The sequence below is a fragment of the Miniopterus natalensis genome, chromosome 1 (genome assembly GCF_054644295.1).
Source record: "Miniopterus natalensis isolate mMinNat1 chromosome 1, mMinNat1.hap1, whole genome shotgun sequence".
In the NCBI taxonomy this organism is placed as follows: Eukaryota; Metazoa; Chordata; class Mammalia; order Chiroptera; family Miniopteridae; genus Miniopterus; species Miniopterus natalensis.
The window spans coordinates 180,240,028-180,312,116 of record NC_142081.1 but is presented as its reverse complement, the minus strand read 5'-3'; the positions used below and the strand labels follow the sequence as shown (position 1 = coordinate 180,312,116).

At 40.0% G+C, this 72,089-nt stretch overlaps 3 protein-coding genes across 3 annotated transcripts; all 3 read right to left on the bottom strand.

Moving 5' to 3' along the window:
- Positions 1-28,184: 28,184 nt before the first annotated feature.
- Positions 28,185-31,892, bottom strand: TLR10 (toll like receptor 10). The gene is made up of 2 exons (XM_016207853.2): positions 31,838-31,892; positions 28,185-30,683 (listed from the first exon to the last, which is right to left on the bottom strand). The coding sequence occupies exon 2, from the start codon at positions 30,615-30,617 to the stop codon at positions 28,185-28,187; it is 2,433 nt and encodes an 810-aa protein (XP_016063339.2). The 5' UTR covers positions 30,618-30,683; positions 31,838-31,892.
- Positions 31,893-43,065: 11,173 nt separating this feature from the next.
- TLR1 (toll like receptor 1) lies at positions 43,066-53,345 on the bottom strand. Its single transcript, XM_016206411.2, has 2 exons — positions 53,231-53,345; positions 43,066-45,606 (listed from the first exon to the last, which is right to left on the bottom strand). The coding sequence occupies exon 2, from the start codon at positions 45,539-45,541 to the stop codon at positions 43,151-43,153; it is 2,391 nt and encodes a 796-aa protein (XP_016061897.2). The 5' UTR covers positions 45,542-45,606; positions 53,231-53,345; the 3' UTR covers positions 43,066-43,150.
- A 4,476-nt stretch (positions 53,346-57,821) lies between these two features.
- TLR6 (toll like receptor 6) lies at positions 57,822-69,358 on the bottom strand. Its single transcript, XM_016206429.2, has 2 exons — positions 69,344-69,358; positions 57,822-61,383 (listed from the first exon to the last, which is right to left on the bottom strand). Exon 2 carries the CDS (start codon positions 61,312-61,314, stop codon positions 58,924-58,926), a length of 2,391 nt encoding a protein of 796 aa, XP_016061915.2. The 5' UTR covers positions 61,315-61,383; positions 69,344-69,358; the 3' UTR covers positions 57,822-58,923.
- Between the last annotated feature and the right edge of the window lie 2,731 nt (positions 69,359-72,089).

The window sequence follows — 72,089 nt, the reverse complement described above, 5'->3', positions numbered from 1 at the left end:
TAGATCTTTAAAATGTGGAACCATCTCTTATATAGAGTCTGCTTGTGCAGGGATATATAATTATGTATATATTAATGAAATGTAGCCCTAGACAGTTTGGTTCAGTGGTTAGAGTGTTGGCCCACGGACTAAAGGGTCCCAGGTTCAATTCCAGCCAACAGCACATACTTCGGTTGCAGGCTCAATCCCCTGCCCGGGTTGGGGGCATGTGCAGGAGGCAGCCAATCGATGTGTCTCTCTCACATCAATGTTTCTCTCTCTCTCTCTCCCCACTCTTTCTGAAAAGCAATGGAAAAATAGCCTCAGGTGAGGATTAAAAAGAAAAAAGAAATATAAAATTTGTATAGCTGATGTTGTATTTAGGATTTTGTATCTATAACAATAAGTGAAATGAGCTTATAATTGCCTGAGCGAGATTTCACTAGCTCCCCACACTGTGCGGAAAAAAATAAAGACCAACTAAATGTGAACAGGCAAAGGCTATTTATTTATTCAGAGCCTCCTAGAGCAAGACAATCAGCCACCATCACTTGAGTTCTGGTAGAGACTCAACAGCAGGCAGAGAGGGAAAACTTTCTAGTGGAAAAAAAGGAAAAGCTTCAAGTATGCCCTGATTGAAGTCTGTTGGCATGGCGAAGCTATAAGTAGGCTAACTAGATGCAGGGCATCCTGTATGATTGGTTAGGGGTACATATTTGGCTTAGTCCTAAGTTGGACCTAGGTTGGACTTTAAAACTAGTTGGTCCTAAGCTGGAAGTGGGAACAAAATTATGGAAGTTGTCAGTTATTAATCAAGTCCTAGCTATCTGGGCCCAGTGTTTTAAATTAATTTTTATAAAGATACTGTATTTGTGCACATTACATAGTTAGAAAAGAAAGGAAAAAAATGCATGGAGTAAGTCATGTGAGTTCCACTTCTATGTACCATGGAAGAGTTTATAGCAGAAGATACAATAATTTTTTAAATTTTTAAAAAGGCTTCAGAGGGCTCAATGAAGCAATGGAGTTAGAAGGGACCTGAATCTGGAAAAGGGAGAAATGCAGAGAGTTCAGCTGCTCATTGGTGGACACTTTCCTCCTGGGGGAAGGTGGGGGTCCTTATCCTGCAAGCTGCAAAGGAACAGTCACTTCCCTGGAGGACCCTATCTAAAGTAGCTCTCCTCCTCCTTTATTCTCTGTCACACTGTCTCATGGCATGCACTCAACCTGTAATTAAATGTTGGTTTAATTGTGTTTTTTACCTGTCTCTACCTTTAGATTATAAACTTTTTGCAGGCAGGAAGAGTTTAACTTCTTCATTGCTGTATTCTTGACTTCCATCACTATGCCTGGTACAAAGTAGTGTTGAGTTGAATTTGTTGAGTTAAATTGAATTGAATTGAATTGAAACAATGACTGCTTTCTGGCTCTTTCAGACTTCCTGGATTCCAGAGGCACCTTCCACTCACCTCCCCTCCAGGCTGTTTCCATAAGACTTTCTCAATAGCATGAAAGCCAAGCTCCATTCTCTGAATCAGGCTCTACTACCTCTAGGACTTAGAAGTGGGTGGGGTTGGGAGCCTTATCTTCAACCCCCTAAACTCTCAGGCCACACCCAAGCCAACATCCCTAGGCTTCTCTTCCTAACCACAGAAAATCCTGAGGCTCTAACGAAAAAAAGTCTAGGAATTCCTACTCTGAGACTCTGTCAGGCACCCAGTTTCTGTTTAGCTCAACCCATTTCACAATCTCTCCAAAGCCCTGTAGGCTCCTCAAGTCCACCTGCCTACCTCAAAATTCTAAAACGAGACTTGTCCCATTGCCTGGTCTCTGGGCTCTACCTCCCCCAGTCTCACTGGGCCCTGGGCTTCCATCTCATCTAGGGGTTCCAAAAAGTCCCCACCCTGAGGAAGCCTATGACTCACAAGTGAAAGAAAGAAACTATGATACCTATATAAGTCCTCAATTTTAAGGTACTTTAGAAATATGTTTGAAAACCTATTTGAAAAAAATGACAGAAAACTTCTCTAACCTAGTGAAGGAAATAGACATACAAGTCCAGGAAGCCCAGAGAGTCCCAAATAAGAAGAACCCAAAGAGGCCTGCACCAAGATATATCATAATTAAATTGCCAAAAGTTGAAGACAAAAAGAGAATCTTAAAAGCTGGAAGAGAAAAGCAGTTAGTTACCTACAAAGGAGGTCCCATAAGATTGTCAGCTGATTTCTCAACAGAAACTCTGTAGGCCAGAAGGGAGTGGCAAGAAATATTCAAAGTGATGAGAAGCAAGGACCTACAACCAAGATTACTCTACCCAGCAAAGCTATCATTTAGAATCCAAGGACAGATAAAAAGCTTCCCAGACAAGAAAAAGCTAATGGAATTCATTATCACCAAACCAGTATTACATAAAATGTTAAAGGGTCTCCTTTAAGAAGAAGAAGAAGAAAAGAAGATAAAAAATATGAACAATTAAATGGCAATAAATACATATCTATCAACAATCAAATCTAAAAACAATATTAACTAATAAGCAGAACAGAAAGACTCATAGATACAGAGAACATTTTGATGGTTGCCAGATGGGAGGGGGGTTAAGGGTATGGGTGAAAAAGGTGAAAGGATTAAGAAGTACAAATTGGTTGTCACAGAATAGTCAAGGGGATGTAAAGCACAGCATAGGAAATATAGTCAATAACATTCAATAACCATGTATGGTGTCAGATGGGTACAAGATTTATTGGGATGATCACTTAGTAAGTTATATAATGTCTAATCACTATGTTGTACACCTGAAACTAATATAATATTGTATGTCAACTGTAATTGAAAAATAAAAAATGATTAAGTGGCCAAAAAAGTAGAAATACATTTGTACATGAGGCTTGATATTCTCAAAACTTTATTCTTGTGCATTTTAAGTCCCCCTTTCTTTTCCTTTCCAAGTATAAAGAACCATTACTGAAGTCAAAGTAACTGAGTTCTAGTCCCAGTCCTGCTGCTGTGTGATCTTGGACCCTCTGTTTTCTGATTGGACCCTGACTCACTGGACGGTTGGGTCCTTTGAGGTTCCTAGTAGGGAATTTTATTTCCCTCAAGCACCCTGAGGCTGTCAGGCTCACAGAAACCGAAACATGAGGCCCACACTTATATGAGACTAGGGTGTAAACGCGATGCTACATAGTTAAGTTGCAATGAGAGGATTGTCTGAATTGGGTCCTACCCACCCAGGATCAAGCAACCAAGGAACCCAAACCACTCATGAGAAGGCTATTTGGTGCCTGTAGAAGAACTAGTGCTGTGTGGTAAGGGCAGGGGCCAGGCTCCAGATCATCCTTCTCTGCCACCTAACTAGCTGTATGAGATACTGACCTTGAATAAATGACTTAACCTCTCAAGGCCTCAAATTTTGAAGTTGTGGGGACAGTACACTATGCCATGGGTTTATTGTGAGGATTAAATGGGCCGTCAGATGTCAAGTGCTTAGAACCTTGGGCATAGAGGAAGCTTCTCTATGAGTACTAAAGTGACAAAATTCCCAGGTACAGTGAGTTCAAAAAAACTTTCTCTGGCCCAGACAGCTCACACTTCTGATTGGAACTGGTTCCTCCAATGAGTGGGCTCCACTGCCCCCTTTCCAGGACTCCATGTTGGCCACACACTTCTATTGTCATATCAAGGCTTTGAACACCCAGATTAATTCAATTGATTAGGAAACACTTTTCTTTGTTATACCCTGAGGCACCTGGGGGGGCAGGGGCTGGGGTTTGTTTTATCTTAAATCCCCACTGTTTAGCATAGTGCCTATAGGGTATTCCATAAATATGTTTCATAAATGCATGGGTTTCATTTTGGTGTTCCAAGTTTCCCTGGACAACAATCTACAGCACATTTTGGGGGTGGGTTACATCTGCAGATACCCCATCTCATCAACTACTTTCTTCCTAGTTTCTCAGTGACTGATATTTTCCCGACCTCTTTCTAGAATCTGGAACCAATTTTTCCAAAGCCCACTACTTAGAGAAGGCCCTTGCCTAGAGGGGTGCGTACCCTAGGGGGAGGGTCTTTCCTATCCTCAAACCTTTATCAAATCCTTCTAGTTTTTCAAGGGTAAACTGATTACTGATAAAAGTCTCTTCCTTCTTTTCTTTTTATTTAATAGTCTACTTTAAGCCTCAATCTAGAAATGAAAATTTCAAGCAAAATGGGGTAAAGCCCTCAAAAAAGGTGATGAAGCTCAAGAAATTGTCCCAGTGGAGTCGTAAGCAGAATCATTAGACTTGTAAAGGTGCTCAATCCCAGCACAGGAGCTTTTCTTTGTTGGCACATTGGCCTGTGAGCCTTTGAGCTCCTTGTGGGCAAGACCAACATCATCCTACTCCATTGATCCAGGACCCAGCCCAGTGCCCAGTTGGAGGAGCTCTAAATTGCTTATGAATTGAGTTAAATCAGAACTTCCAATGAATTAAATAAAGTTTCACTCATAGAAGGGTGCTCAATCAATGTTTCTTCAAGTGAGTTGGGAAATGAAAGGCAGCAGGCACAAGGACCTGCGGCCCAGAATTTGGAATTCAGAATCAGATAATCCTGAGTCAAATCCCAGCTTTGCTTTCTTCTTTCAGCATGCCCGAAGCCTCTCCTCTGCAGAGGACCCACTTCACAGGATTATTATAAGAATGGCATGAAGTCCTGTATGTGAAGTCTGCATTAGAAACTGCTAATATACTCAGCATTATCTTGGACCAGAAAGTATTCTGGGGCTTTCTTACAACCTGAAGAGGAAGGTGTGTTTTCTTTTTTGGGTTTCTGTTTGTTTGTTTTGCAACTCACACATACCATATTTTATTTACTTGATTGAAAGCCCTGGTAGATAAAATGTTTTGCGTAGCTGATCTTGGCTTTGTTTACATTGACTTCAATGAGTCATATTTGGGTTTTCTGTGCTCAAGACTGCTCAATTACTGCTGTTGCCAATTGGCTTCTTTTCTTTCAGGATCAAGGTGGGTACTTTCACATAAAATCTTATTTTTAATTCCTTATCTAGTAATTCTTTCCCAGATTCTTAGCTTTGCATACTTATACCTATACAAAACCAGCATCCTAAAGTCACCAAGATAAATCTCTCTACTCCGACATCACATAATCTATTTCTACCTTTGCCTGCTGTTGGGTCAAGTGGGTACCTCCAGCCCTTCCTTCAATAAGGTGCTTTTAACCACCCACTTACAGATGATGTTGAAGAATAGAGAGGTAAGTCAAGTCTCAGAGTTCACACAGCTTGTGAGTGGTGGTGCAGGACACACACAGCCTGAGGTCTTGACGATTAAGGGAGAGCTGTGGAGAGCCACATGTGGCTAGTAAGTACCCAGTAAAGGTAGGCTATTATTATTGCTGTTATAATCGTGTTTGAGGAGCAGAGAACCTAAGTTCCCACAGCTGCTCCACAACAGAGCAAGAACCATAGGTGGCCTCAGCATGCAGACTGAGGCCACCGTGGCTTCTTTCTCAGCTGCCTTCTCCAAGGCCTGTCCTGGGCAGCCACACCCAGTGTTCCCATCACACCCTGGTGCTCCTGCCACCCAGAAGTTCTGGCCACACCCTGCCTGCTCCCGGAAGGTAAACAGGGCCACCGGAGAAGGGCCGCATTGTTGGGCCTGCGGTCTTGGCCCTGGAGGCCAAGTGCTTTGGCTTATAAATGCCACAAATCAATGAACAGCAAAAGTCAGAACTGAGGCACTCTTGAACTCCCACTGACCTCAACTCCAAGCCAGTTCATCACGAGGATAAATGCCCAGGGACCTGTTGCCAGGAGAGGAAACTTCTGCATGGCATCGAGTTAACTACTTGAAGGAGGGAGTTTTTGTTTGTATGGGTGAGTTGAGAGGGGCATCCTGTTCTCCAGGGGAAGACAGAAGTTGACCAGCGTCGTCCAGAGCGGAATAATCTGCCGTGGTACCAATAAAGATTGCAATAGTGAGAGAGTGAAGGATTCCCTCTCCACATGCTGGCCTGCATGAATAAGTTTAATCACAATGGCCAAGATTCACTGAGGGCTCCCTGAGTGCCAAGTGCTGTGCTGAAAGCTTTACTGAGTTAAGTCACTAGCTGCGCTGCTTAAATTTATGAGGTGGGTTTTACTACCTTCTGTTACACATGAGAACATGCTCTGGGTGCTGCGCAGCCCACATGAGGCAGGACTAGAATCTGAACCCAGACAATCTTCTTTAGTCCCTCCCTTTCTGTTTCCCTCTCATTTAATTTTGAATCACATTTCTTGTAGTAAGAAAGGGGATCACTGGGAGAGGCTAATGAGGTTGCCCTGAGCCTGCAGGGCAGCTGGGGAATGGACAGTATGTTGGAGAAACTTGCACTGCGAGGGCAGTCAACTCTGTTGCTGCTCCCAGTGTAAGAGGCCCCATAAAAAGGCCCTTCACCCAATCTTTATTGCAGAGTATTACAAGTGTGGAGGGAGGACCTGGAGACCCCTCATGGAGTTGTTCCCCTCCTCCCACCACTGCGAAAGGTACAAACTCTCCTTGGTTTCCTATATTTCTGTCTATGGTGAAGGTTGAAGTTTGGCCTTCTAGATTGCTCCTCTAAGTTAATTTTCTGCAAAGAATGTGACAAAGGTCTCTAGAGAGAAAACACCTCAGCACAAGTTCCAAAGGGGCAACGCAGTGAGTACAGGCAGCACAGGCCCCGTAACCTTGTAAGCCAGGTGGGAGGACTAATGTGTTCCAGGCGCCTCGAGAGCTGGGGCTAGTCTGAATAGCATATTTTCTGAGTGTGGTAAGAAAATTCCCTGCATCTGATGTCTTTGTGGTTTATCTGGAGTCAGGAAGCACTGCTAATAAGCATGGGGCCTGTGCAAGTTTATTGGGCTCATGGTTATCAATACCGATTGCAGATCCAAGAAATGTACTGGATCATTCCCTTGATTATTTCCATGTATTGGGTAAATCCTTTGATTAGTACACTATAAATACTTCAAGAATGATGGAGTGGGACAAAGAAGGGGAAATGGGGGACACCTGTAATACTATCAACAATAAAATATTTTTTTAAAAAAAGAATGATAGCTAAAGTTTTAAGATCAGGGCTTTTCCTAACGAAGGTAGGGCATTCTGGATCTAAGTATCAGAGACATCTGTGGTTAAGAGGGAGCCCAGAAAATATGGACTATGGGCACCCCCTGCTGAGAGAGGGACCCAGAAACTTGGGGCCTTGAGTTCAGACCCAGGGGTCTTTTGAGGGTCCTTAGAACATCTCCTGTTCCTCTTAGTTGGCTCTTCCAGGAATGAGTCGCATAATAGTAGTTCAAAGCAACATAGCTTAGTGGTAAAGAAGGTAAACTCTAGAGCCAGACTGCCTGGGTTCAAATTCTGTTGCTGCCACATCTGTGTGACTTTAGATAAGTCATTAAACCTCTCTGTGCATCACCTTTCTCATCTGTAATATCAGAATGATAGTATTAGAACCTATCTCATAAAGCAGTTATGAGACATAAATGAGGCAATATGTCAAGCACTGAGACATAAATGAATATGTCCAAATAAGTATTATAATTGTTAATTATATATTACATAATTATATGGGTGTTGATTACTGCTATTATTAATGCCAGCATCATTATTCTCATTTGTATTATTAATAATTTCTAAGAAACAGCTTCCTTCCTCCCTCTCAACTTTAAGGGTCACTCATGGCCATCAAAAATCCTAACAATTTAGAGTCATTAATGGGCAGATACCACCAGGAGGTGGTAGGGTGAAAATAATGATGTATAAAAAATATATCCTCCATCCCACCCTTCAGTAAATATTCAGTTACTGTCAGTCATTGGCATGTATCACAAGGACACATTATTCTAGGCACCAAAGGAAAGAAGGAAATCATTAACAGTATTTCAATAATAAAGCTTTCTCAAAGGAAAAAGGTGGAATAATTTTGTATGAGCCAGGCACCTCCAAAGTTTGCTGGGTCTGTTGGTTTTCTATGATAGCAAAGTAAGCAGCTATAGGCTGCCTTTTATTTCTGTTTGTGGGAAATTTTAATAAAGTTTGGTTTCTGAAGTAGCAAAAGGTAACCACCAACTGAATGATTAAATTTCTTGGAAATTTGGAAATTATACACATGTATATCTATATATGCCTTGTGTATGTAGGTATGCAAACATATATGCTTATATATTACATTTTAAGGTATTTGCATATACACACTGAACATTTTTAAAACCATACATAATACATGTGTCCAGAATGCCTTAAAGATGTTTATACCCTTTGAGTGCAACATTGGTGGTTGTAGGGGGAGGGAGCTAGGCATGAAAGAGGTTTTGATAGCTTTGGGGTTAACAGAAGTTTGGAAGTTGAACAGGGAGGGTCTCAGACAGGGAGGTGCTGGTGGTGGTGGTGCTAGTGATGATGTACCTAAATGATGCAGTCAACGAGTGGAAGACCCTAACAGCTTGATTTCAGTAGCTGTTGGTTGTGGTAAAAAGAGCTTTGTCATCTTTTTGCCTGGAAAAACTTGTGCTTGATATCACTACTTGGGGAATGCCTTTCCCAAGCCTCCACAGCACCCTGTACTGGCCCCTGCATTTGTCACTCCCTTCTCTGACCTCTCCTTAGAATGGGAGCTGCATGGAAGCAAGGGTATGCCTTTCCTTTTCACTTCTGTAACTCCAGCACAGAGTTGGCATGCAATACATATCTGTTGTATGGATGAGTGGATAAGCAGGTGGACACATGTATCAATAGATGAATGAATGAATGAGTGAGTGAGTGAGTGTGTGAATAAGAGAACGAGGGTTGTGAGCCTGGAACTGAGAATTATTCCTACCTGAAGAGTTCCAGAGAGACAGAGTGAGCACCTGGGGTCTAATATCTGCCGGCGTTTGCCCCCTGATAGAAAGACAGATCAATGGCAACAGCAGTTTGCCACAGCCAAAGGACATAATTTTGTGGTCTGGGTCAGGAAAGCTTTTTTCTGAGACTGAAGAATCTTCTAGCTGACAAGATATTTTCCAAAGCACCCAGAACCAGGTGGGAAGTCATTTTGGATGAAGCTACCTTGTGGAAGTTTGGAAAAAAACAATACTAACACCTAGAATCTGCAGTTAGAGCATTTTTAGATATTCTGTATAGTTGAAACTTCACATGAGCCTTGTAAAGTAGGCATGATTATTCTACAGATAAGAAAATTGCACCTCAAAGAGGTTGGGTGACCTGCCTGAAGTGGCATTGCTGGTAAGTAGCTGACCCAGGACTCAACCCCAGCACCGTTGGTTCCAGTATTCACCTGCAGCTATTTGGGAAAATAGGAATGATGGAGATGAAGAAAGTGAGGGAGTCTATTTGTTGGCTAGGGTAGCACTCGCTGCTGTAACAAATTCTGAAATTGATCATCACCCTAACAACAGAAGTTCATTTCTCCCTCATGTAAAGTTTAAAATGGATTTCCTGATGAACAGATGGCCGTCCTCCAAGCAGGGATTCAGGAGCCTATGTTCCTTCCATCTTGTGGTTCCACCACCTTCAGTGATTAACCTCCAGCTGCCATGCCCATCTGCATCAAGCTGGCAGTAAGGGAAAGAGCATGGAGGATGGGAGGTCTTGTGGATCAGACTTGGAAGTGGCACATATCCCTTCCAATCACATTCCTTTGGCTAGAGCTCAGTTGCTTCATCAATACTGCAAGGGAAACTGCAAAATGTAGTTTAGCTCTATGCTCAGGAAAAAAAGGAAATGAGTTTGGTAGAGCTGGATAGTCCCTCCCACAAACCATTTTCAACAACTAGGAACATGAGATTCCAGGATAGATAAAAAGCTCATGTCAGACCTCCACTGGGGACATTAGCCTCCAGGTGTGCTTGTAGGAAGCCAAACTTTCAGCTGCACCTCAAGCTGCAAACATGCCCAAAGCCCTCTGTGATAAGCCTTGGTTGTTCTGTCCCCTTCTTTGGGGAACTGCTCCTCTTCAATTTCAGCCTTGTCCGTCCCAATACCCCCAGACCCACTGGCTAGACATGGGCACAGGCCCCAGGTGGGTCAAATCATATTTCCTCCTCTCCTCAGACTCAGGGGTTGGGTATGGGAAGGTCATGTGATCCAGGAAGATCCTATTAGCATCCTTCTCTAACCAACTAAGAAGGTTCTTCTCCAGTTGCACGGCTGTAAGCATGAAAGCATGGTCTAACATCATGCCTGCAGCCTCATGGAAACAGCCAGAAGAATGAAGACAGCATGCAGAAAAAAGCAGAGGAAGAGAAAGAGATTTGACAGCTTTAGAAGTCCCTGGATTCTTAAGGCTATTCCTTCCCTGCCATTTCAGTAGCTTGTTTATATAAACCAAAACATTCTTTGCTTAATCTAGTTCAAGTGTACAATACAAAATGTTCACAAGCTCTCATTTTGTGCTCAAAATGAGAAATCATGCAAGTCTCCCAAAATTAAAAAAAATCAAGAATTGCTCAATTCCAAAACTGATCAGACAAGTAAACTGCAAACTGTATCACTTTGGTTCTAAAACAGAAATTCTGCCCTAGCTGGGTAGCTCAGTTGGTTGTAGCATCGTCCCACACACCAAAAGGTGGCAGGTTTGATTCCCAGTCAGGGCACATACCTAGGATGTGGGTTCAATCCCCAGTCAGGACGCATACAGGAGGCAACCGATTAATATTTCTCTATCATATCAATGTTTCTCTCTCTCCCCCTCCTCTCTCGCTGTAAAAAGCCAATTAAAATATATCTTCAGGTGAGGATAAAAAGAAAGAAAAACTAAAACAAATTCTTTTTTTTTGTGTCAGTATCTCATGAACTATGCTGCTATCCATGTGGCTCAGAACTTCATCAAGTGATTCTGGTGACAATTGCAGTTATTATCATTCAAAATTCTTTTTTAAGTGTCTGGTGACCATGTCGTCTGAGCACTGATAATGTGGTAGTACAGAAAAGCACCAAAAGCAATGCATTTATTCCAGACTTTAAGTGTCATCAAAAAGGTTCATTATGATATCATAATGGCCATTATGATATAATATGCTTGAAGTTTAGCAGATTCATTTCTGCAAAATATCAGAGACCATGCCGAGGAAATGAAAAGCTTCATTAAAAGGAAGTTACAAGACAACGGGTATAGATTTATGTGCTCTGGGAACATACTCCATCATACATGAAATTTATTAATGTGGGAAAATTTGCTTTGAATTTCTTGAGTCTTGAATAATGAAAAGTCTTCAGGAATGCATCCAGTGCAAAAAATTAACCCACACTAAAGAAATCATCTCTTGTTCCCAGGAAGTTAAATATCCAGTGTACTTGGTAGCTATAATTTTCACTATGATTTATCATTGAAGGTTTGATTAATACATCAGTCTTTACTGAGCTTGATTATCATAAGTCACCTCTAGATATACTGAGAAAAATCATTTTCCTTGTTTGTAAGCTGAGGGCCTACCATTTTACTGTGGCAATGGAGTCCCTGTTATGTGACAGCATCCAGTATACCCAGATAGATCTCAATTCCATCTCTCTATTTTTACCACAATGTGGACAGAGAGCCAGAGCTTTCTGAGAGGCAAATGAAAGATGTACAGTGGCATACAGTATTTAGCTTATAATAGTAGCTTTCATTTATTAGTTGCTTTTGGTATGTAAGCCACAATCTTAAGTACTTTATATACATTATTTCATTTTATTTACCCAACAATCCATGTGTTGAATAATTTTTTCAGGTCATTAATTAGAATGTGGCAGAGATGGTTGTTTCAATGTCTACAACTGACTTCTAAATACTTCCATATATACAGAGTAATATATGTATTACTTTGGTTAAGAAACAGCTTAGGCAGCCCATTCTAATGAAGAATCCACAGTCTGGTATGTGCATTCACATACACCACAGCTTCCAATTCATTTTTTAATGCTTCACTCTTAAATATAAGATGGTTGCTAAGGAAGACCAAACATCTAAAAATAAATTTTAATTAAACAAAAACAAAAAAACTGAGATCAAAACGATACTTTTTAAAAGAGTTTGATAAAAAAGATAAATAAGGAGAAGAAAACTTCAAAAAGCTATAATTAATATGCTTAGAGGAAAAAGGAGAAGGAATTTAGGAAATTATATAAAAGCTCATTGAAAGACCAAAAACTGAGCTCTTGGAAATTAAAGCTATGACAGCAGACATGCAAAATACAATAGAAAGGTTGGAAAGCAGAAGAAATATCAAAGATGAAAAATAGAAAAAAGGTAAGAAATTTTGGAGACCAGACCAACAATTATAATGTTCAAATAAAATAAGAGTTCCAGAAAAAGGGAACAGAGAATATGAATTCCTCAGAACTGAAGGAGATGAGTTTTCGTACTGCGAGGTTTCACTGAGTCCCCTGCATAATGGGTTTAAAATATCTCACGCCAAGACACATCATCATAAAATTTTGGCATTCCAAGGACAAAGAGAAGATTCTAAACACATCCAGAAAAAAAAATAAGCCTTCAAAAGATAAAATAGCAGACTTCTCAATAACTACTCTGAAAGCTAGAAGAGCAATACCTTCAAATTTCTTTTTTTTTTTTTAATATATCTTTATTGATTTCAGAGAGAGGAAAGGAGAGGGAGAGAGAGAGATAGAAACATCAATGATGAGAGAGTCCTTGATCGAGCCCGCAACCCGGGCACGTGCCCTGACCAGGAATCGAACCCCGATCGCCTGGATCCCAGGTCAACACTCAACCGCTGAGCCACGTCCAGCCGGGCAATACCTTCAAATTTCTAAGAGAAAAATATATTTAACTTAGAATTCCATACCTAGCCCAACTACCAATCATGTATAAAAGTGAAATAATTTTTTAGACATTCATGATCTGGAAGCTACTGAAGGATTAACTCACTCAAAATGAAAATGGAAAGCAAGAAAAGAGGATTTTGTGGGAGAAAAAAATGATTCAATGTAGAAGAGAACATTAAGGAATTCTGAGACTGATAGTAAAAGGAAATTATAGATTGACAGCTGTGCAGCAGAACCACCAGTCCAGATTGCAGCAGGAAGAGAGAGAGCTCCAGCAAGGATATCTTCTCCCAAAAAGTTTACACTTAAAACATATTAAGAGGAAATTTACATTTGTGGTGGAGAATTTGGGAATGATTTAAGTAGCGGGGTACATAGAAAGCTACGTACGATATTGTGATTTATAATAAGACATATACTATATGTGGTCTTTATCCCCATTCCTTGGAATTTCCTAAGTGATGAGAGTGACAAAGATGTCTTTTGTTATGTTAATGAGGTTACTTTTGGGAAGCCTCTAAGCCACTTAAGGATTGAGGCTGGTTGCCAGGAACCAACCTCGTCATTAAGGGGTTGGAACTTCCAGTACCACCCCAACCTCTGAGGAAGGGAGAGGGGCTAGAGGTTGAATTAACTGCCAATTGTCAGTGATTTAATGAATTATGACTATGTAATGAAGCCTCCACACAAAACAAAAAGACAGGGTCCAGAGAGCTTCCAGATTGGTTGACACATGGAGATCTAGGGAGAATGGCCACTCAATAGAGCACGGAAACTATACCTTCCCTATACCCTGTCCTAAAACATTCTCTTCCATCTGGCTGTTCCTGAGTTATATCATTTTATAATAAACTGGCAATCTAGTAAGTAAAATGCTTCTGAGTTCTATGAGCTGCGCTAGCAAGTTAATTTAACCCAAGGAAGGGGTCATGGGAACCTCTGATTTATAGCCCGTCATTCAGAAGAACAGGTGACAACCTGGGCTTGTAACTGGTGTCAGAAGTGGGGTGGGTAGGAAACAGTATTGTGGGACCAAACCCTGTGTAATCTGATGCTACCTCCAGGTAGACAGTATCAGAATAGAGTTGAATTGTAAGATAGTCAGCTGGTGCCAGAGAATTGCTTGGTGGTGTCAGAAAAAACACACACATTAGAAATGGTCAGAATCATACTAAGCAAACAAAAAAGGGGAAAAAAGGAGATAATGGTGAACTCCAGTGAGGAAGAAATGTAATCATAATATTTCATATGGCTCAGCTATAGGTTTTCAAGGTTAAAATAATGTAAACACTAAATTTTGACCTTAAAACTTTATGACAGAAAAATATTGGTCAGACAGGAGGAGAAACTGTGAGTACCAGTGTGTGTAAAGGAGGTATTGTAACATAATGTTTTTACAGTAGGAAGACTATAGATTATAACTAAGGACTATAGAGAATAACTAAAAGATAATAACTAAAACTGAAAAGTTAATGTTAGACAGATATGAACAGAGCAAGGACAATGGTCCAGGTACAGAAACTCACCAGGGCAGAAAGCGCCGGATGCCTAGCAAGGAGCAAAACTGTGAAAACAAGAACCTTATCCCCAGGGTAACCTATCCTCCCCTAGCATATCACTGGTCACGCGGATTAGAACCCCTGAGTGTTTCCTCTCTAAAGATAACATCTAGGCCTCAGTTGTATTCCAGCTCCAGGCCCAGAAAAGCAGCAAAACCATACAAGTGGCTCTGTGGCTACCTCAGGTACATTGACTAAGGACCCCTTGCCCTAGCACTAACCAATCAGTGGAGACCATGATCCTGAAAGAGCACATATGGAAAACTGATGAATATTCTACTGACACCCTCCCCTGAGACCTCCCCTGAGATTTCCATGTGCAAGAAAGAGGTAAAGATGCTCAGGACAAAGGACCCAGCACATGCTCCCCACCAGGCAAGAAGCCAGTGCCTTCTCCTTCCCCCTTCTTCCCTCCAAGGGGGCTCCATGAGACTTGCTACCAGGGGAGCAATGGGCAGCAGCAGCTCGTCCCGGGCTTACCCCCTAAACCTGTCTCCAAGGCCCCCTTTTCTCTGACTTCCCAGTGAGCCAAAGCAGCCCAGCCTAGGCTCTCCTGTTGCTTCTTCTATGCACCTTCCTTGTTTCACCGTCCTAAGTATATTTTTGCTGCCATCCTGGACCCAATACCCTTTGATTGGGTGCTATTGTAGCCCTCCCATTTGGATATCCCCATCCCCCACCCCCTTTTCCTTAAATAAGTTCAATTTTTCTTTTTCTTTTTTTTTCTTTAATTCTCACCTGAGGATATTTTTTCCATTGCTTTTCAAAGAGAGTGGAAAAGATTGAGAGAGAGAGAGGAAGAGAGACATCGATGTGAGAGAGACACATCAATTGGTTGCCTCCCACACTTGCCCCTACTGGGGCTGTGCCTGCAACCAAGGTACGTGCCCTTGGCTGGAATCAAACCTGGGACCCTTCAGTCCGTGGGCCAACAAGATTCTCTAAACCACTGAGCAAAACCGGCTAGGGATCAGTTTTTCTTTATTCCCCATCTGAGATTGCTATTTAGCCTGACCTCACAGATTGCTATTTAGCCTGACCTCACACCACAGACCTTAACCTTTCACTTAATATAACAACAACTATGCTAGGCACTGTTAAAAGTGCTTTTTCTGAATTAATTTCCTTTAATGTTCATACCAAACTTTGAGGTTTTTAAATTCACTTTACAGATAAGGATATGAAAAATAGCAATATAAGTATATAATTTAGAAACATGGAGACAAACTCCGTAAGAAACAGCTTTAAGAAAGAGAAGTAACTGCCCCTATGAGGAGGAAATCAGGAATGAAAAAGGTGAGTAGGAGACTGCTGGATTTCCATAGAAACCTTATAAAACCGTTTGACTTGTTAACCTTTGTACATGCTGAACGCTGATGAAACTAAAAATAAACAATTAACAAATACATATTCATCATAAATTATTTTAATTCATAAAGAGAACCTACCCGTTACAATCATTTCAATGTGGAAAAACTCACACTTTCCTCTTGCCAGCCTAGGCTTCTGGCAATACATCTCCCTGCCCTGCATATTCCCAGCCCAACAAAACTGCCATCAAATCCCCCTTTCATGGAAGCTGGAGGGTTCTGTGGCATAGACTGACAGCCACTCTTCTTCCAAGATGCTTAGCAAGTGTGCACAAACACCCACAGGCATATAAATCAGATTAAAGACAACTTAAACCAAAAACATCAATAATCATCATTACAATTGTTTTTAAAATGATGAAAGCCTTGTGCAATCACTTTCCATCCAAATAATCACCCCAGGAACTATGTGGTCTCCTGCTATATTTTCTAAGGAGAAATCTATTAAACAAATAGACATAACAATAAACCCAGTTACAACATCTAGTTTTAATTAAGACACAAAATTAAACATCACATTTATCTTGGTCAGTTCTAAGGATGATGATCCTACTGATATTTTTATGGGAAACAGGTGCTAATTAATAAATGCTAGAGAGAGAAACAAAGAATAATGAATGCTTAATTCATTATTCAAACTGCCCTGGAGTCCTTGTTTTAATCTCATCCTAAACCATTCTTTCAGTTCTCTGCCTTTTAAGGCTGAGGGGTTTTTTTTCACTGTCACTCAAGGCAAAACAGAAGATTCCTTAAATTATGTTATAAACAGATCAGCTCCCAGATAACATGCTTCCACCAAAGGAAGGAAGGAAGGAAAGAATGCTCCTGGGGTAAATTAACCCCTGATGCACATGGTGGAACTTTACCCTCAAGCCCCAATGCAGAGACGCAGACACTAAACATCGCACCCAGGGTTGATTCTTGAGGAGGTCCGGGAGAGGGAAGGAGTCGTCCCTGGGCTCCTAAACAAATACGACCATATTTAGATGAACCCTTGTTTTATAGCCTTTAGTTTTTAGAGCAGTTTTGGGTTCACAGCAAATTTGAGTGGAAAGGAAAAATAATTGAATAGAAAGTACACAGATTTCCCACATAGCTCCTGTGCCCACACAAGCACAGGTTCCCCCCCATCATTACCAGAGTGGTAGGAACGTGACAACCACCCACTAAGCCTGCAGTTTACATTCTCTTTCCGTCTCAGTGCCGTACATTCTACGGATTTGGACGAATGTATGATACCATGTACCCACCATTACAGCATCATATCGAATAGCCTGTGTCCTCAAAATCCCCTGGGCTCTGCCTACTCATCCCCTCCCCCACCCCCTGGCAACATATGGTGTATTTTACTGTCTCTAGAGCTTCCCCTTTTCCAGAACGTCATTCTTAGCCGTAATCACACAATCCGTCAGCTTTTCAGATGGGCTGCTTTCATTTAGTAATACGCATACAAGTTTCTCCCATGTCTTTTCATGGCCTGATAGAAACCTGATTTTGTAAGAGTCTTAGCGTATCCACTATAGCAGGGTAGATCTTTATACTTTAAAACTCTAGAGAAATGCAATGCACTTCCACTCATTTCCTAGAGCAGCTAGCCCTTCTCTTTTCCATATTCCAGAGGGACCAGGGACCTGAGAGAAGCGAGCCAGGGCCGACCGTTCACTAACGTATTTGGTGTCTATCCCTGACCACCGTCCCAACTGCGACGTCTGCGTAGAGACATAAAGAACCCCAATACTTGGCGGTGCGGCACAAACATTTATTTAACCTGCTTAGATTCCGTGGGCCCAGAGTCTGGGGTACCTTGTCTCCACCTACGAGGGCCGAGGCCTCGGGGGCTAGCCGCGAAGGCCGGAGGAGGGAATTGCCTGGAGGCGCCGTCACTCACCCGGCGGCTGGGGCGGCCGTCAGCCGCAGCCGCGTTTGCTCTCCGCGCTTTAGTTTAGGCTTCCTCCCAACCTGGTGGCTGACGTCGACGGTGAACGTCCAGCGGAAATCAACAAACGGAAGCCTCATTTAAAATGGACTCGGGACGGAGCCGGCTGAACTGCCGCAGAGGTCCCCCAGCCCGCTACGGACCCAACAGGAAGGAGTGTCCCTCGCCTCTCCACAGGAAGAGACACTACTTGACCGCACAGGGAGGAAGGAAGGATTCGCCCCCTGGCCCAGTAACAGCTCAACCAGTGGGAGGTTGCCACAGCTCAGCCAATGAAAAGTCACTATACTACTTGCCGCTTCCAGTGTCCTCCAATGGGCTCTTTCTTTACCGTAGCCCCGCCCACGTCCATAAAAGAGCAGGCCCTCGTTCCTGTGAAAGTCTAACAGCGACTTTAGACTTTCTGTCCCGAATTGAAATTATTCGTTGTTTCTGAATAAACCTATTTTGCTGGAATAATAGCTGGCTCTCCGTTTGTTTAAGGTCAACGGTCCCTCATCAGGCAGAAGCCTCGTTGCTTTTTACAGTCTAGCCTCGGAAGTCCAGCGCTGTATTGATCGGAGCGGTCACGACGCCTGCCCAGCCCCCACCCTGGATCGCGGGGAAACGGGTGGGGCCTCGTGATGGAGCCTGGACAGTTTGTGGAAGAACCCTGGAAAGTGGAAGTACTGCTGTCGCCGCTCTTGGAAAATACAGTCACCTTTGTGTGGCAGGGCCTTTGCCGGGTCCTGGGGGAATCTGGGGGGGAAGCCTGGTTTCTGACCTCGCAAGGAGAGAAGGTGCGCGAAGGCCGGGCGAGCCGGCGGCGGCGCTCCCAATGGTTCCTTCCACGGTGGTGAATCGCCACGGCGCTTCGGAAGAGGTAGACATGGCATCACAACCGAACTTGGGAGCTCAAGAAATACTCACAGGGAAACTGTTGCAGAATTTTATGCAAAACCTCACCTGCATTTGTGAAAATAGAGGTGTGGGCCTGAGGGATCCCCCTGCAACACGGGCTGCAGGGCTACCTCCTGAGTCTTGAGCACAGAACCGGGGGGTCCTCCGAGGGTGATCACAAGTCTTCCTCGGGCTCCTTGAGAAAGACATGAGGCTAGCAAGAACCTTTCACCTTTCACACCTGCTGCAAGGTGACGGTATGGACCAAACCAGTGCAGAGGCAGTGGCTCTGACCTCTGGAGTCAACTGGGATTGTTGACAGAGTTAGCGTGTCCCAGAAACAGGCTCCTTAAAATTAACTGCTCAACCAGGTTGTGTTGAAAATGGTCTGAGGTCAAAGATGACAGAAGCAGAGAGGAGCCAAATTTCTCCATAAATATTTCCATTTCTTTGTCTTCTAACTGTTCCAGGCTTCAGAGAGGACTCGGGAGAGAAGTATTAGGGGGGGAAAAAAACGATCTAGGCTGCACCTTCATTTTACACAGAAAACAAAAAGCCAGAGAGATTTAAGGGACTTACTCAAGATGACCCAAACCCAAGGTTGGTTTGTTGTTGCTGTTGTTTTTTTGGTTTGGTTTGGTTTTTATACTACGTAAAATACTAGGAAACATTCCTTTGAAATGTGTCAACAAATGTCCAATTTGTAGTGAGGTTTTGGAATATTATCCCTAAATCAATTCCCTAATTCATTCATTAGCATTTGGGATGCCACAGAGAGAAACACAGGTAGGTACCCTTCCTTCTTAATCATTACCACCCCAGGACCGGGAGACACAGCCCCCCCTTCCCTGCTGCCCTGAAGTGTACTCAGTTCTGTCAGGGCTGAGAGAGGCGACTGAGGCTGAATGAACTATATAGCCTTTTAATTTGCTTTTAATTATTTAGGCCTGGTAACCCTTCTAAAGACCCTTCACGGAGAATAGTTTTATTTTTCCACTTAGTAACCTCATTCACTAGATTGGAAAAAGAATTCCCATCCCTCAAGACCTCTCACTTTCATTCTTCTAATCCCCCCCCCCCCCCCCAGGAAAGTAATGTGTGTAAAACCAGAGCCAAGTATATTGTGGTTTCAAACACAAGCCTGTTTTGGAGCAGAAGCCTGTGGGATTGTGGCGTTTCAGCCTCAGGGGATGGTCCCAGTGGCCTTAGTCTGTGAAAGGGAGGGGCCTCAATGGCCCTTTGATTCAGCTCAACTCTGGGGGTGGAGGGTGGGGAAGGGGCAGGCCTGTCATTTGACACTCTCTGTTGGGCTTCAGCCTGGGCCTCTTTCCCTATTCAGGCCTCCCTGGAGCCTGTGGGCCTCTCTGAGGATGCCCTGACTTGGCTAGTGCAGCAATGCCTGAAATTCCTTGCTCCTAGGGAAGTATACCAGCAATCCCAAGGGTTTGTGAACTCCATCTGCTTTAAGAAAGTTGCTCTTCATAAAGTTTCCAACACACACACACACACACACACACACGCTTTGCCCTGCTATAATAGGAGCTTAACCATGTGTTTGCTAGTTGATTTTTAAAGTATTTATTATTTTCATTGTTTTCATGGGAAACCTAAGAGCAGAAACAGGCAAACCGTTAGAATTCATGCAAGAGGTTAACAAAGGTTAAGAGGCAATATAGTGTTGTGGTGATAGCCCTGGATATTAGACAATGAGTTTGGATCCTGGCTCCACCACTTATGCTCTTAGACAATTTACTTAACCTCTCAGAACTCTGGACTTCAGTTCCTTCATCTATAAATAGTTATAACAAAGGTACCTCCTTCATAGAGTCATTGTGAGATTGAATGCATTCCATTCCTATAAAATGCTTAGAACAATGCCTGGCACATGGTGAGGATTATATAAATGTTAACTATTTGTAATACATACAGGTTTCTGGTTTTGAGATCAATATACAACAATTGATTATATTTTATACACTGCCAAAAATAGTTAAAAGATGGAATTTTTTTTAAAGATCACATTTATAACAGCATAAAATAAAGTATCTAGGAATAAATCTAATAAATGATATAACCTTTAAGAAGAAAATCATAATTTTTAAAAAAAAATATATCTTAATTTCAGAGAGAGGAAAGGAGAGGGAGAGAGAGAGATAGAAACATCAATGATGAGAGAGTCATTGATCGGCTGCAGCCTGCAACCGGGGCATGTGCCCTGACCGGGAATCGAACCCTGATCACCTGGATCCTAGGTCGACTCTCAACCACTGAGCCATGCCCGGCTGGGCAGAAAATCATAAATTTTTTATTGACTAATAAAAGATGACCTAAATAGATGGAGAGATATTTCATGTTCATGGAGAGGAAGATTCATTATCTTGACTTTTTCCCCCCATATTAATTTTTCCCCCCATATTAATTTTTAATCCAAAGAAATGCCAAACAAAATATTGATTGATATTTTTAGTGTGTGTATGTGGAACTTGACAAGTTGAAGATAATCTAAAGGAAGACTAAAGAGCAAATAATTGCAAAGTGCAGTACCAGCACAAAAGTTGATGAGTGGAATAATCTGTATTCATGAGACTAGAGAGTCCAGAAGGACACTTCTGCATTTATGGAAACTTGATATATGACAAAGGTGGCATTACAGATCAGCAGAAATAGGATGAATTATGCAAAAACAGCACGAAAAACAAACAAACAAACAAAAATGCTGGGGTAATTGGTCAGCCATTAGCAAAACCTCAAAATTGGATTCCTGATTCTCACAGCAATGCCCTCCTATGGTGACTTTGAATGCCTGCTTGTAGAGTAGATAGAATACGTATCTCCATACAACTGAATTTGAGCTTGACTGGGGGACTTGCTTTGGCCAACAGAATAACATACATGATACTCAACCAGAGATTTTAAATGTGCTTTTGTGATTTACATTGCCCTCTACCATCTATCATGAGAAGAGCATGCACTGAATAGCTGCTGCTGTCTTCCAATGAGCGGTACCTAGAGCAGACCTACCCACACCTGTAGTCTAAAACAGAACCACCCAGCTGAGCAACAGGCCCGTGAGTTAGGAAAATAAAATTTTATTGGTATTAACCACTGAGATTTTGAGGGTTGTTTTTTTATACAGCATATTCTAGCAAAAAGGTTGTTTTTTTGAAGGATATGGGGGCTCACAAAATCAATAAGAGGTGAACATGGCTTGGGAACAGGCAGGAACTAGACTATTTCTGGAGGATAGGATTCAAAGACCACCAAGAAGTCTAAAAGTAGGCTGTCAAAGACTAGGGCACCGCTTCTGGGACAAAATAGAATTGTTTTCTATTTCTTTGATCCTCTGGTCAAGATTCAAATACCAGGACGAGAGCATGCAACTGCCTGCTGTTCTAGGAGCCTGAGCTACCTCTCTACTAACTAGCAGGTGCTGGAGTCTTGTCTCCCAGACTACATCCAGAGGGAAGAAAGAGTGTCTCAAAAGGAAATGATACACTTTTAGGAAGAGGAGATCGATGGTGGGCACACAGAAACAAAAAAATGGCTGAGACTCATGCTGACCAAGCAAACTTCTGATCATGTTCTTCCAACGAGGACCTATAGAAGTTACTACCCACCAGCATGTGCATTTATTTGGCCAACTCATTAATTATATTTTTCACAGTAAGCTTGTGTTTGGTCTTGAGAGAAGGCCATCTGTTGCTTGCCAGAACTGTTTTCCTGTGTCTCTGTAGGACCAACTCTGTATTCCAAGTGACTTAACCAATGGAATCCTTCCCAGGGAGGGTCACCTTAGCCACTGAGACCATCATTCTCCACTGGCAACACAGAGGACAAGAGGAATAGTCTACACAGCACAGGTAACATGAATGGAGTAGCAACGAACAGCTTGATCAGTGTCAGATTTTGCTTTGAAAAACCTAGGTAATCAGAATAGGCTTTATCTCACATAGGCAGCTGGACATAGTTGGAGGTGATTTGGGGTTGGGGGATAACCCAAACAGAACTGTTTTAGGAAAATTACTCTTCCTAGTGTGTATAGGTTGGTTGGCCATGAAGTCTGTTTGTTTTTATAGTATAGCTTTTCAAGCTAGAAGTATAACCATGGGTAACTTCTTCTTATTCTCCCAAAGTTTCCTCCCCATCCGAGGCCAAGACAGGCCTGATCCTGCTAAACACCAGAGACCAGATGAAATCAGGGGTGTTCAGAATTGTACAGTATGGCATCAGTAAAGCATTTGGGGTGTGCTTCTACATGGGGAGTTGCCAGACTGTGGACTATGAATCCTTTGGAGAGCCTAGGAGCTGTTGCAAGCAGCCCCAAGTCTATATCTGCCCCAACCACAGTCTGAGGCTGGGGTAGATAATGTATCTTATATACCTGCACTACTCTTCCCTAAATACCTACAGAAGTGATTGGGTTTAATTAATTTCTTTTCAAGGGTTACTTGATTCATGAAAATAATAGTTTCTTGTTAGTATAAATTTTTCTCAACCAACAAATACTACAGATGAAATACTCTCAGGTGGGGGTCTACAAAATAGAGATAATATTACACCTGTATCACTGAATAGTTGTGAGGTTTTAGTGACTAAATGCATACAGGTGCTTAAAACAGTGCTTAAAGCAAAGTAAATGTTCAATAAATATCAACCATTATTATAAGACGACCCCCATCCTTGAAAGGTGGGGACCACTCATCTAGATGATCTCTAAAATCATCCTTGTGCCTCTAAGTTTTAATGGTCTTATGATTTTTAGAAAAATCTTGTGAAGGGGAAAGAAATTCTTTGAGATCTGATGATCCTGTTGTTTCTAATGCAGACAATGACTCAGCCTAGTAACTGTCCTAAGCTTGGGTGGAAGGCATCCTTGGAAGAGGGCCCATATCTCCTCAATTGACAGCGTGGTGGGGAAAAGCTGAACTCAGAGACCTCTGGGCACTAATACAGGGGTCATCTGTTTCCTTCAGTGATGAATGAACTAACTGCAGTCTGACTCAGCTTGCCGGAGGGAAAGCTCAACAGCAACTGCTAAAGTTACCACAGGGTGTCGCTGCGACCCAAAATTTCACACCAGGGCCTTCTCCCTGGGGGCAAGACCTCTCAGTTCATTTTTTTTTTAGGCCTCAGTTCATTTTTATTTATTTTATTTTATTATTGAATTTATTTGGGTTACATTGGTTAATAAAATTATATAGGTTTCAAGTGTATAATTCTATAATACATCATCTGTGTACTGTTTTGTGTTTACACCACCCAAAGTCAAATCTCCTTCTGTCACCATTTATCCCCCCTTTACCCTCTTCACCACCCCCCTCTTTTCCCTCTGATAATTACCTCACTGTTGTCTGTGTCTATGAGGGGGTTTTGTTTGTTTGTTTGTTTGTTTTTGGCTTAATCCCTTCACCTTTTTCACCCAGATCTTTATCCCTCCTTCCCCCGACTGCTGTCAGTCTGTTCTCTGTGTCTATGAGTCTATTCTATTTTGTTTATTAATTTTGTTCATTAGATTCCACATATAAGTGAAATCATATGGCATTTGTCTTTCTCTGACTGGCTTATTTCACTTAGCATGATGCTCTCTGAGTCCATCCATCCATGTTGTCCTAAAATGTAAGAGTTCCTTCTTTTTCGTGGCCAAATAGTATTCCACTGTGTAAAAGTACCACAGCTTTTTCATCCTCAGTTTATTTATTTATTTTTGAAGAGAGAGAGAAACATCAGTGTGAGAGAGACACATAGATTGGTTGCCTCCCCCCACAGGGATCAAGCCTGCAACTGAGGCACATGCCCTTGGCTGGAATCAAACCCGGGACCCTTCAGTCCATGGGCTGCCACTCCAACCACTGAGCAAAACTCCCTAAGGCTAGCCTCAGTTTATTTTTAACGTGTTCTTTCCCAGTGCTTCTCAAACTTTACTGTGCATACAAATCAGCTGGGGGTCTTATTAAAATGCAGATTCTAATTGGGTAGATCTGGGATGGAGCCGAAATTCTGCATTTCTAACAAACTCTCAGGCGGTACCTATGCTGCAGCAAGGTTCTAGCTTCCAGCAATTTTCCCATCATTTCCAACTGTATTTTCCAAATGTTCCTGATTTGGGGCAGAAGTAAGAATTAAGTAGACCCAAAAAGTGGTCTCGTCCTATACCTTCTGGAGCTAGTGAGGAGCAAAGAGAAGGAAAATGAGAAACAACAAAGTACAAAGCAGGGCAGCTTTCTCTGAGCACTCCAGTCCCAGGAGTCTCTGGCAGTTCCGCCCTCGGAATGACTGGGATGTAGCGGGTGTCCCTGGTCAAGGTGAGCCCTGGAGGAGGAAGGTCAGATGGTTCCTCCCTGTACCTCCTTTCTCTGACATAAGGATTCGTTAAGGAATTTATTGCAGAATTTACAAGATACTAAGTGACCAAATGCTTCAGCAAACGCTCCATAGCTTCCCCCAGAAGCCAAGTCAGTGTTTCCGAGAGAGTCCGTACAAATGGGTCGCAGAGAGCCACCCTGAGAATTGAAGAAGTGGGCTAACAGGAAGAGGCACTTTGCTGGTGGCATTACTCGTGCATGCACAATGGCATCTATTTTAATACCATGCACTTCTGCTTTCCACAGCCAGAAGGGCGGGGGGGGGGGGGGAACGCCAATGAAATGAAACTGCTTCTAACCCCTTTGCTGGGCATTTGACTGGTGCAGGGCCCTGGCTTTCAGGTGGGACGCATTATGCAAAATGAGAACTTTCGGTGCAGGTGGCTCCCACTGTGCTGCTTTTCTCTCGGTCCTTTATTTTCTTTCTCTTTTTTTTCCTGTTCAGTTTGGTGTTTTCCTTTTTAATGATCTCCATGTATCACTTTTGTTCTTTTTATTCTTGGGCCTGAAGCTACGTTTAGGTCAGAAAGATTTTTAAATTAACAACAAAATTATATCTACTCAGTTTTTATCTATTATATCAGTTCAATGTAAAGGTTACCCAGCTCCCTGCTTGGTAAGGGTAAGAAGGTATTGACTCTAAGGTCTTGCAGTGGAGTTAATTTCCCACCTCCGTCTTCTCCTGGGCCCCCTTAGGGGGCAAACCTCCCCATCGAATTTGCATAAAATGTGGAGCAGGGCATCCTAGCTGAACCCAAGCTTGGAATAAAAGCTTCACTGTTTGGGTGAAGTTCTCTCCCCTCCATTTAGATGCATAAATTGATTTTCTTAGGGAGGAGAGGAGGGAAGGACTTTCAGGGCTACAAAAAGAGGTGGGAAGGAATGAGAACAATGGGAGGGACGGGGAGCTGTTTCCTATCCTTGCCCCCAGGACTGGTTTAGAGCTCCCTTGAAGTGCAGTTTGGGTCCCAATGTTGCTTGCAGTTTTAGAATGCTGAGATGTTGACACCCCGTTTTGAGGAGAAGGGTTAGTTGTTTTGTTTGTTTGTTTTAAATCTTACATAACACATATGGTTCAACTATTTGTTTTGATTATATAAACCGTATACTTGGCTTCGGGGAGCTGATTTTCTGAACTTTTTAAAGACTACAATGTTTTGAAATTTTAATTGAAATTTACTGTATAAATTGTAAAGGCTAAGAAATATGACATAACTTTATGGTCTTTGCATAATTATGAATCCTGGAACAACACTGTGAAAAACTGGAAAAGGAAACAGCAAACGACCAAAATTTAGTTTTGCCCAATTGGCTAATTGTTCACAATTTCATCCTCAGAAATTTATTGTTAAGCATCACAAGATTTAGTGATTTTCTTCACTTTTACTTTTCAGACAAGATATTATAGAAAAGAGCCTAAATCAATCTTGGACAATGTTTTTAAAATGAACAAAATTTTTAATTTTCATGTTATAAGTTATAGAAAACTTTCACCAGCTTGTTAGGTAGATTATGCACACTTGTGGTACTATTTTTATTAAAATGAATATGCAGTGTTTTCATGCTTTACTTGGTGCCTCTAATGATGAAGGTTTCTAAGATCGTGTATATACTCACAGTCACTTTTTATTTAAAAAGTTAATTGGTCAATATTTTATAGATTTGGCAATTTATAATATATATTTATGTGCATCCAATGAAATAATAATTTCCAGTTTTGTTTTTGAAGGTTTATTTCTCTATTTTCTAATATGACATTAGATTTCAAATTATTAGTCATTTTAAAATAATCTCCAAGCACTGGTAGGATTGTCTTACTTCCCCCAATTTTTTTTTTTTTTTAATATATTTTTATTGATTTCAGAGAGAGGAAAGGAGAGGGAGAAAGAGAGATAGAAACATCAATGATGAGAGAGTCATTGATCGAGCCCGCAACCCGGGCATGTGCCCTGACCGGGAATCGAACCCTGATCGCCTGGATCCTAGGTCGATGCTCAACTGCTGAGCCACACCCGGCTAGGCCCAATTTTTTTTTATTGAGGCATAATTGACGTAACATTATATTAGTTTCAGATGTACAACATAATGACTCAACATTTGTATATCTAGCAAAATGATCACAGTAAGTCTACTTAACATCCACAATAAGTCTACTTAACAACCATACACAGTTACAAAAAATTTTTCTTGTGATGAGAACTTTGAAGTTCTACTCTTAACAACTTTCAAATATACCATACAGTATTATTAATTATAGTCACCCTGCTGTACATTACACTCCCAGGACTGACTTAGTTTATAACTGGAAGTTTGTATCTTTTGACCCCCTTTACCCACTTGACACACACACACACTCAGTCCCCACGTTTGGCAACCACCAGTCTGTTCTCGGTACCTATGAGCTTGGTTTTGAGGGTTGTTTTTGTTTTTGTTTTAGATTCTACATATAAGTAAGATCATATGGGTTTGTCTTTGACTTGTTTCACTTAGCAAAATGCTCTCAAGGTTCATCCTTGAAAGGGCTCAATGACAGGATGCAAGGAGGTAAGAGGAGATTGGCGTTAGATCTTCAAGGAGCACGGCATTTTCTTCCTTTATCATGTGGGTGAGCCATAGAAATTTTTCTAACCAGGGAAGTAACATGTTTTGAAATATAATTCGGAAACTTTAAGAAAGCTTGTTTTCCTTCGATGATCTGTGAGACTAGAAGGGAAGAATTAAGCAAAACAAGTAGGATGTGTAGGCCTTAAAAATGATCTTTATTGTTTTTTGCTACTGATAAAAGAAATACAAAGTCATTCTAAGCAACTCCAACATTATAGAAATATACAATATAAAAACCAAATGCTCCCTGTGATCCAACCTCCCAGACCCAATCCACTGTTATATATTAAAGTACTGGTACAGATTCCTTTGGACTTTTATTTCAATGTATAAGCCAACATATTAATATAGTTTTCACCATACCAGGAAATATAGAGCTACTTCATTTGTTTTAATGGCTGTGTAATATTCTATTGCATTAATGTACTATAATTTATGGAATCAATCCTGATATTGTGGACATTTGAGCTGTTTTCTATTTTTCATGATTATAAATAGGGCTGGGGCAAACACCTTTTTACATAAACCTTGGCAAACCTGTGTTTCTGTATGATACATTCTTAGAAAACCCTTAAGGAATTGACATGAAGAAATGATTATTTTTCATTTTATTAGATATTGCCAAATTGCCATCATAAAGGTTGTATCGACTTATATCCCAACAGCATATGCGGGCCCTAATTTCCCTAAGGGCGGGTGGCATTTTATAGGCAGTCTGTTCTTATCAGGGAGATTTCAGAACCTTGAGACTCTTTATTCAACTCTGTGAATGTCTGCAGTTCACACATGTCTCTGGTTTCTAATAAATTAACATTAATAGCAGCTTGAAGATTTGCCCAGAAGAGTCCACATTTTCGCCTGTCCTTGGGCCATTCCAAGTATGCTTTCTTTTCCAGGAGAGCTTTCAGCTTTGGATACTTAGTAGGAACGCAGTAGAGTGGAATGGGTTCCAGTAAGATAAGAATTACGTGATGAGAAGTCTCATGGAAGAGACGGTGATGGGCAAAGCAGGGTTCATAATGGCACCACTCACTCTGGACAAAGTTGGGGGACAAAACAAAGATGGACTTGTGGCTTTTCTCAAGGCAGTTTTGGATATTTTCAGTAACTGTCTTACCAGGGTCAAAGTTGTTCTCATGAAGGCAAATGAAGTCGGAACCATCTGCTTTCTCTAGGTTGGGGATCAATTCATGCTTCACCCAGGCAGAGTCATGTTCACTGTATGAAATAAACAAACGGAACTGGACATTTCTCTTGCGTGGCTGGGTTGTCTTCCTAACCCTGCGCCACGTCTGCGTCCACTGACCCAGCACCCTGAGGTACCAGGGCAGATCAAAGTGGCGGCAGCAGAAGGCCACGGCCATCCCCAGAACTAGCATGATAACCACAAGAGTGACAATCAAAAGAGCGGTGTTGCAGGATAATTCAGAAAGGTAAACATCCTTTAACGGAGTCCCCTTTAGATTCAAAGGGTATTCACAGAGGTATGAGTCTGACCATCCAACCATCATGCCCTTTGAATGTTTTGCAAGCTGAATGAAATCTCTTAATTCACAAGTACACCGGAATGGATTTCTTCCTGCATTTAGAGTCTTAACTTCCTGGCAGCTCTGAAAAAAATCCAGAGATGGGCTGAGAATTAAGTTCATTTCAGTGTTCAGAAGTGAGAGTTTTGGGAAATGACTGCACCCAGGAAGATCAGTTAGGAAATTAAATGCAAGGTTTAGCTTTTGCAAAGACTTCAGATGAGCAATTTCTTTAGGGACAGTTTGAATTCTGTTATTATTCAGGTCAAGTATTTGAATACTTGTGGGCAAGCACCTGAAAACAGAATCAGCAAACTTATTGGATGACAGGTTCATGGTGATCAAAGTTTCTGGCCAAAGGCAATTTTCATCATTTTCGTGTTCCAACAGATTTTGACTTAGATCTAAAAGCTGTAAGGATGTGGTGTTAGCAAAGCAGCTCACTAAGGAAAGTGTCTCCAATTTATTGCCCTTTAAAATGAGAGTTTTCAAATGAGGCAACTGGATAGGTGTTTTAAATAGTTCGTCTGTTAAGATATTATTAGCAAAATTTAAATATTGGAATCTTGTAGGATAAATAGGGAATAGCATGTGTGGCATTTGTGCATCTGATATTGTCAGGTTTTCTATATCCATTTTGGTAAAAAGCAAGTAGATGCTCTCCTGTGGAATATAATTAATTCTAAAATGTACATGCTCCAACTTTATAGTTCTCATTACAGTATTTGAGTAGTCAAATGAATTGTGGTTAAGAGAAACTGTACCTCCAAAAGTCACATGTTGAATTTGGAAATACTCTACAGATGTATGCCAAACAAATTGGAAGATGAGGAGAAGGTCATCCCAGAGTAAATCAACTTTATTAAGTAACAGAATAGATGTCTTGGAGTTCTCTAAAGTAAGATTTTTTTTAGTTTCATAATTTGCAAATTGGCTTTTGACGCCTATGTTTGTCATTTCTAATATTTTTGAAGTCTTGATTCCATCACACAAAAGAACCCAGAAATTTGTGTCCATTGGTAAAACTATGTGAAGTTTTGTTGTATTTAAGATGGGCAGGCTGCCTTCTTCGTAATAAGAAAGAGTCCTCAGTCCTAAAAAAACAGTATTTAGGTGCAAATAAGCGATTTTCTGGAAATCTGATTTTTGTATTTTTGCCCCACTCAAACCTAGGCTTTCCAGGTGAGACATTTTGCCAGTCTCCTCACAGATAGGCATGGTGTCGAAGTCATTGAAAGAAAGATCTAAATGTCTGAGAGCTGCCAGAGAATACCACGTTACAGTCTTCAGTCTGTTGTAAGACAAATCTAAATATTTTAACTCCTTGTTAAATTCAAAGGTCTTGATATCCAGCTCTTGGATTCTGTTATGGCACAGAATCAAAACGTTCAGTTTAGAGACAGAATGAAAATCTGAACTCTGGAGTTGAAAAAGGAGGTTGTGGGACAAGTCCAGTGTGGTTGTGGTTGGGGCCAAGTCTTTAGGAACCTTTCTTAGAAACATGTTGGAGCAGTTGGTAGTGAATTCCCTTTCTTCTGGAAGCTCTGGAGCCCAGCCATGCACTGACATGACAATACTACAAAGTACATAAATATGTCTTATATGTTTCATTGTAATTTCAAGGATTTTATCACTGGTTCCCTCACATGAGTGATGAATGAAGATAAGTTCAAAATCCTAGAAAGACAGCAAATAATGTTAAGTGGTTATGTGGTTTGTTAAATACTGCAGGATTTTTTTTAAATTCCAGCACATGACTATATTAGCTAAGAGTGTGGACTATGGTCCCAACATGTATACTGAGTATTTGAACTTGATCTCAGAGCTTGGCTCAGAGATTTCCAAGCCAGTTATTGTGCCATATCTCCTTCACTGAGGCAAATCAGGATTCCTAAAAGGAAGAAATATAATAGCTGGCAGAAGTGCCTCTCTCTTAGTTCAGCTCATGAACTTTACTGCCAGGACATTCTCAACACCCTCTCTCACATTCCCTTTTGATAACCTGAAGGCTTTACAAAAATTGAAAGTAATTTTTTAAAGGCTTTCTTTTTTTAGAGCAGCTTAAGATTCACAGCAAAATTGAGGGGAAGGTACAGAGATTTTTTTCCCCATATCCCCCTACCCAGCACATGCATAGCCTCCCCCATGGTCTACATCCTCCATCAGAGTGATACATTTATTACAATAGATAGACCTACAATGACACATCACAATCAGTCAAAGTCCAGAGATGACATTATGATTCATTCTTGGTTTTGTACATTCTATGTGTTTAGACAAATGTATAATGACATGTATCCATCGTCATAGTATGATACAGGGTATTTTTACCACCCGAAAAGTTCTCTGTGCTATGTCATTTTATCTACACATACACACACCCCTGACAACCACTGATGTTTTTATTGTCTCCACAGTTTTGCTGTTTTCAGAATATCATATAGTTGGAATCATATAGCATGTATCTTTTACAGATTGGCTTCTTTCACTTAGTTACATGCATTTAAGTCTCCTCCATGTCTTTGCATGGCTTGATAGCTCATTTCTTTTTAGTGCTAACTAGTATTCCATTGTCAGGATGTAACAGTTTATTTATTCATTCACCTACTAAAGAACATCTTGATTGCTTCAAAGTTATGGCACTTATGAATAAAGCTGCTATAAACATCCGTGTGCAGGTTTTTGTGTGGACATAAATTCTCTATGGAAGTAATATTTTATCACCCAATACTGTGGGCCTCTGAATTAATGTTATGAGGTGTTCCTCAATTTTTGTATGTGTGGACATAGATAGTCCCTGGAGCTAATATCTGACTTTCAACAACACTTACCAATATACATGGAAAGTCCAAAGCATAGAAATAAACAGAATGGTTCCTGTCCTTATGCCTCTGTATGTCTTCAGGTTGGTGCAAAAGCAATCTGGATCACTGCCAAACAGTAATAATAATGAAAAAAAAATTTCCATTTCTTAGAGACTTTCTATGTGCTAGGATACACTGAACCCTTCATATATATTATCTCACCACAAAACTCTATGAGGGAAGTACTATTTCTTGCATTTTACAGAAGAAGAAACTCATGGATGCAGAGTTCTGAGGACTTTGAGAAGAGTCAGGCTTCAAGGTTTTTTATTAGACACAGAGCAGAGGTGGTTGGAGAACTAAGATTTTCATAGTATTCATTATTCAAGATATTTATTAGGTACCTACTCTGCCAGAAACTTTTCCAGACACTGGGGATATAGCAGTGAATAGAACAGATAGAATTTATGTTCCTACACGACTTAAATTCTAGAAAGGGGTAAGAAAAGAGAAACTATAAACAAAGAAATAAATTGATATCTGAGGTGGTGATAAGAAAAATAACTTTAAGATAAGAGGGATTGAGAGCCGCTGGGGAGTGATATTTTGTATCGGGCAGGCGAAAAAAGTCCCTCTGATGTGGTGCCCGCCTGCGGAGAGCTAAAGGGAGTGAGGTGCAGGCCACTCGTAGTCTGGGGAAAGGATATTTTGCAGAGAGAAAACAGCAAGTACAAGTTCAAAGACCTGGCGTGGGAGAATGCTTGGAAAATGTGAGGAACGGCTAGCCTGAGTTGGACAGCAGTTATCAGGCCCAAGACTAGGGTGATTTTGGGCATAAATTTTAAGGGACAAACTCATTAATCAAGATAAATCATGTTTTCATGAAATCTTTTTTAAAATTAAAATTAATGCAGAAATTCATGATGAACAAAATATCAAAATTTTTCATAGAGAATCCATATTACTGATTTTCCTTTGGACTCAGGCATGGCAAGACACTGGTAGCTATAGTCATTAAGCTGACCAAGGTGTTTTTAACCTTATCATCTCACAGAATACTTCAATCTGCAGTACCTTACTTTAAGCCCCTAGGTCGAGGAGCTATGGCCTTAAAAAGTGCAGCAGAACCTAACCCAGTTGCTTTCTCTGGAATCCCCTGAGTTGAGATGTCATAGTTCCCGTCTTTTACCCACCTCTTCTCCCTTCCCAATACCACAACTGCATCTAGAACTTATTCCAAAGGAGGGAGAGGAATTGTTTTTCAACTTCTCTTAATAACATAAAAAGGTCCTATTGCAGGCAATGTATGTGCATTATGGCATTTCATTAAAATATTTGAAAAAGTAGGACGTAAACTTTTCATGAAATATACATCCAATAAGTATTATTTATTATTATCATATGCCTGCCACTATTACCACTGTGCTGAAAGCAGGTGAGAAACAGAATGACTTTTCTTAATAGTTTATGATTTAAAAATCCAAGTCAAAAGACACCATGAAATGACTACTGGTGGTTTGCCAAAGAAAACTTCATCATCTAATTTCTCTATTCCCAATGGTGCACCAAAAATTGGAGACCAGATTAAAAACTCATTGAATGTTGAATGATCTTTGCAACATAAGAGTAAGAATGACTGACATTTGTAGAGTGTTTCTTATCTGTCTGGCATGGCGCTAACTGTTTCCATGCAGTATCTTGTTCAGTCCTCTCAACAACCCAACAGAATGGTGGCTATTTTTATCCCTATTTTACAAATGAAGTAGCTAAAGCCCAGAGGTCAAGTAACTTGCCCACCGTGGCCCAGTGAATAAGTGATAGAGCTCGAATTCGAACCCACACCTGTCTAGTCCCCTGCAGAACCCAAGCTGAAGGCATTTTGAAGCCTGAAACGAAGTCATTTGGGATGTGATTGCCAAGGTTGCTGGCATCGGCAAGGCCTGCTCCCGGGGGGCTCCTCCCCCCTTCCCAGCCCACATGCCTCTCTCAAAAGTGGGAGGCAGCTGCTATGGGATACTCTGCTGAGTGTTACCACATTAAAAGACTTTGGCTACATGCATTAAGCATTATAAATTCACAAGAACTAAAAATCAGAAAGTGCACAGAACCCTCACGCGTGGCTTAGTGTAGGTGGGATGCGAGAGAGCTCTCCTAGAAATCAAATGCCCAGATGTCATAATTGTCCTCTGCAGCAGCCACAGGGCCATCTCCAGGCACGGTGGACTTCTGAAGGAACCTGGGCGAGATCTACGTTGTTCAAAGCCCATCAGTTGTGCCCCCACTTTTATACGTATAACACAAATGCAGAACTGTAAAGGAGCAACAAATATGCTTTAAATAGCCAACGAGCAGATGTCATTAACAAGCATTACAGGAAAATTAAAGCTGGAGAAAACTCACCACAACGCCTGGGACCATCCACTCTAGGTAGAAGGGCTGAACAGGTTTAATCAGCAACCACTGAAAGGAAACTCAAACCCCCAAGCATCTTCAAGAAAATTCCTTAGATCAATGGCCCCAAGGTCATTCACTAATCATTAATATTCAGATTAATGTAGACAAAATAAGAAATACTAAAAATCTGAACAAGGCTGCTTTTCTCTCATGTACATGAGTTCAAATGAAATCTTCTTTAGGAAAGACCCATGCAACCCTCATTTCCTTTTCATGAGTGTTCCAACAAACAAAGCCAGCAGCTCTTACCCCCAGGCTTGCAGGGGCTCCCTCGGAGCTGCAGGTGTGGATCCATCACGGGCAGGGCCTGAGCTGGCTGGAGGAGTGACTGAATCAAGCTCTTCTGGGAAGCTGAAGCTCCTTTGCCCTCTACCGCGTGCTCATGGTATTACATGTTGTATAAATTCCTTATAATCTTCGAGCACTTTTTTTTTTTAATCCTCACAGAGGATATTTTTTCCATTGCTTTTTCAGAGAGAGTGAAAGGGGAAGGGGGGGGAGAGGGAGGGAGGGAGGAACATCGATGTGAGAGAGACACATTGATTGGTTGCCTCCCACATGTGCCCGACAGGGACTGGGGACCCGGGATGAAGCCTGCTACCGAGGTACGTGCCCTTGGCTGGAATCGAACCCCAGACCCTTCAGTCAGCGGGCTGACACTCTAACCACTGAGCCAAACCGGCTACAGCTCTTCAAGCACTTTTTTAAAAATTGCAGTAAATTACAGATTCATAAAACTTAGCATTTTAACCATGTTTAAGTGTAGCGCCATCAAGTACGTTACATTGTGGTGTGACCACCACCACCATCCTTCTCCAGATCGTTTTCACCACCCCAAACTGGGACTCCATGCCCATTAAACAAGAACTCCCCATTTACCCCTCCTCTCAGCCCCCGGTGAGCAATATTCTACTTTCTGTCTCTATAAATTTGACATCTCTAGCTATCTCATATAAGCAGAATCATACAATATGTGTCCTTTCGTAACTGGCTTGTGTTATTTAGCATAATGTTTTTAAGGTTCTTCCACGTCATAGCATGAAGGAAATCAGGATTTTCTTCCTTTTTAAGGCAGAGTAATATTCTGTTGTGTGTATAGACCTCCTGTTGTTTATCCACTCACCCATCCATCAATGGACATCTGGATTGTTTTTACCTTTTGGCTGTTGTGAATAATGCTGCTGTGAACATGGGCATATGAATATCTGTTCAAGTTTCTGCTTTCAATTCTTTGGGGTATATACTTACAAGTGGAATTGCTGGGTCACATAGCAATTCTATGTTTAATTTTTTTCAGACCTGCCATATGTTTCCCAGAGTATCTTAGAGTACTTTGATGGTGTCTTACTTTAAGGTTCAGATCAGCTATCCTGCCCATCAAATTGGGTGGGATGACCAAGTGGTGCTGAGAAAAAATGGGAATGGTGGCTCCTTAATTTTAGAAATGTGGCTGGAAGAGAGTGGGGAGGGGTTATTAGATAGAGGCCTTGTCTTAAAGTGGTAAAACAAGCATGGCATTATTTATGTAGATTGCAGAGTACAGATCAATTTTTTCAAAGCAACACTTCTTGAGGTTTTATTTATACTTGACTTGAGATTTGGGTGACACTACTGGAAGTTACTAATAAAAATGAAAATTTCCAAATGTGTCTGTAGGAGGAATGGTCAATTTTTAAATGAATGATAAAATTGGTTTATGTAAATGCAAAACTGGGGAGGAGTTGCATTCTTAAAACATGAATTTTTTTACAATAATATTTTTTTATATAATTTTTTTTTATATCTTTATTGATTTTAGAGAGAGGAAAGGAGAGGGAGAGAGAGACAGAAACATCAATGATGAGAGAGTCATTGATCGAGCCCACAACCTGGGCATGTGCCCTGACCGGGAATCGAACCCTGATCGCCTGGATCCTAGTTCGATGCTCAACCACTGAGCCATGCCTGGCCAGGCTACAATAATATTTTTAAGTAAAAATGTGATGTGTGTATTTCTACATATATTTTAGGGGAAAACCATGTCATAAATAACTATTTAAAGAAAAACAATAGCTAAAACAGTCTACTGCCCACCTAATCACATATAAACATGTCTACATAAACATGAAAACAGGAGCCGGATGCACACCCATCAGGAAGGCTGGAAAGGGTAATCCTAGCTTGTTGGATGAACGAAGCTCTAAAATCTCTTTCATCTCAGAAATTCTCAAACAAATACGATCAGCACACTCACATTCAATATTGCCCTCTCAAGAAAAAAATCACTTGGGGGTTTTTGGTGTCCAGAAACTAATCTTCCTTTTCCCAGAGCCCAGCATGTTTAACCACTTTACACTGACAGTGAGTGGAAACATTTTCTTTACCTCTTTTTAAATTTATTTGCCAAAAACCCCTTGACCAAGTTAGAAAGTAGTATTCTATTATTAACATCATCGCACCATAGCTTGCTTTTTTTTTTTTTTTTTTTTTTGCATTCACTTCCTTCTTAAGTACAGGGAGCCTGACAAACAAGGCATTGGCTAATCCTCACCACAGACTACACAGAAGTCATACCTAACTCCGGTTTGACAGATAGTGAAACTAGTTCAGAGGGAACAAGAAACTTGCCCAAGGTCATCAGTAAGAGGTGGAGTTAGGTTCAAACCTAGCCTGTCTGGCTCCAAAGCCCACAGTGTTTTCGCTATCCTGGGTGCCCAAGAGCTTACATACTATTATTCCCTCCGTCTTCACGTGCAATTTCTAAAATTTTAAATCCTTATTTGCAATTAACAATAAGAACAGCAAGCTCAGAACCATCTGTGTGGATATTTTTGAGATGTAATCTTTTTTATTCCCTTCAAAAATCTTTGCTCCTTCCCCTTTTTCTGTTCCTTTCTCTCTTCTTGCTCTGAGCTTTAGAGATATCTACCATGTGGCCGCCCCCCTTCTCTCACGCACACACACCCCGTCCCCCCGTAGGCCTTGCCCCGATTTCTGAACTCTGCCTGCCACATTTCTTCCTTCAGATGTACGTTGCAATGAACAGAGAGCCTTGGGTTCCCTCGATGAAGACTCATTTTAAAGATACTACGGGAAGTCAGGGGGCAGCACAGCAGCTCACTGCCAGGCCTCACAGCGCCTGGGACGGTGATGATCCCAAAGGCCATCTTACTGTGTCCCCAAAGTGAGCAAAGGCTATTCTCTATTCTGGGTATGACTTGACTTCTCTTCGACTCTTCCCCTCCCGCCATCTGCTGCTCTTTCTACTCTCAGGGTCTCATGGCTCATGGGCCGGGCAGAGCCTCCTCCAGAGGGCATCTCCCCCGAGATAAGAAAGCGGATTGGGTCCCTGCCTCACCATCCAGAATGCAGCGTCTCTGTTGGGCACAGGCCCCATTGCTACCTGACAGTCTGCTGGCCTGTTTTAGGTCTCGCCTTTGGTTCAAAGGTAACAAAATTCTCACGTGGTTAGGAAATTCAAGCAGTTTATCATTCATTTACTACACTTGATGAGTATAAGGAGAGAAAACTTTAGTTTGAGCAAATAAACGAAATCATCCTAAATAGGTAGTGAGAGCCTAATGAAAGACTGCGGAGATTTGGTAGGTGCATCACTGTCAAGGACTAGAGCAGCTTTTCTCTGTGTGTAAGCTTTTAGGATCCTTGTCCTTGGTGCTCTGAAATGTCAAGAGAAGGTGCCTTGCACCATTCATTTTCCTAGGCACAGTTAAGAGATTCATGTCCTTCAGTGGAATTTCTTTGTTTTATTTATGATAATGTCTTTCCCTCCTTTTTTTTTTTTTTTCTAGAACACCTATTAGATGGATGCGGACCTCCCAGACTTATGTTCTTATTTTTCTCTTGCATTGGCAGTATTTTGTTTTAATTTCTTAGAAATTCCCTTAGCATATTTTCTAATGCTTCAATTTTGGGGGAAGGGGAATATCAGATTTAAGTCCTAAGAAGTACCTTCAAGTTTGCTTGGAAGAGAGGTAACTGTTTTCGCAGGCCTGCCTGTGACTGCATCATCACCACCAGGCAGCACTCCTGTCCCCTGACTCTCAAAGGCATGGATTTTTATTAAGGATTGTCATCCTCTTATGCGGGTGTTAACTTGGGAAATTCCAGAGGTGACTGTGTCCTGGTGTGAGGCTGAAGTCCATCAGAGAGCTCTGGAACAGCCAACAAAGTCAGTGATGAGCTGTCCAAAGTGTTGGAGAGCCATGGAATAAGTGGTCCAGAAAGAACATGAGAGGTTGTCAGGAAATTCAACACACCTCTGAAATCCTCAAGAGGAACAGCATTCCCATAACCATGCAGTCTGGAGACTCAAAGGGTTTTACTTGAAAATAAAATAAAATGATACCCCCAAACTAGAAACTTTGGTGACACTCAGGTTGCAGTAGTGAGGTTGGGGTTTTTCATGTGTTTGTTTTCTAACTGGACCTTGTTTTGAGCTGTCTTTTCTCATTACCAAAATATCAATTAGGATCTTAGTGCTTTTCTATTCTAGTCTAGTAGTTCCTTATATTAAAAAAAAAAAAAAAAGAATTTTATCTGTAGTATTTGCTACCAGTTTACTTCCTAATATGTTATTTCCCCATTTGCTATTTTGCTACGACAAATCTTTGTTTGCCTGCTCATTGGCTTATTTGCTTTAACATAGAGCTGTTTCCAGTTTTTATGTAGTAAAACTTTGTCTCTTTTCTGATTTTATTTAACCTGAGAAAGTCCAGGATAATCTAAGCTGAACATGATTAGCAGTTCAATCTAGTTCTACATTTGGTGGCATAAGATAATGAAGATAATAATAAAAATAATAATAATGACATCATCATAGCTAACACTTGTTTTCACTTTGTGCCAGACACTGTTCTATGCAACATTACATATATTAACTTATTTAATTTTCCCAACAACAGTATGAGACTGGGTGTGTGTGGGAGGGGGTGCTCTCACCTCAATCTTAGGAAGAGGGGCTTAAACAGAACCACTTGGAAAGCTTGCCATGTGTACTCTGCAGTTTGGGGACATACTGTGACTAGTCTTCAATTTACACCTGGAAATCTAAAGGTCTTTGCTAGCTACTCTAAGAGTACATCTTGCAAATAATGAAACTTAGGCCTAGAAAGTTTAAGTAAATTGTCCAAGGTAACTCACAAATAAGTGATGAAGCTAGACTTGAAACCCAGACAGGATCAGAGATTTCATGTTTACCCATGCTGCAATATTTCCTCTACTTTACCTGTGAAAACTTTATTTTCATTATTATATATTTGTCCACACTTTGACCTGAATTCTTCATCTCCCAACTTGGAACTCTTTGGCAGGGAATTCCACCAATACAATTTCAACTTCCTTCCAGCCTTCTTAAAACCACTTCTGAGATCAGATATTTATATTTAGGACTAATTGAACTTCTTAAAGTCTTGAGTTCCATAGGTAAACTTTAAGTGGCTTTGTTCCTCCATTTAAGGGTATTTTTTAGACTCGCAAGATGTAATTTCTGTCCCCCAAAATCCATTTGTTGAAGTCCTAAACCCAGTACTTCAGAATGTGACTTTATTTGTAAATAGAATCACTGTGGATTAGGTCATTAGGGTGGACCCTAATTCAATGATTGGTGTCCTTATAAAGAAGGGAAATTTGGAGACAGGCAGATGTAGAGGGAAGATGATATAAAGAGATACACGGGAAGCCTTGGCTGGGTGGCTCAATTGGTTAGAGCATTGTCCTGTACACCAAAAGACTGCAGGTTTGATTCCCGGTCAGGGCACATACCTAGGTTGTGGGTTTGATCGCCAGTCACAGTGTGTATGAGAGACAACCAATTGATGTTTCCCTCTCATATTGCTGTTTCTCTCTTTCTCTCTTTCTCTTCCCCTCTCTCTAAAATCATTAAAAACATATCCTCAGGTGAATATTAAAATAAAGAGAGACACCAGGAAAAACAACCCTCTATAAGCTAAGGAGAAGAATCCTGAAACAGGTCTTCCCTCCCACTCAAAAGGAACCAACCCTGCCAACACCTTGGTATTGGACTTCTAGCCTCCAGAACTGTGAGCCAATAAATTTCTGTTGTTTTGGCTACTTAGGTCTCAGTACTTTGGTATATCAGCCCTAGCAAAGTAGCACACAAGTGGTGCCAAGCAACTGAAACTTGGTTATGAAATCTTAAAGTTCAGGAAGTGCAATCATCCTGGAGAAAACAGGAAAGCCCAGTTCTGTTTGCAATTTCCATTACACGACAAAAGCTTCCATATACTTTTAGCATATATTTCATGGTTTTAATTTGTCTTCCACTATATGCCTTATAAAAGTTTAAATGATGACTTTCCTCTATCCCCAAGTTCTAACTCCATAACTTGAATTTCAAGACCCTTGACAATATGATCTTAATCTAACTTTCCATGCTTATATCTCACTGTCATTTTTCATAAATTTCATGGTTCAGTCAAATTGAGACTGTAGTCTCAGAATAGGCCTAGGTATTCCTGTGTTTTTCCCCTCTTCATCTCTCTACTTAAAATGGCCTTTGTATTCTTCATCACACATTGTTAATCCAAAGTTAAAGTCTTCCTTCAAGGCCCAGTGGAAAAACCATTATTTCTAAGATTTTCTTCACTCAATCTAAATGGTCCCTGAACCTCAGTCATATACTGTTGTTTCACTGATTTTTATTTTAGTTATCTGGATACTTGTAATGTCCTCTGATGGACTCTAAGTTCCTTAGGGCAAGTAGCAACTGGTATATGTATGTGTTATTTGGGTTTCTCTTCCCAGAAGTGGAGACTGAGACAAGAGCTTTGTGTGAAGATCATTTGTTTGAAGATGTAACCTCAGGGGTTTAGAGTAAAGGAACTAAGAAGAATGAAACAAGGAAGAAGAGAAAGCCAATCCAAGAGTCAGTTACTGATCTGGTTAGTCCTATGAGCAAATAAAGCTCAATTCTGTTGGGGACTCTTTGAGGAATGGTGTAGACTATGCCTCATTTTTTTCCTTTTTTTGTTGTGGACTTTTAAAAAATTGAGATATAATTGGCATATAACATTATATTTGTTTTAGGTATACAAATAATGATTTGATATATGTATATATAGTGAAATGATCACCACAATAAGTCTAGCTAAAATTCATCACTGGACTATGTCTCTCTCTTTCTCTCTCTCTTTTTTTTTTTACCCCCAAAATAAAAGAGAGGACTATATAAATGGCTCAGAATCTCCTCAGGTGATATCTATGGCACTTCCAGGTTTGTTGAACAAGCTCTACAAACAACCTGTGCAGTGGTATTTGTGAAGCCACAGGACACAAAGTGACAGTTATGACAAGGGGGCAGTCATGCTACACCTGCCCAGAGCTGGCTTCTAGAGCAAAACGGTAGACAGAATATTTGATGAGTATGAAAAAATCTGATAAGATAAAGCCGAAAAGACAATTGGATATAGCCTATTTCTTGCATTGCTCCAATCTGCCCAATACCTATTTTAATAGTTCCCCAAAGATAGGGATACTATGTATAGAAGCAGCACACATCAATTGCATTCCTCCTCTGATAAAAACAGCAAAGGCTTTCATACATGCCAGTTCAGATGACTAGAATTTCAGCAAGATCTCCAGCCACAGAAAACCAGACTCAGAATTCCCATTTGGCCTGAGATGTAACATGTTCTTGGTTTGGGTTCCTCCAGATGCAGACCCTGAGACAAGTACTCAACTACAAGTCATTTATTTCAGAGCTGACCCCAGGAAACACCCTTGGAGGAATGAAGGTATGAGATAAGAATAAAAAGAAACCCAATAAAGAATGCTTTATCAAGTTGTTTTCTACTATGGAAGATCAGAATTCTATCTTACTAGGAAACTCAAGAAGAGTGTAAAATACACCTCCACATTTATCCCCCAAAATGGGCAAGAAAGATGGAGTATTTATCTGCCAATTCTTTTTCTTTTTCTTTTTTCTTTTTTAAAAATATATTTTAGCCCGGCAGGGCGTGGCTCAGCGGTTGAGCATCGACCTAGGATCCAGGCAATCGGGGTTCGATTCCCGGTCAGGGCACATGCCCGGGTTGTGGGCTCAATCAATGACTCTCTCATCATTGATGTTTCTGTCTCTCTCTCTCCCTCTCTTTCTTGTCTCTGAAATCAATAAGATATATTTAAAAAAATAAAATAAAATATATTTTATTTCAGAGAGAGGAAGGGAGAGGGAAAGAGAGATAGAAACATCAATGATGAGAGTCATTGATCGGCTGCCTCCTGCACACCCCCTGCTGGGGCATGAGGAAAACGAACGCTGATCTCCTGGATCATAGGCTGATGCTCAACTGCTGAGCTACTCTAGCTGAGCCCAATTCTCTTTCTGACATTGGCTGAGGGCTGCTTCTAAAGACAATCTCCAGCGCTTCTGAATTGCCCATTTTGTGGGCCAAGCAGGTTTTCACGGCCAGAAAGAAAGCCCTTCAGGCAGAGTCTCCAACATTAGCAATAAGTGGCCTTCAACACATAGAAGCAAATGCTGAGTGAAAATAAAAAATTTGCCAACAGCTATAGAAATCTGCTATACAAATCCAGCTACAGATATAAAAGGCCAGGAGTTTTCTAACATTAATGAATATATATCACTGAAATTCTTTAAAGAGGTGCTTCTCTTCATTACATGATAAATTCAATGAATTCAGTTCTAGTAAAGAAACAAGTGAATCCCTCATATGTTAGAAATTAACTGTTTATATCAAAATTATATTATTTCATTCACTTTTACTACCATGAATAAGTAGTGAACTGGAGCCTGAAAGTACATATTTTATCTATTTTACAAATTCAAAATTATGTTTAGATTCATGCTGATGCAAAATAAAGGCATTGTTGGAACTTCCAAAAGCAGCTACAGTGAAAAGAATATATTTAGATGTATGTGTGATCTGTTTCTTTTGCTTGGTCCATCAACTTAATACGAATGGATGCTCTTAGATTAGCCCAAAAAAGTCCATGTTTGCTCTTCTCCTTGGGCCATTCCAAGTAAGTCCTCTGTGCCATGAGAGTTTTGAGTCTGTGATAGCTGCTAGGAATGGAATACTTTGGAATGGGTTCCAGCAAGATCAGAATTAAGTTATTAGATCCTTTGTGAAAGAGATTGTGGTGGGCAAAGTAGAGTTCATAATGGCACCACTCACTCTGAACAAAGTTGGGGGACAAAACAAAGATGGACTTGTAACTCTTCTCAATACAGTTTATGATATTTTCCACAATACTCTTGCCAGGAACAAAGTTTCTTTCATGGAGACAAATCCATATACCTTCTTTTTCTAGGTTTGGTAGTAATTCATCCTTCACCCAAGAAGAATCATGTCTACTATATGAAACAAAGGCATGAAGCTGGAGAGTTCCTTGGAGTTTTTCTAAATGTATATTCCTAGACCTGTGTCGGGTCTGGATCCACTGACACATCATCCTGAGATACCAGGGCAGATCAAAACAGATACAGAGGACAGTCACAGTAATAGCCAATACCAGTCCAGTGACCACAATGGTGACAATCAGCAGAGCTGTGTTGCAGGATAATGGAGACACATGGAAGTCCTTTAGTAGGGTTCCCTTATAGCTTCCTGGATAGTCACACTTATAAGAGTCAGGCCAACCCTCTACCACTTCACTTGATACTTGGCCTATACTCTGGATAAATTCTCTTAGATCACATGTACATTGGAATGGATTGTTCCCTGCATTTATGGACCTAATCTTCTGGCAGCTCTGGAAGAAATGAGCTGATGGGTTGGAAATTGAATTATAGTCAATGGTCAGTACAGAGAGGCTGCTAAAGGTACCACATCCAGGAAGGTGAGCTAAAGAATTGAAAGCAACATTGAGTTCTTGTAAAGCTTCCAGACTGATGACATTTTCAGGGATACTCGCTATTCTATTATTGTGAAGATCAAGAACCTTGACCCTGGGAGGTAAACATGTGAAAACAGAGTCAGTGAGTATATTTGAAGACATATTTAGACTTAATAAACTTATAGTCCAAGAGCAATATCCTTCATATTCATCATAGCTTAGAGAATTCTGACTAATATCCAATTGTTGTAGAGACTTCATCTCCTTGGTCATATGAACTACATTTGCAAGTTTTTTTAATTGATTCATTTGTAAACTAAGTGTTTCCAACCTAGCCAAGGTTCCACAATTGTTAAAAACCATGTCTGTTAAGAGATTATTGGAAAAATCCAAATGCAGAAATTGGCTCATTTGAGATGGGCAAACCATGTGGACCATGTGTGTACCAGACACTGTGAAATTCTGGATGTTCATATTTGAAAAGATTTTATAGATATAACTTTGTGGCAAAGTAAATACCTTACTGACAACTTGGTGTATAGACAAGGCCTTCAATGAAGTGTCAGAATAATCAAAATCTCTGACCTGAAGGTGACCTTGTAGTTTCACATTTGAAATTGAGAAATACTCTATACTTGTATGCCAAACCAACTGAAACATCGTAATGAAAGAATGCCAAGTTGTTTCGATGTTGTTTAAAGTAAGACTTGATAACCTTGAATTCTTTTGAAGTTTTGACAGTACATTTAGGAAATAAGAACATCCATTTTCATCTAGCACACATTTGATATTAGACAGTTCCAGACTTACTGCAGTGCTGACTGACACATCCAAAAGAAAGTGGAATTCCTTTTCTGTGGAGAAAACAATGTGCAGACTCTCTGTGTTTAGGTCTTGAAGGCTCTTAGGTTCTTCTTTTTCCCCATAAAGGTCTCCTAAGACCAGCAAAACCTTATTGATATGCAAATGAGCAATTGGCAGCACACTAGACTTTTGTAACTGTGTGGCACTCAAGCCCAGAAATTCTAGTTGAGACATGTTGCCAAACTCTTTGCAAATGGGCAGGACATCAAATGCATTAAATGAGAGGTCTAAGTGCTTGAGGTTCACAGTAAGGTGGCAAGAAATCTCCTCCAACTTGTTGTGTGACAAGTCCAAGTATTCCAATTCCTGGTTAAATTTGAAAACACTCATATCAAGATACTGGATCCCATTATGAGAAATTCTGAAAACCCTCAGCTTTGATAGTGATTGGATGTCAGAAGTCCGAAGTTCAGATATATCATTTTGTGATATATCTAAGATTGTTGTTTTCAGGGATAGATCTTTGGGAACATGGATGAGACCTCTCTTTGATCTGTCAACTAAAAATTCACTTTCATCAGATAATTGGGCTTTGATCTCAAGTATTAACATGAAGATGATGGCAAAATAAAAGATGGTAGAATTAGTTTTAGTCATCTTGTAACACTAGACATTCCTAAGGATAGTTGCTATTCTTCAGAGCACCTTGATACACACAGACCCTAGAAAAAAAATCCACATTAAATGATTACATTAAATTAGGCATGGCTGACATTAAACATTTTTTTACTAGAGATTCATAACATGAAGGCTAGGTTCTTTAGAGTCACATAACCTAAAACCAGTGAAACACACATATTGATACATAATTATACTACCTCTATGGTGTGTGTAATGGCTTGAACGGTGCCCCCCAATACATATGTCTACCTCCTAACCATGTCATAATCTCCAGAAACTGTGAATATTACCTTATTTGGAAAAAATGGTCTTTGCAGACATAATTAAGGGTTTTGAGATGAGGAGATCATCCTGGGTTATCCAGGGGGTCCTTAAATCCAATGACAAGTGTCCTTATAAGAGAAAGGCAGAGGGATATTTGGCAGGGACAGAAGAACAGATAACAGAGACACAGAGGAGAAGGCCATATGAAAACACAGGCAAAAGTTGGAGTGATACAGCCACAAGGCAAGGAATGACGACAGCCACCAGAAGCTGGAAGAGGTCCCAGAGAAAGTACAGCCCTGCTGACACCTTGATTTTGGACTTCTGGTCTCCAGAAACATGAGAAAATAAATTTTTGGTTTTTTAGCTACCAAGTTTATAGTAATTTGTTACAGCAGCCACAGGAAACTAATACAGATGGTTTTACATATTCACAAAGTCCCAACCCTCTCAAGATCATTTAGAACTTGAGCTAAGTGTACAAAGCTGGTGTACTTTCTACCTTTAACATATATTTTCTGATGGCTTTCTTAAGTGTTTTCTTCCCATGTGGTTGAATTCAAACCCTTATTACATTATCTTTTATTATCTATACATGGTTTGGTGACTAACTCTGGTCTTACTCAAAAGGTAATTAGATCATGATAAATAGTCTCTCAGAAAATCCACTTATTTGTTCAATCAGTATTTATTGACAACCTATTGGCCATCTTTTAGGAAGTGGAGATAAAGCAGTGAACAAGGGAAAACTCTCTGATTACCAAGGAGCTTATTATTTAGTGGGGAGACATAAAATAAATGACTAAATAGAATTTCATGTAGTGTAAGTACTATATAGAAAAATGAAACAAGGTAAATTAATCAAGAATAATGACAGGTATGTAACAGTGGTGTACATAAAGTGGTCTTTTTAGATGGATTAGGTAGAAAGGGCCTTTCTGAGAAGATGGCACTGGGGCACAGACCCGAATGAAGTCAGTGAGTAATTATGGGAAGATCTGGGAGAAAGCATTTCTGGAGAAGGAAAAGGCAAGGGGAAGGGTCCTGAGATGGAAGTGAGGCTGATCTGTCTGAGGAGGTCAATGTTAGCATGGAGTGAGGCAGGAAGAGAGGAGTCAGGGCCAAGGTCATACAGGGTGTAGGTCATTGCCGGGAATTCAGATTCTATTCTGAGAGTGATGAGGAGACAGTGAGCAGTGAAAGGTTTTGAGGATGGGAGAAGTTTTCTCCTATCTTTCATTCAGAAAACCTTTTAGCCCGGCGGGGTGTGGCTCAGCGGTTGAGGGTCAACCTAGGATCTGGGCAATTGGGTTTGATTCCCGGTCAGGGCACATGCCCGGGTTGTGGGCTTGATCAATGACTCTCTCATCATTGATGTTTCTGTCTCTGTCTCCCTCTCCTTTCCTCTCTCTGAAATCAATAAAAATATATTTTTTAAAAAAGGAAACTTTTTAAATTAATTCATCCAATGTGTATTTATTCGCTATGATGTGCTCTGTTCTAGGTTATGCTTATTGCACTAGTTGTCAACCCACTGTAGCTCAGATACTATTTTGTTACCACCATTCCAATGGCACATGAAACCAGGGGGAGAGGAGTTGTGTTGGGATGAACCCTAGTAAGTGATACACCCCACACCCGCAGAGACACTTCGAGCTGGTGCCACATGGCTGCATAGATCTTGCAAGGATCCTATTCAAACCCCCCTAAATTGCATTAGGCAAGCAAGCCTTCAGCATCAGCAAAGCATCAAATTCCTCTTTGCATATCCCCTCATATCTCTCAGGGGGCACAGAACGACCTAAATATGGTCAGCCCTCTGTATCCCTGGGTTCTGCATCCATGGATTCAACTAACCACAGATCAAAAATATTCTTAAAAAAATAATGTTATGTTATTGCTGACATGTATTATGTTTTTAGCTCTAAGATGGCTGCATCTCTACTGAACATGTACAGACTTCTTTTCTTGTCATTATTCTGTCAACAATATAACAACTATTTACACAGCATTTACACTATTATTAGGTATTAAAAGTAATGTAGAGATGATTTAAAGTATATGGGATGATGTGCTTAGGTTATATGCAAATACTAAGCCATTTTACATAAGAGACTTGAGCATCCAAGGATCTGGGTATAAGAAGGGGGTTCTGGAACTATCCTCCAGGAATACTGAAGAATGACTGCAGTTTAAGTCCCAGAAACAACCCTGCGTTGCAAAAGTTCCCCAAGTTAGACGTGCAGATGCATCTGGTGTTTGAAACACTGCTTGGATTTACCCTTTTGTAGGCGTGCCCTTTGATCCCTTGTCATCCTGATTTCTCCTAATATAGGAGAGGCCCAGTACCACGCCCTCCATCACCACTCGTGAACACTCTGCGCAAGGCAGGGGACGCAGACATTAAAATGCATGTTAAAAGTAAATGTGGCATCTTTATGGCATTGGTTGTATTTGGCTGAAAGTCTCAGAAATTTCCCAGTTCTTCCTCCCAGCTTCCTAAAAGATCTACTCACGTGAAAAGAAGTACTTAAGTGAGAATCAAAATAATACTCAATTATTGCCTGGGCCAGTACCTAAAATCTCAAAACTGAACTAATCTGGTAAAAGTAAGTCGAAGTAAAAGTGGTTTGGGCATAAGGCTCTAATGGGGTTCCTTCCTTATTCCTAATCCTGAATTCAAACAGGGATTCTTCCTACCTTCTGGCCAACACCGGGGTTCAAGGAGGCAGCGATCAGTATAGTCAGGCATGGCATACAGAGAGTGAGCAGAAAGACAAGGGTCAGAGACAGGACCCACGCGTGGACATGAGCGCTAAGTGCGTGGTGAACCCACCACAAGCAAGGCCGGAGGTGTCCTCATTTCCTTAACAACAGCAATCACCACAAAGATTTGAATTTATTAAACCATTGGTCCCCACGCATATAATGAAAACATGGCTTCAGCTTTCTATGTAGCAAAGTTCATTGGCTGAACTATCTTCTATTTGCCCAACTTCCATTCTGCCCTTTCAATTATAAGCAGTAATTTGAAGTACTTAGTTGGTGAAACCATCTTTATTTCTGTAATTAAAGAGTCAAAGTATTGTACATATGAGCAACTGAGTTTTAGGTACTTAGAGGATCTTTATATTATATATACCAAACTTGCTAAATCAGTGAAAATCAATATTTTAAAATCAAAGTCCCAATAACCAGCACTGAATCTCATATGTATTAGAACCTCAGAACTATTTTACTATCAAAGAGAATGATTATTTGCTAAGTTGATTAGTAAAAGGATGCTTTAATTTGAAAGTATAAAATAACCAAGATGTGTCTATGTCATTTTCCAAAATTATGGTAAGTTTAACCTTCCAATATGTAATATGAAGCATCAATACATTTGAGTTGCTTCTGTTTGGAGACTTTGAGGGCATCAAATCAGGACTTTGACTTCTCTTAAGAATTGATACCCACACAGTCTATCTAGCCTATTGAGTTGAGTTCACAAATACTGAGTCAGTCTTCTCTGCACCAGGCCAACTAGCTATTAACCACAGGTTGAAAGGATCGGAACCAGTTCAAGAGCTTTTCTGCTTTGTTTCCTATGTGGTTTTGTGAACTTTTGCTGTTTTCACTTTCAACTCTTTTGATCAAATTGGGTGAAGCCTGGGAAACATTTTCGAAACCTACAATTCCACCTGACCAGGAACACCACAGAACAGTTTCAGTGGTCTGAGTAAACAGAAAAGAATAGCTTGTGGGAACAGCCCAGAGAAGAAACTAAAATAAACCTGCCCATAGAAACAGAGGTGTTGTAGGGCAGCTCTGCCTCCGGGGGGAATTCACCTATGTCCCATTTTCCTCCGCATTCTCATTGCAAGAGATGGATGGAGAGGGACAGGATGAAGGAGGGTAATGCCATCTCAAGTCAACAGCTGGCAGCTTCGTAAGAGAATCACGAGAAAATGTGTGTGACCCAAACTCTCATCTCCCAACTCAAATATATCTCTTGCAAGCAAATCATGCTTGAGATGAGGCATCATTCAAGAAACAGATAAACACATACACACACAAAACCCTTTCTCTGACTTAGTACAAGGAACTGAGAAACAAATGCTAGTTCGAACCACAGTAAGTACATATCAGAAATAACCAACTTAGAAAAACATCCAGGACTTAATCATAGAGACTGCGATTTTTGTGTCCAATAACTGGTTATACCTTTATTTTATTATTTTATTTTACTTTATTTTACAGAAAAAAAATATATCACTTACCAAAATGATTTTCCTGTCTGTCTTGATGGCTGTCTGAAGGACATTGAAATACTTCCTCAAATATTTATTTCACTGGAAACCAGATTTAATATTGGGGGCAGAGCTCTTTTGTGCCATCTACTGAATCCCACTGAAATTACATTACATAGTAAGTGTAAACCTATCTTTTCCTATTCATATGTGGTATATGGACTGTGGGTTAATTGATCAACCAGTATTAAAATAGAATCAGATCTTTGTGGCTCTGTATTTCACTATAGTTAGCTCGCTCTTGAAATGAAAGAGGTGGTGTTAATAACCCACAGGTCATTATTGGCTGAATCCAAAGTGCTTATCATTGTAGCCATGCAAGTAGAGGTGGGAGTGCCCATCTGGGTGTATTTCAGGTGCTTTGCTTTTCTTCTTGCCTTTTGATCAGTCCACTATTAAAAGTGACAGAGTGGGGGGGGGGGGGTCAAGGTCAAAGTTTTGCTTAAACTCATTCATAAAGAGGAAAGACCATTCACGTGCTAATATAAAATGCGTGCTAATTGTGTCTTTTTTGACAATTTTTTTTTTTTTTTCAGAAAAATCTGGTGCACAAAAATTTTATGTTCAAACTTTCTTCAAAAAATGATTTTTTAAAATTTCCATGTGAAAAACATGCTATCTAACAATCTCTTTTCTCAGACAAAGTCTAAAACACTTGCTTTGGGTTGCTGTCAGCACACTCAAGGAATCCAATCTGCTATTCTACTCTTGGCTTTTATGAGGTCTTAGGATCAGAGTTGAATATACTAAGATGAAACACACACAAAAATGTAATTGAATCCATTAAACATATACTTTTCCATTTAAAAAAATATAAAAAAATAAAATAATAGAACAAAAATGGGCAAATAAAGCTAAGAAATGTTAGCTGAATTCCTCTGCACTTGCCTTCATCCATGAGCTTGCATGATGTCCAGTCACAAACTGGGCACAATTCATTGCTGTAATCAGCTTTTCTACCACAGTGAGCAAGGCCAACTTCCCTAAACTAAGAACCTTGGGATTGGTCAATTTCATAGATGAAGGGTGATGTCTCCTTCTTGTTTCATTTTCATTTCCTTTTATTATAAATGTCTTGGATGGTTTTTCAGGTTTATTGGCAATGTGTATCCTTTAGTGAATTACCTATTCACATCATTTGCCTATTCTCTATCAGGGTTATGTTTTTACTGTTTAATTGTTATGTTCTCTTTTATGTTACTGGCTCTAACCCTCTGTCAAACTTCTTGCAAACATCTTCTCCAATCACTTACCTTTTCATTTCATGATATTTTGAACCAATAGATACATACATTTTTATATAAACAAGTAGGTTGACTTTTTCTTTGCTGTTACTACAATTTAGTTGTGTGCTGGTAAACCAAGTTACAAAAAGAAAGCCAGATTTGTAACACTTGCTGACATCTGCAGTGTATATATTTCCACTGTAGCTGATTTCTAGCTACCAACTGACCTGTTTGCAAAATTCTTGAATATTTAAAACTGGCCCTCACAAATCTGTCCTAACCAGCTCCAGCAGACCACTGTTACATTGCTTTTAGGTTTAGAAAGTTCTCCATAACAAAGTCAAAAAACATATGTGCATGTGTTCTTCCCAAACATATTTGTTTAGTTATTTTAATTTTTTATTATCTAAGTAATAAATGTTTACCCAAAAAATCAGAAAATATAAAGAAAAGAAAAATGTCAAATCAATGATAATCTCACCATATAGAGATAATTCAATATCATTTTTGTAGCAACCATGCAGACTTTTCCATGTAGGCTAGGCTCTTGATGCCTCCTGCCAAATTGCTTTTCAGGGAGTTTGTACCAATTTACACACACACACACACACACACACACACAGCATTTTGTAATCTGCTTTTTTTAATCCATAACACACAAATATCTTTTCATGTCAATAAATATCTATCTCCATCTTTTATTACTGACTGAATAATATCCCATTTTAGTTATAATGTATTTTTAAAGTATTTTAATAAGAATATATTTAACCAGCCTTCTATTGTTGGGTATTTAGTTTGTCCTCAATTTTTGCTATTATCAACACTGCAAAAAGCAGCATGCCCCTGTATTTCCTTACGATGGGTATGAACAATTATTTCCTTAGGACAGGCTTCAGGAAGTGGAGTTTGTGAACCAATAGACATTAATTTGTACCATTATTCTCTGCCTTTTCTTCTGTTACTATATATCATATATATATTTAATTTTTATTTATTGATTTGGGAGAGAGGAAAGGAGAGAGAGAGAGAAAAGCAATTTGTTGTTCCCTTCGTTTATGCATTCATTTGTTGATTCTTGTTTGTGCCCTGGCCAGGGATCGAACCCGCAACCTTGGTGTATCAGGACAAGGTTTTAACTTACTGAGCTACCCAACCAGGGCTTGTCATATATTTTTATGATTATTTAATTCAATTTAGGATAGATTTTTTTAAGTTGCTCATTGGCCATGTAATTCATAGCTTACCAACAATTTCCGTTTCCCTTTCCATCTGTTTGTTCTGATTACATAATAGGGTATGGGCTAGAATTTTTCCTACGACTTAGGTCTAAAACCAAGGACCAGGAAGTGTTATATACTCCATATTCTAAAACAGCTGCCAGCAATAGGGGCCAAGCTCATCCCTCAGGGCATTCTAAAAAGCAGTTGAACCAGACATTGCCACCCCCTTCCCCCAACACCTCTCCCTCACACTTCCCAGCCACCTGAGAATGCTGGGGAGGGCAGTGAGAACATCAGCAGCATTGGGATACCAGTGTTTGTGACGTAAGACTGTGCCCTCTTCTCCCCATGGGAGAGATGACATGCCCTCCTTCCCAAGCCAAGTGAAAAGCGAATGCCAGTTGAATCACTGACAGAGACTGGACCAGGAGACTGGACATCTCTTTCCTCAAATGGATGCTTGCTTTGATGCAGAAATGTGCAGGACCCCCCACTCCTGCCAAAAGTGGTCCCTCTCTGAGCAGTCTTAGAGAACATTACGTGTGCCCCTGGGAGTTCAGAAGTGTAAGTGAACAAAGGGACTGATATCTACTCTCCTGGAGATTTCTGTTGGAGTAACCCTTGCTCACAGGCATTTAGAGACTGTGCTGTGTCACGTACCCGAGGAAGGTGGTATATATCCACCTCAGCTTTCCTTCATCTTCGTACTCAGAGAAAGCACAGGAGGACTTCATTCATTCTTGCCACGCCATGTAAAGGACAATGGAGGCCAGAAGAGAAGTTATGAGAAACAGCCAACCGGTCAGCCTGAACCCTTAAATAGCTTTGTAGAGTACAGACAACTACCAACCCTAGACCTCCTGACTATACTTAACCTATTATCTAAGAAAGACATTTCTATTTTACTGAAGCCCCTGTGTTTGAGGTTTCCCTGTTTGGTGGCTTAGCCTGTACCTTAACCAACACAATCATCTAAAAGAATATCTGCCTTCCTACCTCTCATTCCTGGTCTCCACATCAGAAAGCTAGATCTGGGAGAGGGAGGAGTAGGGAGCACGTATCTCAGGTTGGCCGGTCCCACCCATATATACATCAAGATTGTGCTATAAGCCTAGCCTCTGATATGGGAAAGGCGATGAGCTTTAGGTGGAGTTGGAGATTAAAGATACTAAACTAGATTGCACTATTAATACCTCAAAAGGACTGGAGAGGTATGAGATCTTTTTGAGAGATCAAGGGATAAGAAGGGGAGGATTTCCAAATCCACTTGATGGAATGATGAGGAAAATAAAAACTTCTTATTTAGACTTGACTATTGAGATTCCTCCCAAACTAACTGCAATTAAAAACCCTCAGAAAGTCTTTGTGGTTTTAGAAAGCCTTCCAGGTCTCTTTCACTGCCTGCAACTTATTCTCACTCCCTTCTAATCAATCTGCAGAAATCTAGACAGAAATTGACTCCCCCCATGCCCAGTATTGTTTTATGAGTTCACCTTCTCATTAAAACTCATGCTCTCCCCCACTTACCTCCAGTCATCCAGTCACTGCCTCCCATTCTTTCACACCCATCATTTTATTCTCTTTGCCAATGTCTCCCTTTTTTGCTCTTCTGACTCCCTAAGCAGCTTCTTTCATATTCTTCTCTCTCCCCAAGATAGCACTTTTTTCCTCTTGCCACATCCAGCTGAGTCTCCAGGTCATCAGAGTCGGCCATGCCAACCCCAGAATAGTGAGTTGAATAATGCCCCCCCAGAAGTTCATGTCCACTTGGAACTGCAAAATGTGACCTTATTTGAAAAGAGGGTCTTTGCAAATATATTGACAGTAATGATCGAGACAAGATCATACCGGGTTAAAGAGGGCCCTAAATCCGATAGGAGTGTCCTTAAAAGAGACAGAAAAAAAGAAGACACAGAGACTCAGAAGAAAACAACACATGAAGACACAGGCAGAGACTGGAATGGTGCAGCTACAAGCCAAGCAATGCCAAGGATTGGTGGCAACCACCAGACACTGGCAGAAAGGTGTGGGACATTTCTCCCTCAGAAACTCCAGAAGGAACCAAACCTGTGGACACCTTGATTTGGGGCTTCTGGCCTCCTGAGCTGTGATAGAATCAATTTCTGATGTTTTAAGCCACCTAGTTTGTGGTAATTTGTTACGGAAGCTGTGAAACGCAAACACACTCAGTAAAGCTACCAATTTGATGTTTTCTTTGCTCATGGTGCCCTTTTACTTCCAACTTTGCACCCACTGTGCCCACCCTTTGAAGGGCCTTCCCAACCACAGGCCCAGGACCCTCACACTGCCCTGGGGTTGCCCAAAGGCCTTTCAATAGGCTTCATCCTAGCAGCCCTCCCTAATCATCTTTGCCATGTCCATTTCCTTCAAACCTGTCACCTTAATTCCTATTCTCATCAAAGTGTTAGTATCTGAAAGCGTATGAAGGCAAACTTTTCGAATCATGGCAGTGGGTTGGGGGCATGGGAAGGCTTCCCACAAACATAAATGGAGGGGGTGCTCTATTTGTATGGGTTTTTAAGATTAAAAATGAGGACTTCAAAGACACTTCATGCTTGTGGCCACTCGGAGCTATTTATTCATTTGACAAGTTTTGACTGAGTGTCTGCAATGGGCACATACTCTTGTCAGAACTGGGGATAAGCAGTGGATAAGACATGGAATGTTCCTTTTCTCCTGGAGCTTATATTTTAGTGGAGGGAAAACAGAAAGCAAGTAAACAAGATAATTTCAAAGAGTGATGTCTGCTGTAAAGAAAACCAAGGGGAGTGATGTGACAGAAAGTGACTGCAAGGAATGCTCCCTTAGACTGGGAATCACAGGGAGGCCTCTCTGAAGAGGTGACATTTGAGCTGAGACACAAAGGTCAGGAACAAGCTAAGCATGCTCCCGGGGAAAACTAATCTCAGTGGCAAGTACCAGGGGCAGAGAAGGCAGAGGTGGGAATCAATGTGGCACATTCAGGGAACAGCTGAAGGCAATTGTGGCTGGAGTGAGGTGGGCCAGGGGGAGAAAGGAAAGAGATGCAGAGGGGAAGGAAGAAAGGCAGACCGTGGCAGCAGGTCATGAGGGGGGGCTTGACCTTTGTTCGAACTGCAAGGGGAGGTCATTAGCAGATTGTAAGCAGGGGGTGGCTTAATATAATTTACACCTTACTCCGATTGCTATTTGGAGACTGTGAGGCAGGAGTAAAAGCAAGGAGGCTGGTTGGAAGGGTATTTCTGTCATACAGGTGAGAGACACTTGTGACTTGGTCAGGATGGTGGATGCCCTGCTCCAGTTGAGGAGTGAAACATGCCCACTCTCCTCTCATGTTCATAGTCAGGAAATATTCAAAGGCTGACCACTGCCCGTGTGCTGTAAATGTCTGTATTCATGAGGGTGCAGATGAAGATGCTCTATTGATAGGATCCAAAAGTATAGTGGCTTAAACAAGGTGGAAGTCTACTTTTCTCTCACATGAGAAAGGAGCAGTCCAGGACATGCTGAGAGGCTGACTTGAGCCGAACAAAATGGCAGAATGAGAGTGTGTCGTCAACATGTGGCTTTCATCTCCAGGTACTAGACAATTCCTCTAGTACCTCTTTTCTAGTGGGAAGACGTGACCCATCTTCTTAGAGATGTGACCCAGAGTGGCACTTAACTTCCAGCTACATCTCATTGCCCAGAATTTAGTCTCATGTCAATATCAAGCTGCAAGGGAGGTTTGGAAATGTAATCTCTAGCTCGGTTGCCCTAATAAAGCTCACACATTCTAGTATTAAATAAAGGGAGATTAAATATTGGTGACAACTAAAAATCTCTGTCACAACATTTTTCAATTAATCTGCACAGTCATCTGTTATGGACTGAATCGTGCTCTATCCAAAATTCATATGTTGAAGCCCTAGCCCCCAGTACCTTAGAATATGACTACATTTGGAGATAGGGACTTTAAGGAGGTAATTAACATTAAATGACCTCTTATGATAGAGCTTTCATATGTCTGAAATGTGTGGATGTTTTCATATGTGACAGAAATGTAGGTTTTATTTAATTCCAGTTCAAATTATCAAAATTCTTTTCTTTTCCATGTCAACAATATTTTCTGGGAAACACACTGAAACCATTTAAAAATATTTGATCATTTAGAATGTGTGACATAGTTTGTTGCTGGTTTTTGTTTTGTTTTGGGTTTTTTTTTTTAGTTTTTTGTTTTTGTGCTTGTTTTGGTTTTTAGTTTAGGAAACAGTCTAACAGAGGCGAAGGAAAATTTACCACTTAGGAGGGGACCTGTGAAGGAGTCAGTGCTTTCCCAAATAACAAGGAGGGGCTAATGCACAGAAGATGACTCTAATAAAATTTCATTAAGGTTTATTTCTTTACAATTATTAATTGTGAAGCTAGTTTATTGGATGAGTTAAGTCCGTAAGGAAAGGGCTTCCTTTTCTCTTTAACCACTGCCCTCTAGCCAGGTTTTGTTGAATCTCCCTCTGTCAGGATATATTCTGAATTTGGGGCAGGTTCCATAGATTTTAGTGACAAGTCTCATTTAACATTTGCACCTCTATTTCAGGCATTAAAATGTCCAGGCCAGTCCAATTTAACACCAGTCTCACACCTAATTCAAAATTCTGCTTGGCCCTAGCTCAGGCCTTTATTCTGAGCAGTGAGGAAGGAGTGTGGTCAGTTCCTTTACTCTGCCTCCATTTCTCTGTCTTCTCTATATTCTGAATGTCCCACAAGGGAAGAGTATAGAAGTCAGAGAGGAGCAAATCTCCCCGAACTATTGGATAAGGCAGACAGGTCATCATGCCTCTGCCTCTCATTATGGCAGAGTCCAAACGCTGGCTCTTTCACGGGATGCCATGAAAGAAGCCTATGGCAGATCCCACATTGCACAGTTCCTTGATGCATGTGGCACATTCTCCTGCTGACGTCTAGCAGTAACCCTCTCCCCATACACCTCTTTGCCCTAGCCCCATGCCCTCTACCACTATAGCCCCTTTGTACAACAGGCTGCCCGAATAGCTGAGGCCCCATCATAACAACTTCATCCCAGCTACCCTTTCCATGGCCGGCGTGGCCCACAGGAAATTTGCCATGCCAAGAAATGAAGGGGCAGATGATAGTCAATTCTTCCTTTCTCTTCTCATTCTGTCGTGCTGGGCTGCCCAAACCAATATCTCTTCTTCTGAATTCTCCAGGTAGGAAGCACTTGTTCATTCATTCAAATTTATCACACACTTATATTTGTAAAGCATTATCCACTCTCTATGTTCACTGCCCGATCCACCACCAAAACTCCAGGAGACATTCATCAAGCTCTTCCAAGAGCTCCCACACCATACACTCTCTGCTGTACTGGGCTGTGCATTCCTGTTACCCTGTAAGCCTTCAGGCTGAGAGTGGGCTGCCAGACTACTCTTCCACTATGTTCAGGGTCCCTCTCATTGCCTTTGGAAGAAATCCAAAGCTATCTGCCCACAGGTCTAGAACCTCTACTTGATGACTCTCTTAAAGTTAGTCCTCTGTAAATGGTAACATGGGTTGATAATTACTTGTCTCTTTCTGCTATTTTTTAGTAAGTCTAGTCTGTGTCTAATATTTCCATTTAAAATGCACCTTTTGTCAGCTTTGAGGCATTCTCCAAAATTCTAAAGCACCGTAATGTCCTATATGATAAACAAATAAATAAATAAATTTGGCTCTGAGGTTTTTTTGGCAAGCAGGTAAATCCAAGTCTTTGGCCTCAGCAGCCCATGACTAAGGCTATAGTTTCCTTTATATACACAAACTACTGCATATTTGTGTAGCTAGGTCAGCAATTTAACAAGTGATTATTCAGATGTGAAGAAAAAAGATGTCTTTATTTTCCACAATTGGTCTTTTTCCCAAGCCCTAAAGTTGAACAGCTCACCCAGAGGCCAATGAGAATGCATAGGACACTCCAAGGACCACTGACTGCATGCAGTTGTGAGGCTGACTCTTTCCTTGCTGCCATGAAGTCCCATAAACTCCTGCTCACACAGAATCCATTTGGGAAAGGCAAAGGGAGAGGGAAGATCCTTGAATGACTGAGCATTTACTCAAATGAGACTGTTTCAATTTGCAACAGAATGATTAAACCAGAGGAGAATGAGCTATCTATAATCATAATGGGCAAGTGTGGGCACCATCACAGCCCCCAGTCTGGTTCCCCAACTCAATTGAAACATGACTGTCGTTAAGTCTTTCTTGAACACATAGAGATGATGCCAGCACCATCTAGACAATAACTTAATATCATGGTGTTCATTAGAACCCATGCTTATGATGGTTCCTTAAGTTGGATTTCCTGGCTGACTTAAAATTTAAGTTTTCACATCATTGTTTTCAGTAGTTAGTATTAATTTCACATTAAAAGAAGCTTTAATGTTAGCCCAAAAAAGTCCATGTTTGCTCTTCTCCTTGGGCCATTCCAAGTAAGTCCTCTGTGCCATGAGAGCCTTCAGCTTGTGATACTTGCTAGGAATGCTGTTCTGTGGAATGGGTTCCAGCAAGATCAGAATTAAGTTATTAGATCCTTCATGAAAGAGATTATGGTGGGCAAAGTAGAGTTCATAATGGCACCACTCACTCTGAACAAAGTTGGGGGACAAAACAAAGATGGACTTGTAACTCTTCTCAATACAGTTTATGATATTTTCCACAATACTCTTGCCAGGAACAAAGTTTCTTTCATGGAGACAAATCCGTATACCTTCTTTTTCTAGGCAAGGTACCAGTTCATTCTTTACCCAGGCAGAATCGTGTTCACTGTATGAAATAAAGGCATGAAACTGGAGAGTTCCTTGGAGTTTTTCTAAATGTATATTCCTAGACCTGTGTCGGGTCTGGGTCCACTGACACATCATCCTGAGATACCAGGGCAGATCAAAACAGATACAGAGGACAGTCACAGTAATAGCCAATACCAGTCCAGTGACCACAATGGTGACAATCAGCAGAGCTGTGTTGCAGGATAATGGAGACACATGGAAGTCCTTTAGTAGGGTTCCCTTATAGCTTCCTGGATAGTCACACTTATAAGAGTCAGGCCAACCCTCTACCACTTCACTTGATACTTGGCCTATACTCTGGATAAATTCTCTTAGATCACATGTACATTGGAATGGATTGTTCCCTGCATTTATGGACCTAATCTTCTGGCAGCTCTGGAAGAAATGAGCTGATGGGTTGGAAATTGAGTTATAGTCAATGGTCAGTACAGAGAGGCTGCTAAAGGTACCACATTCAGGAAGGTGAGCTAAAGAATTGAAAGCAACATTGAGTTCTTGTAAAGCTTCCAGACTGATGACATTTTCAGGGATACTCGCTATTCTATTACTGTGAAGATCAAGAACCTTGACCCTGGGAGGTAAACATGTGAAAACAGAGTCAGTGAGTATATTTGAAGACAAATTTAACACTAGTATACTCTCAGCCCAAGTGCAATTTCTGTCATGTCTATCATATTCCAAAGAATTCCAGCTCACATCCAGTATTTCCAAAGATGGCATATCCTTAGTCATGAGACCAACTTTGAAAAGGTCTTTTAATTTATTCTTTTGTAAGATCAGTGTCTCCAATCTAACTAAAGTGGAGCATTTTTGAAAAATACTATCTGTCAAAACATTCTGGGTAAAGTTCAAAAACTTAAATGTGCTTGTTGCTTGAGGGCAAAGCATGTGTATAAAAGGTGTATCTGATATGGTTAACATCATAATGTTCATCTCAGAAAACACGGTGTATACTGCAGTCTGTGAAAAAAGAAAAACTCTGTTTGTAACATGTTCAATTTTCAATGCTTTCAATGATGTTTCACTGTAAGTAAAGTCTTCTTTATCAATGCTTTTAACTACTGTTAAATTGTAAATATTGAGATACTCTACAGGCTTGGACCAAAGAAATTGAAAAACTCTAACCAAACATCTCCAAGTTGTTTCCACATGGTTGAGGGTCAAATTCAGTAAGTTTGGACCTCTAGTTAGTTCCGATAAAAATTTAATTAAAAGGTGACAGTTCTCATCATTCAATTTAATATTACTCAGTTGTAAGCACCCTAAACTATTAACTGATATGTTTGCTTGGACAGAGAAGAAATTATTTGGGTGAAAAACGAGGTGAAGTGTTTTTGTATTCAGAATTTGAAGACTTTCTGTCTCATGTTCTTTCACATAATAACTTTCCAAATCCAGAAGGATGCCACTTAGATGCAGGTGAGCGACTGGTAGCAGATCTAATTGTTGTAAATGTTTAGCACTTAATCCCAAGAAATTCAGTTGAGTCAAGTTGCCAAATTCCTTACAGATGGGCAGGGCATCAAAGTCATTGAATGAGAGGTCTAAATGCTTGAGACTGGTGATAGGATGGCACGATATCTTCTGCAACTGATTGTGCGATAAATCCAAATATTCCAAGTCCTGGTTGAATTTGAAAATACTAATATCAAGGCACTGGAGTCTATTATGGGAAAGCCTCAAAACTTTCAGCCCTGTAAGAAAGCTGATGTCCGAGAGGTGAAGCTCAGATATGTAGTTTTGAGATATATCTAAGACTTCGGTTTTGGGTGGCAGGTCTTTTGGAACGTGAATAAGGCCTTTATTTGACTTATTTACTGCAAAGTCATTTTCATCAGAGAACTGGATTATGGTCCCAACTATTAAGATTATGATGTAAACAGAATGAAAGCTTCTGACAATGGACTCTTTGTCCTTGGTCATGATGTTGAAGCAGCTATTGCCCAAAGGGTTATTGCTGTTCTTCAGAGCATCTTGATATGCATCCAAATTCTAGAAATATAATTACATTAAGATGTATAAAGAGTGAGTGATTGCTCTCAAACCTCCACTACTAAATACAAAGTCTCAATTATTTTACTCACCATGAAAATCATAATGCTGCCTAACTCATACAGGGGTATCCTGTGAGCGGCAATGGCAGCTGTGTTGGCCACAAGGCAGGATCCTGTGCCACACCAGAGTGCCCAAAATCACACCTGCCTGGGACCACCTACAGGTAGAAGTTAGAAGTGCTCTTACAGGCTAGTGAGGGGCATTGAAATCACACATAATTTTTTAGTCACAGGATCTTGTTTTTGACATAATTCCCATGAAAATGGATATGTGTTTTTCCAACTCACATTAGGCCAGAAGCAAAACATTCAGAGAAACAGGATTCAGCACTTGACATCATCTGTAAACATCAAGTTCCTAGAGTGACACACTGATAAAAGAGGGAAAGACAGATAAATATTAATAAGTACATTGAAGAAGTCAGAAGGCATGTCAGGCCAAAGCTGCTATATGGAAGAGAGAGCAGTTTCCCTACAGCCCAGGAAATCTCACTGTACTACGACACAGTATAGACACTGATGTTTGTGACAATCAGTGAATGAGAAGGTGACTTGGCTGAGGGGTGGAGGCAGGTGCACAAGCCCACAGACCCCACATTTGTGATGGGGACAAAGAGTTGGAACTTTGAGGCTCACTGGACCCCATTCAGGATCTGATCTGCACACACTGGAAAAAACATCTGGGCGCCCCCAGGGAGCAGGAGCAGGCAGCGACATTTCTTAAGCAGGGCCTTGTGTAGCAGGGATAATCAAGAGCAGATTTTGACTAGTTGTTCAGTTTTATTAACAAAAGGACCCACCATTCATCACCTGAGGGTATACTAGAAATAGTAAAATAGTTAAGAGATGAGTAGGGCTTCAATTAATCATTCTTTGGAAGAGTAAATACTCTCCAGGTTGGGCACGTTCCAGTAAAAAATGACACAGTTTTTTTCTTTTAAATTATTTTTATTATAAAATTATTTAAATATGTACAAACAAAAAACAAATATGTATTGAGTGCCTACTACGTGCTAGGCACTGTTCTGGGCATTGGTGACAGACTATATCCTTGACCTCAGGGAGTTTGTAATGTGGTGGAACTAGAATTATAAGTGGACCAGGCCACTTCATTTCTTTTCTTTTCTATTTTTGACCAAAATCTTTTTTTCTCAATCCCTTTATCTTTTTCACCCAGTCCCCAAACTCCCTCTCCTCTGGCATCCATCAGTCTGTTCTCTGTTTCTATGAGTCTGTTTCAATTTTGGTTGTTCATTTATTTTGTTCTTTAGATTCCACATATAAGTAAGATCATATGGCATTTGTCTTTCTCTAACTTATTTCACTTAGCATAAAAACTTCCAGGTCCATCCATGCTGTTGCAGATTAAGATTGCATATATATATATATATATATATATATATATATATATATACACACATATATATATACACACACATATATATGTGTGTGTTAGATATATATATGTGTGTGTGTGTGTATATACATATATATATATACACACACACACACATATATATATATCTAACAGCTTTTTTTATCTACTTGTCTATTGATGGTCACTTGGGTTGCTTCCATATTTTGGCTATTATAAATAACACTGCAATAAACACAGGGGTGCATATATTCTTTTGAATTAATGTTTTGGGTTTCCAAGGACATATACTCAGAGATGGAATCACTGGGTCACAAGGCAGTTCCATTTTTGATTTTTTGAGGAAACTCCATACTGTTTTCCACAGTGGATGCACCAATCTGCATTCCCACCAACAGTGCGCAGGGGTTCCCTTTCCTCCACATCCTGGCCAGCACTTGTTATTTGTTGATTTATTGATGGTAGCCATTTTCACAGGTGTGAGGTGACATCTCATTGTGATTTTAATTTGCATTTCTCTGATGATTAGTGAAGTTGAGCATCTTTTCATATGTCTATTGGCCATCTATCTGTATGGCCTCTTTAGAGAAGTGTCCATTCAGGCCCTCTGTCCACAAAATGGCATAGTTTTTTAAAAGTTAATTATACTTCAATTTTTTTTTAATGGCATATGGTCACCGTTCCTCCCATACAGCCTCTCCCATTGTCCACCAAAACACCCATGAAAAGACATGAACACTTGAAAACCTACCTTACCACCTAAAACTAAGAAAGATGGAAAATTAATGGCAGGATCCAAAAGCATCTACATTCATGAAAAAGTAACTGAGCTATATTAAGGAGCACCCAGGACACTTAAGCTTTGTCTCAAGAAAATAAAGTCCCTGACAAACAGTATGAACACATCTTGTTCCTCTGTGTTTGTCTCTGATTCAAACACCAAGGATGAGTAACAACCAGGTAATTAAGTAGCATTTCTTTAACTCCAATAGTACTGATGTGAGTGGATCACAACACTGAGTTTTACTTCCACGTGCCACCATCCTCCAGCTCTTTATCAAATAGTGATGTACACTCTCAGGTAAAAGCTGGGCAAGAAGTATTCTTACTACTTCTATTCAACAGAGTATAGTGGAAGTCCTAGCCAGAGTAATTAGGCAATAAAAAGAAACAAAAGCATCCAAATTGGGAAGGAAGAAGTAAAATTATCTGTATTCAGATGATATGACCTTACATGTAAAGAATCCTGAAGACTCCACCAAAAGCCAAAAAAAAAACACAAAAACTGTTAGAACTAATAAATTCAGTAAAGTTGCAAAATACAAAACCAACATACAAAATCAATCGTGTTTCTATACACTAACAACAAACTACCTGGAAAAGAAATGAATGAAACAATCCCATTTATAATTGCATCAAAATCACAAAATACCTCAGAATAAATTTAACAAAGGAGTGAAAGACCTACACACTGAAAACATAAGAGGCCAGCCAGTGTGGCTCAATGGTTGAGCATCAACCCACGAACCTGGAGCTCACAGTTCGATTCTTGGTCAGGGCACATGCCTAGGTTATGGGTTCAATCCTCAGTAGAGGGTGTACAGGAGGCAGCTGATCAATGATTCTCTGTCATCATTGATGCTTCTATCTCTCTCCCCTCTCCCTTCCTCTCTCTGAAATCAATAAAAACATATTTTTAAAAAATTATTTAAAAGATAAGACACTGATGAAAGAAGCTGAAGACAGATAAGTGAAAAGATATCTTGTGTTCATGGATTAGAAGAAACAATATTGTTAAAATGTCCATACTACCCAAAGCCATCTATAGATTCAATGCAATAGCTATCCAAATTTCAATGATATTTTTCACAGAAATAGAAAAAAATTCATATGGAACCACAAAAGACCCCAAATAGCCAAGCAGTTCTGAGATAGAGCAAACCTGGAGGCATCACACTTCCTGTAAACTATGTTACAAAGCTATAGTAATCAAAACAGAATAATGTTCATATAAAAACAGACACATAGACCAATGGAAGAGAATTGAGAGCCCAGAAATAAACCCATGCATAAACTGTCAACTAATATTTGATAATGGAATCAAAATTACTCAATGGGGAAAGAGCAGTCTCTTCAATAAATGGTGTTAGGAAAACTGTATGTGCACATGCAAAAGAATGAAGTTTGGTCCCTATCTTACCCCACTCACAAAAATTTACTCCAAATGGATTAAAAACTTAACTATAAGAATTAAAACAATAAAACTCCTAAAAGAAAACCTGACACGGTCTTGCCAATAATTTTTTGGATCTGACATCAAAAACAGAAACAACAAAACTGAAAATTAAAAAGTGGAGCTATATCAAACTAAAAGGCTCTACACAGCAAAAGAAACAATCAGCAAAATGAAAAGTCAACCTATGTATTTGGAGAAAACATTTATAAACCATGTTATCTGATAAGGGATTAATATCCAAAACATATAAGGAACTCATATAACCCAATAGCAAAAAGTAAGAACAAAAACAAATAATTTGATTAAAAAACGGGCAGAGGACCTAACTGGACAACTTTTCAAAGAAAGCATACAAATCGTTACCAATAAGTACATAAAAAGATGCTCAATATCACTAGCCATCAGGGAAATGCAAATTAAAATCACAATGAGAAGTCACCTCACACCTGCTAGAAAGGCTGTTATCCAAAAGACCAGAGATAACAAGTGGGGGTAAGGATGTGGAGAGAAGGGAACCCTTGAGCACTCTTGGTAGGAATGTAAATTGGTGCATCCACTATTGAAAACAGTAAAGTTTCCTTAAAAATAATTAAAATGAGAACTACCATATGATTCAGCAATTCCACTTCTGGGTATATTTCTAAAGGAAATAAAATCACTACCTCCAAGATAAAGTACCCCCTTGTTCATTGCTATATCATTCACAATAAGACATGGAAACAACCTAAGTGTTCATTGACAATAAAAAAAATTATATATATAATAAATAAGCTGAATAATTCAGCTATAAAAAGAAGAAAATCCTGCCATTTGTGACAACATGGATGGACCTTGATGGTATTATGCTAAGGGAAATTAAGTCAAAGAAAAACAAATACTGTATGATCTCACTTATATGTGGAATCTAAAAAAGCCAAACTCATAGAAACAGAGAATAGAAAGGTAGTTGCCAGGGGCTGGGTGGTAGGGAAATGGGAGATGTTGGTCAAAGGGTACAAATTTCTAGATATAAGACAATTAAGTTCTGGGGATCTCATGTGCAGCCCAGTGACTATAGTTAACAATATTGTATTATGTACTTGAAAGTGTCTAAAAGAGTAAATCTTAAATATTCTTACCCAAAAAATGGTAATTGAGGTGATGGATGTGTTAACTAACCTTATTGTGGTAATTAATTTGCAATATATATGTTATCAAATTATCACATTGTAGACCTTAAACTTATAGAATGTTATATGTCAATTATATCACAATAAAGCTGGAAGCAAAAAGAACTGGGCAAAAGGTAAGGAGAACTTGAGGGGGCACATTGCATTCTAAGACGTGTAAGCCATATGACACTTGTAAAAGGGGGCAGAGATAAGAACACTAGTAGCTGTATTCATCAGAAAAGACAGTTTGTAATAAAAATGCATTAGGTCAAAGTATGAGAAAATTGGGCAATAGGAGAGGAGAAGTTACTACTTTATACTACTTAAAACAAATTGCTCACAGTAAAAAATATAACAGATAAGAACACTTATACAATCAATAGTACTACACTAAAATTTACAAAGTAAAAAGGTTAAAAACACAAAGAGATATTGATAGTGAAAGTATTTAGTGTATTTCTTTGAGTTATAGGTAGATCAAGTAGCAAAAAATATATATGGAAGATTTGAATAAAATAATTAGTAAAGGTTTAATAAAGACTTACAAACTTTGTACCTACTAAAAGAGTACATTGTGTATCTAAATCCCCAGTGTTCATGGAGCATTTACTAAAATTAATTTTCTTAGGTCAAATAATTTTTTGAATAAATACCCCAAAGCAAATATTGTTAAAGTCACATTGCTCGCTACAAAATAAACTTTTTAAACCACTTTTTAAATTTTCTAAATATTTTCTGGATCAAGAAAGTCACATTTTTAATTAGAATTATGAGAGTCAACAGGATGTTGTACACATGCTCCAGCCACCTCCTCTTACCTAAATCCCCAAAATGATGACAAAATACGTACATGTAAAAGAAGGGAAGTTCTTAGGGAACTGAAACCAAGAGAAGCCTCTGAAATTCATAAGCAGATTGGACTATAATAAACAGAATATTAGCTTCACAAAGATGTTCACTTCCTACTTCCAGAACTTGTGAATATGCTGTTACATGGAAAAAGAGAATTAACATTCCAGCTGGAGTTAAGGCTGCTAATCAGCTAACTTTAAAATAGGAAAAATATCCTGGATTATTTGGGTGGGCCCAATGTAATCACAAGAGTCCTTACAAGTGGAAGAGGGAGGCAGAAATAAGAACTCTCATTTACTACTTACTGGCAGAAAAGAAAATTAGTACATACTTTCTGAAGGACAATTTGGTCACATATATAAATTCCTTAAAAATATGCTTACCCTGCCCTGGCCAGTGTTGCTCAGTTGCTTGGAGCATTGTCCCTTATAGTGAAAGGTTGCTGGTTTGAGTCCCAGTCAGGGCACATACCTAGGTGGTGGGTTCGATTCACGGTCAGGGTGTGTAGGGGAAGCAACCGATCGATGTTTCTCTCTCTCTCTCTCTCTTCCTCCCCTTCTTTCTAAAAAATCAATAAACATGTCATTGGGTGAGGATTTATATATATATGTGCTTATCCCTTATTTTAGCAATTCCAGTTCTCAGAATTTTCTTCTAAAGGAATTACCAGAGATATACATAAAATATTACTACGAGGATGCTCATGACATGATGAAAAGTTAAAAAAATGATGTCTAGTGTAGAAAGTGGGTTAATCAATCATGGCACACCCATAACATGGAATAGCATTCAGTCTCAAATATTGCACTTTTGAGGAAAAAATAACATCTACAATGTAATGTTACGTGAATAAAAGAATACAAAATTGTATACGTGGTAGGATTCTACTTTTTCAAAATGTGATTAAAACCTGACATATGCGCAAAGCCTAGGGGATATCAGATGCTAATAGTATCTGGATCTCTGAATCATAGATAAAGTTAATTTTCTTTCTTACGCTTTTGTATATTTCCAAAATTTCTAATTTTGAACATCTTTTATAAGTCAAAAAAGGTTTGTCTTAAAATACAGCTAATGTAAAAATAGTTTATATTTAAAGAAACATGCTTGTGTTGTTTGTATACATAGAGGGAGAACTTCTTCCACATGATGCTACATAACTGACACTTATGAGTGAGAACATTTACCTGAAGGTCCCCCTGTGGTGTTTGTGTTCAGGAGACTAAAATGTAGCCTCCATGTGGAAAAGTTGATCAGCTACCATTAAAGCACCCTGCCCCCAAAACATAGTATTCCTTCAGGGGCATTTATGCCCGCAAGCTGTTCCCAGTGTATATACTTAACAAAAACAGCTAGGAACTTTTATATTTAAGAAAAAATAAAGGAGAGGAAAAAAGGAGATGAGAATGGATGATTACAGAGTTCACAACTTTTTTTTCCAGGAGGTAAAAAGAGATAAAAAGAAAAGTTGTTTTTTCTTTTTCTTTAATGCATTGAATGAAAAGAGGGAGTAAAAAGACAGACGGAAGAAGCTCAATTTGAGAAAAACACCATAGTGGACAGGATCTATGAAAATTAAGACTACAAGAAAGGGAAGATACAGAAAACATTGAGGCAAATGTGATTCCATAATTAAGTCAAGAAGTGTGCAAGAGAAACCTTGTTTTGTCAAAGTTTTGGTGAGAGACTCAGAGAAAGGCAATTCCTAGGTCAGGTTCCACCACTTCTTTCATTTAATAACTATTTATTCAGAGTGTACTATGTGCCAGGACTTTGCTGGGTGTTAGGTGCTGGGGTTATAAATATGAATAGCACTGGCATAATCCCTGCTTTCCAAATGCTTATAAATTAGTGACAGATACAAATAAGCAATTATAGAACCATGCGACAGGGAACCTAAAACACTTGTGTCTACCATAAAGATACGTAATATGCGATAGGTGCCATATCAGTGGCATAAACTACTATAAATATTACTGAAAACAAGGAACTAGAGAAAGGTGAGAAAAGAAAATGTAGTAGACAAAAGCAGAAGAAATAAATATCATCGGTTAGTTCTTTCCTTAACTATGGTTATCTTTGTACCTTTTCAAGATAGTCATAGCTTTAGCTTTCTTGTATATTTTTTAAAAGACATTGGCAACATTTAAGAAAACACTTAAAATCGTTTTGAAAAAACATCAAAGAAACATTACCTATTTCCTATACAATTGTTAGCATTTTCTTGCTTGTTTGAAGTAATTATTCTATAATTTTAAAAATCCACAAAAGCCTGCTTACTTACCAAGATTTCTTTCTCAGAAGAAGAGAAAATAACTTCTAAAGGCGGAAAAATAAGTGCTTGACGAAGTGGAAGTCCTTAGTTTATAAAGCCAAACACCACAGAAACAGTGTTGTGCCATCTGTTGGACCTTCCTGGAATTACTCCTGCACGGGAATTTCCCTTTCAAGGGTCACTGCAAAGCATGTGACTCAGCAGGTTTTTATGGGCTACAGACTAAAACAGTAACCAAAATTTTAAATACATATGAGAAAGCAACTTATGACCACCATTTCAGTGTGAAGAAAACTGTTTCTAAGGTAATACTTATCTGTAAGATTTTGTAGCCTGAATGTGAAATTGTCACCAGAGTGGAAAGTTATTGAACTTTGCCTGTTTTCTATTATCACCATACTTAATATTTCCAAAGTAATAGCAACTACCATTATCAAGCAATTATGGAGCATTATCTTAGCTGGATGAGATACTTCAAAATAAAATAAGCTTAGGTCCAAGATCTTTTTAAAATCAACTTTCAAGGAAAATTTAGTAGTTAATACATATATAGCCACATCGGGAGGAAATTGCATCCTGTTTCCCCACATTCTGACCAACATGTAGTATTATTAAAGGCTTTAATTCTAGATTCTAGAATAATAAATAACACTGAGATCCTGCAGGACTAATTAAAAATCAATTTTCTAAAGAACATTTAGAATAACTTTTTCATATTTAAATCATTTTTGTTTTTCAATTACAGATGACATAGATTATTATATTAGTTTCAGGTGTACACCCCACTGATTAGACATTATATAACTTACTAAGTGATCATCCCAGTAAATCTCACATCCGACACCATACATAGTTACTATATTATTATTGATTATATTCCCTATGCTGTACATTGCATTCCCATGACTATTCTGTAACTACCAATTTGTACTATTTAATCCCATCATCTTTTTCACCCGTCCTCCAAACCCCCTCCCATCTGGCAAACATCAAAATGTTCTTTGTATCTATGAATCTGTTTTTATCCTGCTTGTTCACTTAGTTTTTTAGATTCAGTCGTTGATAAATGTATTTATTGCCATTTTATTTTTTATATTTTTTATCTTTTATCTTCTTTTTCTTGAAGAAAACCCTTTAACATTTCATGTAACACTGGTCTGGTGGTGATGAACTCCTTTAGCTTTTTCTTATCTGTGAAGCTCTTTATCTGACCTTCAGTTCTAAATGATAGCTTTGCTGGGTAGAGTGATCTTGGCTATAGGTCCTTGCTTTTCATCACTTTGAATATTTCTTGTCACTCTCTTCTGGCCTGCAAGGTTTCTGTTGAGAACTCAGCTGACAGTCTTATAGTAGCTCTCTTGTAGGTAACTAATTGCTTTTCTCTTGCTGCTTTTAAGATTCTCTCTTTGTCTTTAATTATGCATTTTAATTATGATATGTCTTGGTGTGGGCCTCTTTGGGTTCATTTTATTTGGGGCTCTCTGTGCTCCTGGACTTGTATGTCTATTTCCTTCACCAAGTTAGGGAAGTTTTCTGTCATCATTTTTTCAAATAGGTTTTCAATTTCTTGTTCTATCTCTTCACCTTCCAGCATTCCCATGATGCAAATGTTGGTATGCTGCAAGTTGGCCCAGAGGCTCCTTCCACTATCCTCATTTTCTTTGAGCTCTTTTTTCCTTTTGCTATTCTGATTGGGTGTTTTTTGCTTCCTTATATTCCAAATCAGTGATTTGATTCTCAGTTTCTTCGACTCTACTGTTGATTTCCTGTAAATAATTCTTCACTTCAGTTAGTGTCTCCTTCATTTCTGACTGGTCCTTTTTATGCTGTTGAGGTTCTCACTAAGCTCACTGAGCATCCTTATAACCGGCATTTTGAACTCTGCATCTAGTAGATGGCTTGTCTCCATTTTTTTTAGTTCTTTTTCTGGAATTTTATTCTGTTCTTTCATTTGAGACATATTTCTTTATCTTCTCATTTTGGCCCCCTCCCTGTGTTTGTTTCTATGTATTCAGTAGAGATGCTACATGTCCTGGGGGTGGTAGAGTGGCCTAATGTAGTAGGTGTTTTATAGGGTCCAGTGGCACAGCCTCCCTGATCACCCAAGCTGGGCACTCTAGGTACACCCCTCACCCCATGTGGGCTGCATACACTCTCCTCTTAGAGTTGAGCCTTGATTGCTGTTGACAGGTCAGTGGGAGTGGTTTACCCCTAGGCCAATCAGCTGCAAGGACTGGGTGTGACCACTGATCACCAACTTCAGACTACAATGGAGGATCAGCTGTGCAGAAGCCCACCCCCCAGAGAAGAACTTACTTCAGCAGAGCTCTGGTCCCCATTGCGTTTGCCCTTGAGTTGTCGCTTATGGAGGTGGTTGGGTGGTAATGCTTCAAGGTGGTCTGAAGCTGTCCACTGGGTGCCTGGCTCTGGGGCCTTCTGGTAGGTGCAGGTCAAGGTCAGCCACAGCCTGTGTTACTCCCAGGGACACCTGTCATGAGCTATAAAGTGATCTGCAGATGGCTGCTACTTTTGCTGGGCTTGGAGGTGTCCAGACACGGCCAAGCTGTGAACCAAGGCCAGCTGCTGCTAGTGCTGGGCCTGGGGCCACTTAGCAAGAGGCACACTGAGGCCAGATGTTGCTTGTTTGAGAGATTTCAGAAAAATCAAGCATGAGCCACAACAGGCCATTCATATGGAAAAGCCAGTGGAAACAGCTTGAGTGGGCTTAAGAGTTGGGTGGGTCAGGGTCTCAGGG

Coding starts and splice junctions, on each gene's coding strand:
- TLR10 (XM_016207853.2), bottom strand. CDS start 30,617: ATGAAACATATAAGACATATTTATGTACTTTGTAGTATTGTCATGTCA.
- TLR1 (XM_016206411.2), bottom strand. CDS start 45,541: ATGACTAAAACTAATTCTACCATCTTTTATTTTGCCATCATCTTCATG.
- TLR6 (XM_016206429.2), bottom strand. CDS start 61,314: ATGACCAAGGACAAAGAGTCCATTGTCAGAAGCTTTCATTCTGTTTAC.